The sequence below is a fragment of the Phoenix dactylifera genome, chromosome 10 (genome assembly GCF_009389715.1).
Source record: "Phoenix dactylifera cultivar Barhee BC4 chromosome 10, palm_55x_up_171113_PBpolish2nd_filt_p, whole genome shotgun sequence".
In the NCBI taxonomy this organism is placed as follows: Eukaryota; Viridiplantae; Streptophyta; class Magnoliopsida; order Arecales; family Arecaceae; genus Phoenix; species Phoenix dactylifera.
The window spans coordinates 14,285,082-14,357,170 of record NC_052401.1 but is presented as its reverse complement, the minus strand read 5'-3'; the positions used below and the strand labels follow the sequence as shown (position 1 = coordinate 14,357,170).

Genomic DNA, 72,089 nt, shown 5'->3' with positions numbered 1-72,089 from the left:
CCAACGCAAGGAAGAAAAAGAAGGCTGCAGGGCTTCGTTCCTCTTCTTCTCTTCATCCTTCTTCTTCCTCCTTCCAAGCACAATCAAGGATTGATTGAAAGGGAGGATATCAGCCATCAAAGTTATCTCTGCAAGGGAGCTAGCACCCCGGGGAGATAGAAAGCTTGGATCGGTTTTCTGCTTCGTGTGGATACCCGTAGAGGCCGGGCACTTGAACGGCTTCAAGCGAACCTTCATCCTAAACCACGATCATCAGTTTGCGGTGATCATCTACCCGCACAAAGGTGAAGATCTGATCTTCTAATGTTATTTAAAAGTTTTTAATCCTTATCTATCTACGAACGGTTTTTAAACAACGTTCATGCGATGAACGGTTGATCCCGCACATGCCTCTTCCGCTGCATCTGAATTTTTTGAATTTTCTGCGGCATGGGCGGGTTCCCAACATATATATATTTAGAAGTCTTATAATTGAGAATCAAAAAATATTAACTTTATCACCTGACTTTGGAAATTCTTATATTTGAATTTGAACTATTAACTTTATATGAACTAATGTACAATGATTGATTTATGTAGGGGTGCAACAGTGCTTCATAATTTGGTTGTGCATTATATGGATCGAGAATATTGAATTGAAGTTATAGACCTAGATTGTTATTCATACTTGAAAATGGTGGCTGATTTGTATGAATCATGGGTAAGAGGGGTGTGAATCTTATTATCTTATTTGGTAGTGGATTGAGAATGATAATGATGTGATGCATATGTTTAGGACACAAAAAGGAGTTGATGAGATACACTTATTTGTTGAAGATAATGTTGATCATTTAGTTGGTTCTACAGTTATTCCTTCTGGATGGGTTCTAGATAGAGCAAATTAGCCACCAAATGGAGATGGTGAAGTTGGAGGTGAGAGTGGAGGTAGATGTGAGGAAGATTTTAGCAAGGATATGTACTAGTAGATATGGGTAGGGATATGGTTAGCAAAAGGGGTGATGGAGGTGATAATGGTGAAGATGATGTGCTTGAATTGTCAGATGAAGTCTATCCATTTTCTAACTCAGATGACAATAATTGGATGATGGAGGAAAATAATAATCAATCAAACTCTTGTGAGCAGTCAACCGATAGGCTTAATGATGAGAGATATGAGGATGATGATAGTGATGATCAACTGAGTAATGTGAACTCTATTGAGTCAATTGATCCACTGAATAGTGATGAGGGGTTTAGTAGTTGGGGAAGAAGTAAGAAATTTGCCTCACTATATATAGAGGGAAAACCATTTAAGATTGTCGAAGAGGGGGGGGGGGTGCGTAGGCGGCAAATTGTGTTTGAGGAAGGGTGGCTATTTATAGATATAAATAGAATATATTAAGAGATTATGCTCTGCAAGGTGGCTATGAAATTAAGAGGGATAAGAATAACCCTGAGAGAGTGAATGGCCACTACTTAGGTCAGATACGTACTTAGAGAATTCATGCCTCCATTTCACCTGACAAAAGGACACTCATGTTAAAAACCTTAGTGGTACAACATACATGTGTAAGGCCTTTAAAGAACAAGAGTGCAAACTCAAAATGAAGACCTAATATATAGTATTGAGCCTCACATAATGAAACCATACAAAGCAAAATGAAAAGCTCTAGAAGGGGTTAAGGTGAAACATAATGAGTCTTATTCTAAGCTGTCTAGGTATGTTGAACTACATAGGGCAAAGAATCCTGATACATTGGTCAAAATTGAGTTATATGAGAGGCATGTACAATCCAAAAAGCCCCTAATATTTAAAAGGAGCTTTGTATGCTTTTAGGAAATGAAGAAGGATTATTTAGAAGGGTGCAAACCTTTTATAGGGTTGGATAGGTGTGGGTCTTTTGGTGGTGTACTACTTAGTTTAATTTTTATTGATAAGAACAAAGGACTATTTTTTGTAGCTTATTCTGTGGTGGAGATTGAGTGTAAGGATAGCTAGAGGTTCTTTTTAGAGTATCTATATATTTTCATTGGTAGTAGCACACTAGAGTGTCCATTAATTATAATGTCTGATAAGCAAAGGGTACATATTTTTTAATCATGTGTAGTATTGTTTGCATATTTAATATTCTGTGCTTTTATTTGCTTCTAAGTTATTAGAATTTTATTATGTGAATGGTTTACTCATGCTTCCTAATATGTGATTTATTCATTTCCACTTAATATGCCTAATATATGTGTACGATTTAGTAGAAGTTGTTGCTGAGATATTCCTAGATGCTAGTCATAGATTTTGTTTTAGGTATTTGTATAGTAATTTAAAATCAAAGTTTCCTGGTTTAATGCCGAGGTATGACTTTTAGAATACTATCAAAGCATATGATAAACTATTGTGGCAAGATGCAATAAAAAAATGAAGGAGCATAATGCTGAGGCTTGGGCACATATGATGAAAATACCTATGTCAATGTAGGCAAAGCAAGCATTTTATCCAAAAGTCAGAAGTGACCACATCACTAATAATATACCTAAATCTTTTAACCAATGAGTGGGGAACTTTAGGAGGAAGTCCATCCTTGGCTTGCTCCAGAATATTAGGGTGAAGCTGATGAATAGACTACAAAAAAGGTATGCAATGAGATGTACTTGGGAGGAAAAACTCATTCCTTTCGCTAGTTCTAGGTTGGATAAATTCTACAAGTCTTAAAGATGTTTAAGTTGATACTAGCTAGTAAGCAAGAATTCCAAGTGCTAGAAGGAGCTAGAAAATTTAAATTTGTTGTTGGTTTGACTGAAAGGACTTGTAGTTGTGGTGAGGGGGAGATCATTGGATTATCTTATATGATGGTTATATAAGAGATAATTTGGAGGAATTATATGATGAGTATTATATTGTAGAAGATTACTTAAAAACATGTAGTTGTATGATCCATCCCTTATCTGATACTAACCTTAACCCATGAAATAATGAAAAGAATCTCTCAAAAGATTGCCAGGAAGGCCAAGGAAAAATAGGAGAAAGGAGAAAGGGAACTTATTGGGAGGAAAAGATCCACCACTATGAGGTGTGATGTGCTAGATATTTGTTATTTAAAGATCATTTAGATTAACTGAATATAATATATAGTTTCAGAGGCATGTTTTTTTTGACCAATTTCATTATAATATTGATGCGTGTACTTTTAAAGAAAAACTTTTTACAATGATAGATTCCATGTGTAGATTATTTAGTAGCCCATATTGACAGAATTTAAAATAGCTGCATGTGAAATTGCACTGTCCACTAGCAGTATGCAGTAGGCATTGAAAGGCCTGCTGTGGGAAAAGTTATGGTGCATCATGACTTGTTGCAAAATCTGGTTAGCGTTGAATAAGATTAGGCTTTAGGGGAAGAGGAGGATGCTATGTATTTTCTTATGTCCCACAATGGTTGTTATATCACTTAAAGTGTCATTTTTTATATTTTTACTGAGCTAGTATTTGGGTCCTATTTAAGATTAACGGTTTGACTAACATTTTGTTAAAGTTATGAGTTAAAATATTAGATAAAAATAAACCTTAAGGTCTATTCAAATAATTCTATTGGATCCTCGTAATTGGAAACAAAATTTTTAGGACTACAGAATATAAGGTCTGGCTAGTCCATGACAACTAGAATTTTTCCAGCCTATTCCTGCACAAAGGAAAATAGATTCGCTAACAGTTTTTTTTTCAATAAAATTCTAGTCAATCTACTCCATAATTATTTCTAGATATTTTATAAACATAGACCTTGTTTCGCTGATTCTGTAGGTCATGTTGGCTTAATTTACGAATTCTATAGCTCAATTTTGTAAAAAAATCCAGACAGCCTCTCAAGAAATAAGTACAAATTTTCTAAATTATTAAATATAAATATAATTTATCTTTAACAGAAAATTTTTTGTAACGCATAGCAAAATCATTAACGGAAAAGACCCAAACCGTTATTAGGCCGACACTTACCTTGCCCAAGACATCCAACGGAGACTAATTTTTATATAATAAAAAATCAATTTCGTTTTCTGATCCGTCTCGCTTCTCCTCGGCCTTCTCGTAGCCGGGCCGCCGGTGGGAGGCAGCGAACACCAGATGACTTCGGAGGGCTCGATCCCGCGAAGTCGACCATCGGACGGCTGGAAGCAGCGCATCATCATCCCCACTGTACTCGCAGGTTCTCTCTCCCCCTTCCCCCGAATCCTTCGTTACTGTAAATTCGATTCAGTTTTCACTTCTAATATCATCTATAGATCCGATTCGAGGATAACTTCTTGGATGGCTCCTTTTTCCTTTATCTTTTTTTTTTTTTCTTTCCCATCTGTGTTCGTTACTTGGATTCAAGAATTTGTGCTTTTGGTTAATTTAAACTTCGAAAATTTGTCAAAGTATCCGATTTCTCTTCGATTTATAGGTGATATCTGAGATAATTGATTGCAGGGGTCGTTGGTGGAGGAGCTGGATTGGTTTCAAAGCACCGGAAGGCTCTTGGCATAGCTAATGTAGTCGCCTCATATGCTGCCAATTTGGCCATTGTCACTGGATGCTATTGTGGTAATGTATAATATGAGGAATTAGCTATCCCTCTATCTCTTTATAGGGAATTTTTTTGCTGCCATCAGCTTGCTAATGTGAGGAAATTTTTTTTGTGGTTCATTGTGAATTTTTTAGGATTGGAGTTTTAATGTGTAGGAGTTGATTATTATTCTTGGTAAGATAATGCGAGGAGATTGCCTCCTGGTGTATAAATATCATGTCATTTCATTAAGAAAGTAAGTTTGGGATGAAATATGACGTAACAATTATGGATTGACGTGTCCTCACTAAGTTCTAGAAGTTCTACACCTAGTATTTACTTTCTTTTGTGGTTGATAGTGGCTTGCTTATACTACTCGTAGTGTTTAGGGTCGTCATACTTCAATAAAGGTGATAGCTGCTTTGCAGGTAATCCTAGATTGATCCTATGATTCTTTTTTTTTTTTTTTTGCTTTCTTTTTTACGAAGATGTTTGTTTATTATGGAAACCTGATGGTGAAACCAATTCACCTAAGCTCTGCTTGATAAATAGGAACATTGAGAAACATGTTGGGAAACATTAAGATAAGCATGAGGAAGCCTGGCATCTTATGGCAAAAGCTTTTGAAATACCATGGTTGTCAAGTTACTTATCCATTTTTTACCACATTTTATTGAATAATTTTGTTCCCTTGCTTTGCTTGATCGTTCATTTGGAATTTCTCCTTTACTTTTTTCCATGCACTTATGTTCCCGCTTTGCTCTATATATGCTTGTTATGATTGGGTTTCATTTTTTGTAAAAATTAATTTGAGTGTTAAATGGTGACACAATTATCATGTACTGAAAAACAGTATAGACCAGGATATTTTTGAGATTGAGGTAGAGAACAAACGAGTCATTGAGGAGTGTTATGCATGTCACAACAGTGTTGTTTGAAGGCATTTCTTACCCACATATCCGCCCACACATATACACAAGAACCAAGGATGCTATTAACTTTTTCCTACTCTAAGAGTGATTGGAAAAAATTCCCTACCATAGGATAAATAGGATTTTATTACAAATGAAAGCAAGTGCCGAATTGATGGTATTCGAAGAGATGATAGATGTCCTTAAATTTGTTAGTGTGCGAACTTTAAACCCATCTCAATGCTATAGAGCTACAAGATGTTGAAGGGATTCTATAGATATTATACGAAAGAGAAGAACAACCTCATCATTATCTCAGATATACTTTTCGCTGTATCAATCTCGCAACTCCTATGAAGACTGGGTTTTAGTATGCATTTGGTAGAAGGCTTCTAGTTTAGAGGAGGTTTTAGATCTAAAGCTTGGGATGGTTGTTCATCACTCCCCAATGAAAAAGAATATGTGGAGCATTATAACATGATCTCTCTCTATGTATATTATTTATCTATTTGTCTTCTGTGAATCTCAATTTATCTGTATATATGTTTATCTGTCTATTTATTTTGTTTGTATATTTATCCATCCGTCTATCTATCTATCTATCTATCTATCTGTCTGTCTGTCTATCTATCTATATGCTTGTCTATATATGTGTCAGTCAGTCTGTCTATTTGTTTGTCTGTCTATTGTCTATCTCTATTTGTCTTTCTATCCATATATCTGTCTATCTAGCTATTTGTTTCTTGAGATAGAGCGCTGCAAATTCTTAAGACCTTGGTTAATCTTCATTGCACATGCTTTGACCATCTTTTTCTCCTACTTACCACATGCCCACCTCACCAGTTTTATCTTTCAAATGCTCATTTATTTGTGCAAACCTCATTTCCCTACGATTTTGACATGTACGAGAACAAATCTTATTATTTTCTTATAAAATTAACCCTTCAATCTCAAATGAGAAACAATTGCAAAACATTCTAAAATTCTTATTTACACCACTCTTCTGGGGCCAGGAATTCTCTATAGAGGGGGCAAAATGTTGTTATGAACTAATATCTAGAATTCAAATGTACCAATTAGGAGTTTAGGAAGTAGATAAGATGTTTATTTATAGATAGAGCTGAAAACAGACTGAATTCATTTTGTTATACTTTTCATTATTTGAGCAAGAAAATTGACTTGATAGGAACTTAAAAAGAAATTCAAACTACTTAAGAAGAAAAAATAATGCAATGAGAAGGCAATTATTAGACTTAACTCTCTCAGGCTAGGACTCTTAAGGGTGTAGTTTTTTTTTTTCAGATGATTTGTTGATTTGTAGATTTTGGGCTAAAATGTCTTTGCTGTACTATACCAAATATGAATGTTCTTTCAATTGCTTATGTAATTCAGGAGATTTGATATCTGCCATATATTATGAAGCCACAAAATGATTTGTTGTAATCAGTCGATCTAAGAGAATGGTTGTTACAAGTTGAGTAAGCTTGTAAGGTGTACTTCAATATCTACCAAACACTGAGCAGATACAATTCAACAAATGAGGACTGATTAAGATACTTAAATCTGTAATGAATTGAAGTGATGGAAACTTCAAAGTGAAACAGATTTCAAGACACAAAATTATATCTTCAAGGTATCGTCAACCTTTAGTTTTCCATCGTGACTCACCATATCTTGAAGCATCTTGTTGAATATTAAATGCTGGAGTTTACTAAATATGCCTCCATTGGATTAAAAAAATGCATTGTTATGAAAACTAACATAACATCATTTTGCACTCAATATACAGAAAGAAAAGAAATAGAATTTTAACATCAGCAAGTGAAAAAGAGGTTAGCCTTTGATCCTTCGAGAGCATAATGCACTGTGAACCACTTTTGGGAATCCTAAGTTTTGAAATTTTAAATGTTTTTTTTTTTTTTTTGGGGGGGGGGGGGGTGCGCAGGGTGTTTCACCTTTGCGATTTTGCTGTCTGATTGGGGCTACTTCTCTTGCTTTTTCTGTGGTTGTTTATGGAAGGAAATGGCTATAGTTGGGGCTCCCTGAGCATAATCATTCACAATGAAAGGTATGTGCCCGAACAATATTACTTAACTACAGAGAAATAAAAGACTTTAGTAGCCACTAGACTCACTACAGTAGTCCATCTGGCTGCTCTTGCTTAATTTTCAAAGAATGAACCACTGTTTCTTATTCTGCACGAAAGGACCCTTCTTGATTGAGAGAGGAGGTAATGTTGCTCAATTATTTTCCATCATGCTAGTTAATTGGCTGATATTTAAATGAATCAAGGATTTAGGAGTTAGGACAATGAGAGAGGACTCATTCTGAGAACCAAGAGTCTTGAGGTATAGAAGTTAGAGAGCTGGGGGAACTGCAAATTGTGGGAGAATAATAGTGCTAGGAAAAGTTCAGAAAATTGAAGATTCATGGAATCACAATTTCTCATATAACTAATATTACAGCCCAACTCCATTCCCCACCCCAAAACAAAATTTTGGATTTTGGTCAGTTTCAGCAGTTTCAACCAAAGTAATTGGTTTTGATCCAGTTTCGGTGTTTTTAGTTTTATACCAATATGTAATATTTTGTTGGGGCTATTTCTTTCTTTGTTTAAGTGCATAGGCTTCATAATGTTAATTTTAATAGTTTCTTCTTTATTTTCCTCGAGTTAGAAACAAGAATAGATAATAAACATAACCGTTGATGGGCCAAGGCATCCAAAAAGGCTCTTATCATGGTGGTTTATAAAAGACTAATTTGAAAACTAAATACAAGAAATTTCTCAGTAATAGCATCTTTTTTACATAAAATAAAGATAATATTTTATAACTGCATGTGTTTGATTAAATAGCCACTTAAACTCAAAAATATGATAAAAAGGTGCTCAAAGTATAGTTGTGGGTTTTACTAAAACACAAAATATTCTATGATCAGGGCCAAAATCCTCCACAGTTGCTAAGTTTATCAAATTTTTGTACAACTAAAGTTCAAGAAGTAAATAATAAATATTTACATTCATATATACATGCATGCATACATGCTTGGATACTTACATATAGATAGACATACATACATACGTACGTACATATGTATGTACCTATATATGTACATTGTACATACATACTTTTGAATATACATAGATACATGTATACATATCTATAACCCATATGTAAAGTTGCTTCTAGTTCCTTTCATCCTACCATCCATTTTCGTCCTATCTGGTCTGTGGTAGGAACTGGTCTGGCTTGCACTTGGTTGTTGGCCTAGCTAATTCATGTGGGCTAACCCATTCTCTTCTTCATATTCTTTTACCAAGCTTTCACCACCCCACCGCATATTTGACCCATCATTCATTGTTATTTCCAAAGAGCTTTCTAGAACCCCATTGCTGAGTCTCTCTGGTATCCTGATGTGATGGTCTGCTTGGAATATTTTTCAGTTTCATTCCAAAGGAGAGGGAGAGCTTGGCTTCTCCTTTCTATAGTATTGCTCAACCTTTTATTTTTCTCCTCATTTTTTCTTGGCAATGGTTTGCTCTTTGGAGTGGAAAGATTTTGCTTCTGTTTCTTTCTCATCTCTTTTGATAATTGTGATAGAGCTACTTCATAAGATCGAATACTATGTCTATTTCTATTTTCTAAAATAGTAGGAGAGACTTCTCGCTTCTAGCTTGTACATGTTTGTATAAATGCTCCAAATGGCTTTCAATTTATTATTTTTTTAGGAAACAAAGTACCACCAAGATTTGCCGTATTGATATCGGGCCCTGTGCTGATATCATCCTGATACTGTGTTGGTACGCTCGGTATGGAGCCCGATTTGGCATATCGAGTGTTGGTGCACCCCTCGTATTGTGTATCGGTACCGAACAGGTACAGTATAGTATGTCTCGTACCGTCCGGTTCGGTATGATATGACGTACCTTGGTCACCACTTCTTGTGATCGGAAATGCTTGGCCATGAATACCTCTTTAAATTTTCACCTCAAAATAGTTGGATAATTGGAGTCTAACGTTCTTGCAATTTTCATTGCATAATGTTGAAATGCTGTTTCAGACAACTATAGATCTGCCTTATCCAAGTCAAATATTGTTGTCGGATTAGGCTTAATATGATCAATTCAATGTCAGTATTTTAATAAATTGAAAATCATAATGGTAGAAATTTCTATACATGATGAAACTTGTTTTCTGCAAATGCGGTAGGGACCATGAAATTGTAGTCTATTTATTATTTTAATAAATTTTTATTGTAAATTTTTCCTATGTACCAGATCATCATGCACTATCGAGGCTTTATCTTTGTTGACTTGGAGTGCAAATTTCATCCATATTTTTCATGTCTTGCTGCATGCATTACGTTGCATTTGGACTAACTTGTTATGAGTGAATGCAATTATCTGGTGAACAATTTTAATGTAATTGTCAACCTTAAATGGTTTTTTATTGGGATAATTCTATCTAAGTGTACTTTCTTCCATATGAGTGCATAAACTCGTTGAAATCCTTGTGAACCACATTTACAGGTTTCCCTACAATTCTTTGTGGAGTTAGAACTCGTGAAGTTGGCTAAGATTTTGTTATGTAAAACACCTACTAATATTCTAAGGATGCTTTTCTTCTTATCAAGAGATTTTTATCAGCCACTAAGAACCCGTGAAGTGGGCTGAGATTTCCCTATATATCAATTTGGAATAGATAAAATTAATCTCCAGAACACCAAGATCTGACAATGTTGAACATATTGATATAATACTCATGTAAGTAAAAGCTATTTGTAAGTTCATGTTGAGTACTAACTATTCTGGGCTTCTTTTAATTTTTCTAAATTTTTCTTTTATTTCTTTCAATTTTTTGAATTGTTTATTGATTATCAGAACTTCAATACTAGGAGTGAAACTTCAGAAAACACTGAAAGTATTGAAACTGATGCTCCACACATCTATTTGAAATTAATACCTGGTTTTCAAACCTTGGCAGAAACAATGTAGTTGTATGTATACAAAGGATGTATGCATACATGTATGTATATAGTCTTTTGAAAGCATAAATAAGACTAGTAATGATATTTCACATTGCTTTGGAATACGTATGCATACAAATAATGCATCCTATGTATAGATATGTATTTGCTTCATCTTAAAAACCGCTGACAAGGTCCCAAACAATAAATTATATTTTCAAGATGCTTCATATTACTTTTGGGGATTTTGCAGAAATAATCAATTATTTAAGTGTTGGTGCCAGGCTGACATGGAGCACTTGCTGTGCCATTCCAAAGTAAATTTAAGAAAGAACTGAATACCTGTTTTATTAGAAAATACTTTAGAAAATGAATTAATAGGTGCAATGCCGTTCCATGGAGGTGTCGATATTGGCCCAGCAAGGACCTGCATGGATCAGCACTTGGAACCTTGGGGGAAAAATCCATGTTAATTTCATTTTCTTTTGTGCTCTTTTTTTTGGAGAAAACTGTCTGCTTTGAACATTACTAGGCCATAATGGCCCCTATCCTCAGGAGTAGACATACATTTAGCTCCCTAATGCATGCATACTAGAGGTCTATGCACATATAATGGTACTGCTCATGGATGCGGTGGTATAATGGTCCGGCAACGTCAAATGGATCATTTGAAATAAATAAATAAAATGATCCATTTCTTCGAAATGAAAATGAAGCGGATATTAGTTCAGTTTTTTCAATTTTTTATATCATCTTTTTTCTCATTTTGACTTCTCTATTTAATTTTTGCCGAAAATACTGAAGCTTGAGCCAGAACTACCAAAATCACTGAAGCTGCTAAACATGAAACCCGTTGGGTTCCATCTGAAACTGGAGCTATGTTTTTGATACTTGAGCTCAACAGATTGAGCTATATGTGCTTTCTTCTCTGAGATGCTATTCAGAACATTGTAGTGTCAGGTATCATGGTTCACCTTTGCATTGTTGTGAGTATTGTTAATCCAACAAAAGATTAGATGTTTTTGGGTCTTGGGGAGAGGTTGGCTCCTGATTTTGTAGTGAAAAATTACATTGATGCACTCAAGCATAACATTAGGCGAAGTAAGGCTGTTTGTTGACTATACCAGGAGGGCTGAAGCTGTTGCCCATGGAAGGGAGACAGCAATATTCTAGAGGAATTAATGGTTCAGATGAAATATTAATATCAGAAAAATTGTTCTGTGAAAGGTTAAGGTGTTATCCATGAAAGATATGCTTTCATACGAAAATTTAGAGAAAATTGTCCAACTCAATCTAAATTTATTGAATACTTTTTGAACAACTGCCTCATCATCTTTCCTGTAAGATCAAGGTGCCAAAGTAGAGAAAGAGGGGAGGGGGGAGATGTAATTTGGTGATGCTGAAAAAATTTTCTTTTTTGCCCTGAAAAATCATGTTATTCTTTTTTGTGGTATCCTTTCCTTTATTAATGAGCTTATTCAAGCAGAACACTAACAAGCTGATAGGGATGAGTTTGTATTATTCTTGTGCACGCATTTTTCTGAGAAAGGTATGGTGTAATCAGGGGCACGGGAATTTGCAAGAGATGCTCGAGCTTCAGAACCTGATGACCTCATAAATTCTGTGGTAGGAGGGATCGCAAGTGGAGCTCTTCTTGGGCGACTTCATGGTAGACCATCAGTAACCTTAAAATACTTCTCTGGGCAATAATTTATCTCATCACCAGCATGTATTCGTTTAGCAATTGCAATCAAGGAATGGGCTAAACTCCTAGGCTGATAGTCATAGTTGGATTTCGCCTTCAAAAATAAATCATTCCTCATTGCTTAATGTCTCACGTCGCAACATGATACGGGTTTCAAGTTGCGGAATGACACCTCCAGATAATTTTTTTCCCTTTCCTAACTGCATAGCATCACAGGTGGACAGTTTGGAGCAGTTCGATATGCAATCATTTTTGCAGCAGCAGGAACAGCATTAGACTTCGCCACTTTGCAGATAAGACCTTATTTCCAAAGTTTTAAGGATGCAGCCTTTGGAGAGAATTCAAAGTCAAGCTGGTGGAATTTGCCGGAGTGGTCACCTATCCAAGTGCTTGATGAGGAAGCTCTTGCTGCTAAACGTGCTCGAGAACAACAGTCGTACACTCAGAGAACATTTGGTAAACTGAACAAAGAGGAATCATGAGAAACTTCAACAATTTTTAGAACCTTTTTACTTGAAACTCAAACTGCCAAATTTGGGGTAAGTGCAGAGTGCAGGGCTGTAATTCCAATTTCCTTTTTTTTTTTTTTTTCAGTTACAGAATTCCAACTTTACATAAATCGTGAAAGTTGAAAGATGTATTAATTGTATACTCCTGGATCGCAAAAAGTAAACATCAAACATAATGTCCTCACATTGTATAACTGCTAGGCTTCTTCCAAATTGAATTAGGTTATAGACTGTGCCCTGAGAACATAGTGGTTTTTCTTTGCCTCGGCGGTCCGTTCGACATTGGGATATGCTTCTACACCAGATTATACAGCCCCATTGTATCTCTTGCTGCATAATAAGCTGTTTTGCTAGTATCTCTTCCTTGTCTGTGGTTGCAAGATTCTATACCAGTCCTAACTGTGCCATACCAGACTGGAGAGAGACTGGCTTTTGGGATCTAAGCAGCACCTTGGGTCTCTCCAGACCAGATCATCCTAGTCTAAATAAAGTGGAATCCTACGGCTTGGTATCTTTGGATCAGGTCTTTGATTTTTTTTTTTTTCGTTTTTGTTATTAGTAATTGTTAGGGATCATCCACTTTCATACTGACCCAGCCCATGCCGAGAAGGGTACACGCCAAGGTTTAAACTCACAATATGGCTACTTATGTTGTCTTTTTGTTTGTTTATTTAATTGTTCACTCCAGCCTTTATGCCTCAATATGCTTCAAGTCATTTGTAAGTTCTTCCTGTGACAGAAAAAAAGAAATCAAAAATATCCAAGTGATCTAATCTTTTGCTGGAGAAAAAAAAAAATTAAGGGGAAAATCTTTTCCTCAGACAAAAATCATAGAGTGTGCATATGTTGTAAAAGCGCTTTTGGAGTGTGATTTCTCTGCATCCTTGGCTGCATGAAATTCTCCCAATTAAGTTCCTTGCAAAAAGCACCAAAGGCATCGGCTTGAACAAGAGAGTGATATTCTTTCTTTTTTTTTTTGGTACAAAGTGATAGCCTTTAAATAGATAAAAATTTTCACTTATACCTGCATGGCTTAATCAAAATTTGTCATGCATTGAAATCAACATTTGTCATGCATCGAAATTCCAGCGAGCTAGGTTGTAAGAGAATCACTATGATCTTCCACTTTCCACTTTCATTCATAATTATGATATTTCTGGGATCCCTTGAGGTTTGATTATAAAAAAAACTAGCTTAGTTCTTTTCTGGGAGACATCAAGAGCGACGGCCAAAGACATAGCAGCACTAGAAGAAAAGTTCACCCACGTCATCCCCTTCTCAAAGGAGGACATCAGTCAAGCATGCTCATGGCTGAAGATGGTGCTTCCATTGAAATTTGTCCAAAAAGAGTTCAAAATCAGGTGGAATGTGGAAGAGGAGTTCTGTTTTTCACCACTCTCGGAGGGGATCCTGGTGTTCAAGTTGCGGTTTGAGGAGGATAAGAACTAGATTGTGGCTAAAGGACCTTGGTCCTTGGTTGGCCAGCTGTTGGCCTGGAGAGCTGGCAACCTAAGTTCAAACACGATCGCAACTCCACTTGCCAGGCTAGGGTTTGGGTCAGGTTGCCTGACTTACCTCCAAGACTTTGAGAGAAGGATGTGATTCTAAGGATAGTTTCAGCAGCAGGCAAACCCTTATTCTTAGATGAGTGGATAGAGACTTCTACAAGGATGGGGTTTGCTAAAGGGTGTGATCTATTAGATGTCCCTCAAAATGTTTATCCGGGTGCCAAGGTGAAAGTGAATGATACTATCATCTGGCAAGAATTCATTTATGAAGACTTGCCAGAAATTTGTTACACTTGTGGATGGATTATCAAAGAACCTGAGGTGTGTGGCTGCTTAGAGATGCCGAAGGATCCAAGGTCTAAGCCACTGTATGGAATAAGGGTTCCCTTATGATATCGAAACACCCATTCAATAGCTGACCAATGAGATTGATTTAGATTTTGGATATATCTACTTAGTCTTTCTATAGTATAGGCAATATTAGGTCTTATCCTATTTACCATATATAGAAGAGAACCTATGATTTGGAAGAATATGATTTGATCAATTAGTTCACCTAAATTGTTTTTAAGATAAATACTTGGATCATAAGTAGTAGGTGCATGTTTTTATTCAAAGTATCCAAACCTTTCAATCATTTTTTTGGTGGAATGAGTAAGGGCGAGAGCTATTCTTTTAGGAGATTTGATCAACTTCATCCCTAGGATAACATAAGCTTCACCTAAGTCTTTCACATCAAAGTTATTTGAAAAGAAAAGTTTAATTTTAGATATGATTTTAAGAAATGTTCCAAAGATTAGAATATCATCGGCATACAGACAAAGGATCATACAATAATTATCTATGATTTTGGAATAGACATACTTGTCATGATCATTAATGGAGAAACCAAAGAATATGATGGATTTATCAAACTTTTCATACAATTGTTTAGGTGCCTTCTTTAGATGGTATAGGAACTTAGTAAGTTTGCAAATTTTATTCTCTTGTCCCTTCACAATAAATTCTTTATGTTGTTCTATGTAGATCTCTTATTCTAGATCTCCATTTAGGAATACAGTCTTCACATCCATTTGATGATTGATCAACGTATAGATTAAAGCAATGGCAAGAGAGGTTCTAAGGGTAGTGATTCTAGCTACAGAAGAGTAGGTATCAAAATAATCTAAAATCTTTTTCTGGTTATACCTTTTAATTACTAATCTAACCTTATCTTTTTCTATAGATTCATCAGGTCAAAGCTTCCTACAAAATACCCACTTACAAAGAAATTATTTACTATTTGGAGGAAGATCGGTTAGGATCCAGATCTCATTTTGAATTATTGAGTTGAATGTAGAGTTAATGGCTTCTTTCTAGCAAGAGGCAATAGGTGAAGATATTGCATTTGCAAATGTAAAAGGTTCACCATCAATTAGGAAAGTAAATAATCCTTCATCAAGGTCCTTTTCTTTCTTTGTCCTTGTGCTTCTTCTAGGTTTAGAAGGTTCATAATCAAGTTTAGACATCTTCCTCTTTCTCGAATCATAAGGAACCTTTGCTTCAACAAGGTTAGGGTTCGAGGATAAATTACATTGAATTGGATTTGGGATTTGGTTTCTTAAAGGAAAAAGAGTTTTAAAATAAGTAGTATCTTTTACCTTGATGGGAGTATTATTAATGTTACTTATCTCCAAATTTATTTTTAGAAATTTATTGGTGCTACTATCTAAAGAATATCCTGCAAAGATTGCATCTACAATTTTAGGACCAATTTTTCTTTTCTTAGGTTCAAGTATACCTACCTTAGCTAAGCACCTTCACACTTTTAGGTATTATAACCTAGGGGTTTTACCCTTCCAAAATTCAAAAGATGTCTTATTAGTATTTTTAATGGTATTCTATTTAGAATATAACAGGTTGCTAAAAGGGCTTTCCTCCACAAGTTCTTGAATGCACCTAAACTGATTAACTTTGACTTAACCATATCGATTAGAATACAGTTTTTTCATTTTCACTACACTATTAGACTGCGGGGAGTAAGGAGGAGTTACCTCATGAATGATCTTATTTTCTTAACAGAATAGAGCCATTTCATTTGAGGTATATTCTCCACCTCGATCAGACCTAAGATTTTTAAGGGTTTTTTCAGTCTAAGTTTCAACTTCAACCTTAAAGAGTTTATACCTGTCTAAGATTTTATTTTTGGATCCAATTAGATATGTGTAACAATAGCAGAAGAAAACACCAATGAATATTACAAAGTAGTGATTTCCTTCCCTAATTGGAATTTTGGTAGAGTCACACACATCACTATGAACTAGATTAAGAAGGTTAGAACTTTTATGAATATATTTGAAAAAAATTCTAGTACTTTTGGTATGAACATAGATTTCACATTTGATATTTTTATCTAGTTATATCTATGGGATTAGGTCTAACTTAGTCATATGATGGATGCGATCAAAATTCACATGACCAAGCCTACCATGCTAAATATTAGAAGATTCAAGATTTAGAACATAGGAATGATTTTTATTAGAATCTTTAGAAATTACACTTAATTTGAATAGGCCTTCAGATACAAAGCCTTTTCCAGCAAACCCATTATTACAAGTGATTACAATCTTATTAGATTCTAATACAATTTTATTGCCTTTAAATACAAGAAGTGATCCACTGATTAGATTCCTCCTAGCATTGGGAACATACATCACTTTGTAAAGGCTTAGGACTTTCCTAGATGCCATCTTTAGGTCCACTAGATCCTTTTCTAATACTTGTGTTGCAGTCGTTCCCAAGCGTTACACCTCCTCAATTTGATTCCTGAAACTTGGAGACCTAAGAGCGATCGAAACAAACATGCATATTAGCTCCAGAATCAAGCTACCAATCATAAGAAGAATGGACAAGAAATACCAAAGAATTTTGATTTTCTAACTTGAAGGAAGATCTAGCATCATCTTCAACCATATTCATTTTAGATGCTCTTTTCTTCCATAGTTCAATCTTCCTATGGTAGTAGTCCTTCGCCATATGATTGGTCAGTCCACATATGAAACAAAAGGTCTTCTTCTTTTTTGACTTCTGATTTAGATGATTTTGGCTTCCAGGAGGTTTGGAAGAAGAGACTTATTTTGATGGATTTTAGGATTTTATTTTTGAAGGCTTTTCCTCGAGGTTTTAAATGAGCTTGATTTGATTCAATCAAAATAATCTTTGTTTCAAAATCAAATTTGGACTTATGCTTAAGTCGATGCTCTTCTTTAATTCTAATAGAGTTTATGACCTCTAATAAGGTTGAGTCACCTTGCTTATGACTTAACTCCTGAGACAAGAGCGACCAAGATGGAGGGAGAGAATCAACTAAGGCTCGGACATTATAACTTTTATAGGATTTGCAATCAAAATCTTTCTAAGAAGATCTTGGAATTCATGAATTAAGATTCTAATAGATTTCAAATTCACCATGGCATATTTATGGAACTTAGATATCGAAAATTGATCAAGAGTGGCATCATCCATCTATATTTTGCTTTAAGAGCATCTCAAAGCTGCTTAGCTGATTTAATGGGAAGGTATTCAACATACAAAGAATTAGAAAAGGCATTATGAATCCTATAGTAAAAAATGGAAATCAATTTCTTCAGGAATTTTTGTAAGGAAGCTAGATAATACAAAATCTTGAGGACTACAAGCAAATGAAGGTTGACAAGAAGATCCAAAAGATGGTCTAGGATCAAGGGACTCTATAGTAGAGATCAAATCTAAAATGGTGAGCCAATATTTTACTTGGCTTTACCACCTTCTAAAGAAGGATCCACCTAATTTCTCAAGTTTAATTATATCATGATCATCAAAAGAAGCCATTTACCTGGTCAGGGCCCAGTTCAATTGACTAGGCCGACCTAGATATTGCACTCGTACATGCATCGCACGCGATGAGCAGTAGTAGACTCACAAAAGGAGTATGTTTTCTCATCCAAAGCAGGCAACTCCTAGTGAAAATAGGAGATCTAGAATTGCTAGAACTTTCTTAGGGCAATAAGTAGCTGTTGACTCCAATAAGTCTACTTTTCCATTTGAAATAGGTGACTCCTAGTAGAAATAGGATACCTTGGGTTGCTAGACCTTTTCTAGAGCCGCTAGAACTCTTCTAGGGCCACTAGAATCCTAGGTCACCTCTACAAATAGGAAGCTCCTTTCCACCATGACCTTCCACCATGATCATCATGTCTCCTTTCTTCTTTCTCCCTATTTCTCCCTCTTTCTTCCTCTTTCTTCCTTCGAAAAAATTGAGGCCGAAAAATGTTACTGCAACCAAGGTTTAGGAGGGTCTAGTGAAGTTTGAAGGTCTAAAGTAGAAGAAGTAAACCTTATACTCCTTAATAGTTTTCAAACTTGTAAGTAGATTTTATGCTCCTTATTAATTTTAAAATTGTCATATTGTCCACGCATATGGTTTGCCGATGATGATATCATGTTTTATTGAAATATAGGATCGGCATATGTATTATGAAATTATTCTTTGCTGTGAAAAGTATTTCTGTGAATAAGCTTGTTTTTTCCTCTTTTCACTCTTTTCCGCTTTAGCTGGAGTTTGACTAACCTGGATTTTAGGAATGAAAATAGCATGTATATGAAGCACGAATTTTATCATGCTATTTAGTATTTTTTATCTACTTCTGTGTAAGTTTTAAGAAAAACATATGAATATTTCAAAGACTCTTAGACAGCTATGTATGATTCCTAAAATTAGGAAAGATCGACACTTGGAGCTAACATCTATATAAATAAAAGCTCTGCGAATGATCTAACATCTATATAAAGTGATCTTAGATAAATAGTTGTGCGCAATGTTTCGAACTATAATATGACTAAATAACAAAGAATAATTTATGATTTTACTAATACAATATACTTGGAGCCATGTTTACTAAATATTGATGATTTATGCATGCATGATTGACTTTACAACTTGTTTTACCATATTGTACTATGAATGCTTTATTTTTATAATATCTATTATTTTTTTTAAATGATGCATTGTCATGAAAAAAACTTATACTTGATCCAATAAGGTAGTATAAGTTTTACTTATTGAGCTGTGTAGCTCATATCTCTTTTTATTTACTTCTTTCATACAAATAGGGTCATTAAAAGCAAGATGGTCTAAGCTTGGAGTTCGTGAAAGTGTATCCTAGGTTCTTAGGTGTTTAGCATGCTGATTTTTTTTTTTTTGAAAACTATGGCTGAACCTGATCGGGTTGCCTACGTACCCCTTTACAAGGGGGATCAAGCCAAACGTAGTTCTTTTAAGTTTTAAAAATGCAGCGGAAAAATAAATCAAATAATTTAATTCATGCATGCTTACAAGATCAAATCTAGAAAATAGCACCTTAAGAATACATAGGATTATGTGATAAATGCTAAATAACACATAAATTAACCTTTTTCTCATAGCACTTATCACTATTTTAATTCACATATTTTGTAAATTTAACCATAAAAAATGTATTTCCCTTCATCATTGCATTCTAATTATTAAAGGTAATTCGAGTTCGATTTGATTATTTATTGATTAAAGCCTTATGCATGCAGGTCGAGTCAAACCCAATTGAATGATGCTTAAACCCACACTGCATTTCATCAATTTCTTTCATTCTCTTCACACGTTCACCCATCAGAACAAGTTCCCCATATGTCCAAACTTCCCCTGTTTGAGCCTCAAAAATAGAATTTTCCTCCCAGCCTCCAAGATCTTTCTCCGCTTCCCTCCACGTCATTTCTTTCTTCCCTTGTTTAGGAACAGAGCCACATGTACAGGATAAACTCAAATCCAAGCAATCCCCTCACCCCAACAGATCAATGCTATCCTCCCTTCGGATCATATCTCCCCATTCCGTGGATCACGTCCCAGCCATCTTCTGAACCAACCCATCCTCTTCTCCGAATCACATCCAACGTCTTCCCAGATTTTTTCCCAGCAGCATCTCAACCGGATCAGCTTCATCCACAAGTGTTGCCCAGATAGACAACCCAAGAGGAGGGAGTGAATTGGGTCTTAAAATAATTATAGCAATTAAAATATTTGTGAATAACTAATTAATGCTTTTTGCAAGTGGATTAATTAGATGTTATGTGCAGTGTATGAAATGAAAGTAAGAGACAACAAGACAATCACAAATACAAGGTAATTTATAGTGGTTCAGAGCTAACCCTTGCTCCTACGTCCACTCCCCAAGCCTCACTTGGGAATTCACTATAACCCCTCGGATTACAGCCGGTTGTTTTACAAGCTCACAACCTAACTTGTTGTTTTATGAGATCACAACGAACTCGGTCGGTTTTCCCAGGCTCACCGACTAGAACCACCCGATTGTTTTTCCGGGATCACAATCAAACCCTTACACGTTGGTTTCAACCTAGGCTCACCAACAAACCTTTACACCCTTGATTCAATCCCCTGATTGAATCAAGTAAGAAACAAACAGATTGAAAAACAAATAGAAAAATACAGCTTCTAAACAAGCAGATATTCAGCGATATAAATAAGAGAGAAGTTAAGAGCCCTCAAACGAATTTATGAAGATGTAGAGGAGGGCTTCTCGAACTCGCGGTCTCCTCTTGAATGTCTTGAAGACTTGAAGACTGAAGGAGACTTCTTTAATCTGGGAAGAGTTGGTTGGATGGAGTTAATGGCCCCTCTTCCTTCTTTTCCTTTGAAATCCTTTGGTAGATGAAGATTTCTTGTTCTCTTTGAATGGAATGTCGCTTCTCTACCTTGCTACAGTTCTCTGTGGCTATTTAAGCCATTCCCCACGGAAACTAGCCGTTAGACACAATCTTCTAGCCGTTCTGCACATTCTGCACATCCTGACAATGTTTCTGTTGGGATCGGAGTCGACTCGCGCGATCTGGAGTCGACTCGGCTGCAGCAGGAGTCGACTCATGCTTTGCTGGAGCCAGCTCGGCAACTGTTCCGGATTTGAATTAAAGTGCTCTTCTCGACTGGGAGTCGACTCGACTTAACCCGGAGTCGACTCCCCAAAGTCTGGAGCTGACCTGGCACTTTTGGAGTCGACTCATTCCAAGGAATCTATAGATGTATTCTTCAACTTTGCTCACTCGAGTCGACTCGAAAATTCTGGGAGTCGACTCGGCGCTCAGAGTCTGAACTTTCGATCTTCTGTCTTTTGACTCGTGCCGTCCTGGAGTCGACTCGAACTGTTTCGGAGTCGACTCGGCTCTCAGTATCCAAAAAACAGTCTTCTGTCTTTTTGGGGTAGCGCTATCTTGGAGTCGACTCGAACTGTCTTGGAGTCGACTCGCCTTTTAGAGACGAAAATACTGTCTTCTGTCTTTTTGGGGTCGCGCTGTCTTGGAGTCGACTCGGACTTTGCAAGAGTCGACTCGGCTCTCAGTGTCCGAAAGTTGCTCTCTGACTTTTGCCTTGTATCACACTGGGAGTCGACTCTCGCTTCCTTCGGAGTCGACCTGCCAACCATCGGAGTCGACTCGAGTTCCTCAGGAGTCGACTCGGCTCTCAGGGTCCAAAATAACTTCTCTGTCTTTCTGTCTGTAACTCCCTGGAGTCGACTCGGCAGTATCGGAGTCGACTCGCGTTCTTCAGGAGTCGACTCGTTGACAGGTTTTGAGTTGGATCTTTCTGTTCGTCTGTCTGTTCTCAGTCGGAGTCGACTCGTAATGTACAGGAGTCGACTCGAGCCTGTGCCAGTGCTTCTGATACGCTTAGAGTCGACTCGTAATCTCCCGAAGTCGACTCGAGTCTCAGACTTTGGTTCAAATTGACTTCTTAACTTATCCAAAATGTCTTGAACCAAATCTAGAGACACTTAACCATAAATTTACAAGAATTTCACTGAAACACTAGATTGAATTCATTAGTAAACATAAGATATACTCAAATATTTTGAGCTCATCAAAATCAAATAGGGTTATAATCAATCACTCCACAATCTCCCCCTTTTTGATGATGACAAAACATTGAGTATATGTAAAGTGAATTGCTCAACAAACAAGGAGATTTATAGTAAAATTTTAAAATGAATTCAAGTGTCTAGTTATTTTAATTTATCCAAAACTGAAAGGTGTGAAACAGTAAATTTTGAAGTTAAAGCTCCCCCTTTCATTTGGAATTATATAAGCCTTCATGTCATGCAATCAATTGTTTGGCTTATATATATTTAATGAGTTTGCTTTCTTAAAAATTCAGATTCTCCCCCTCAACACATGCATTCAACTTGGTTTTGATTCTCTGAAATTTCTTTTAGTGTATTGAAGCTTTTGAACTTAAATTTTCGATTTTTAGAGGAAAAATCTGCCAATTTGTTCTTAAGTATGATTCAACTAATCTCCGAATATCCCTTGAATAGATTCTGGATATTACTCCGTTAGGAGCCCCAACAGAGAGATAATGAGCCTCGAGGTATCGAATCCTCTAAAGAGCAAATTATTGTGTGTTTTAAAAGTTTGCTTTTTATTGATTTTCATTGATTTCCTTTGCATGTCTATTCAATATATTTTCTCCCCCTTTTTGTCATCATAGCAAAAAGGAAGAAAGCACATCACACAAGCAATTAGAGATTAAATTTGCATAGTATTAAAGAAAATTGTCTACTCATTGTATTGATTGTATATGTAGGTACACTTGTAGATACAAAAAGTAAAGCAGTAAGTACATGTCAAAATGAAAAAGCAAGCTAGGGCTTCTTTTAGGAGGATGTGGCTCCCTTACCCAGTCTTGATTGTTCCATAAGTAGACTGACCCCATCTGTAACGTTCCCTAGCTGCGTGATGATCGCCGAGGTGGCCCTACTGTGGATCGAGGAGAGCTCAGTCAGACTCTCCTGAAGGGTATCCAACTTGGAGATCAACACATTCGCCAGACGCTCGGCCCCCTGACTCTGGCTGCCCAAGTCGTGTCGGATGTCATCTCGCATCTTTCTTGTGTTGCTTGTGACATCACTCATATTTGAGAACTGGGCTTGTATAAGGCTTCTGACGTTGTAAATCTCTTCCCTCAGATGAGCCGTCATCTCGGTCACGGCTGACAATGAGGGAACCAATGCAGAAGAGGGGGCAGTGGCTGGACCTCGGAGCTCCCTCAGTAGGTCGTCCCGAAGATCCCGCACGATCTCCTGCCGCAGCTCCCGGAGCTGCTCAGGAGAGATCCGGACCTCTAGTGGCTGAGTAGGAGGTGCTGAAGAGGAGGGTCCGGCTGAAGTGGATGGTGCTGAGGTGGAGGGATAGGTGGAAAAGTCAGAATCATGATCAGGGCTGGGGGAGTGTCGAGTAGTAGGTGTGGAAGAGGATGATTTTCTGACCCAGACTCCCTCAACCTTATCAAATCCCATCCTGTGAAGGGTTCCCTCACCCATGCGATCTGTGTATCGCAGTGCGCGAGAGGGTTCCCCCTTAGGAATGGGGACCTCGTACTCCCTAAAAATCAGGGTATACAACATCCCATATGGAAGGGTGAGCCTAGGTTTGTCTAGTGGCTCACATAGGTATTTGTAGATCAGCTTAGGAAAGTTAATTAGGGTATCTTGGAGAATATAGTACATTAGGGCTAGGTCCCTCTCGGATACAAAGTCAAAGCGGCCGGTCTTGGAAAAAAGGGTCCTAGATATAATACTCAGGAGGAGCCGCATTTCAACTGAAAGCTGACTAGCGGACACCTCATCTAGTGGGGACTGGGGTGGACTCCCTAATATGGCCGTAAGGGCCTCAATCCTATCGGCCGGGTGAGTGGGAAACACCCCTACTTGGGGAAGATGTAGGATTTGTGCTATAAAATCCTCTGAAATGAATAAAGGGACACCGGCTACGGTTCCCTGTATCCCACCATTACCCCTAGAAACAGTCCCGTAAAACTCCCTCACTAGCCCCGAATAAGTAGGGAGATCTAGAGAGCAAAACAATTCTAATCCTTGGGCCCTCAACCTATGCCCTATAGTGAAGTCTTCCCGGGAGAGATAGTCGAAGTTGACATATCTCCCGGTGGAGACCGCCTTTCCGGCGCACGGACGCAAGGAAACCGGCCTCGGCGGGGAAGGAACCGGAGGTTGTGGCCTCACGGGTTCATTCCGAGCCTTGGACCATCGCTCGGCGCCGCTCGCGGATTGAGGCCTCTTCCGGCTCGGGACAACTACCTTACGAGGCATAGGAGACCTAGAGAGGGGGAAAAGTCCTAATGGTCGGAAGAAGCTCGACGGAAAAGCCCTAATGGAGGTCGGAGACGAGGTCGGAGACGGCTCTAGGGTTTGTGAACAGTGGAGGCGGTGAATAGAAGTGTTGATTAAACGCTTCGATTAGGGTTAAAACATCGGATTCCCGACCGCGAGTCGACTCCAATAAGTCGCGAGTCGACTCGACCTCGAGTCGACTCCAAAATATGCGCGAGTCGACTCCCCATATGTTGCCATCGACCTCGAGTCGACTCCCATATGTGTGCGAGTCGACTCCCCCTCATGAGCCGACTCTGAAACGTATCCGAGTCGACTCGAACTCTGGCACGCACCTAAAAATCATGCTATTTTCGTGCCAAACAAGGGATAATCACTAAGTTTATGATCTGAATTGATAATCATCGATGAGAGACTCTATATTTAACACAACCTAATCATCAAAATCAATGAACTAAAAGAGAACATCACTAGGATGGATCAATCACTCCTAATCCTCTCCTAAGCACACTAAATCTCTCTTCACTCAAGGGTTTTGTAAAGATGTCAGCTAGTTGATCATCAGTGCAAATAAATTGAAGTGTAACATCACCATTCAGTACATGATCTCTTATGAAGTGATGTCTTATTTTAATGTGTTTGGTTCTTGAGTGCTGAATTGGATTCTTAGTTAAGTTAATAGCACTTGTATTGTCACAATTAATGAAAATTTTATCTTGTTTAATTCCATAATCTTCCAGTTGTTGTTTGATCCACATGATTTGAGCATAACAACTCCCGGCAGCAACATATTCAGCTTCAGCAGTAGATAATGCAACCGAGTTTTGTTTCTTGCTAAACCATGAGATTAAATTTTTTCCTAAGAATTGACATGACCTGCTGGTGCTTTTTCTATCAAGTTTACAACCAGCAAAGTCTGAATCTGTGTATCCTATTAAGTTCAGGCTAGATTCTTTAGAATACCATAAACCTATATTTTTTGTTCCTATTAGGTATTTAAAGATTCTCTTGACTGCAATTAGATGAGATTCCTTAGGATTAGACTGATATCTAGCACACATGCATACACTAAACATGATATCAGGTCTACTTGCAGTGAGATACAATAAAGATCCTATCATACCTCTATACATCTTTTGATCTACAGATTTACCTGATTCATCTTGGTCTAGTTTGCATGATGAGCTCATGGGTGTGCTGATTGACTTGTTTCCCTCCATATCAAACTTCTTAAGCATCTCCTTGATGTATTTAGCTTGATTGATGAAGATCCCTTCTTCAGATTGTTTGATTTGAAGCCCGAGAAAATAGTTCAGCTCTCCCATCATGCTCATTTCAAACTCACTCTGCATCAAGTCAGCAAATTCTTCGCAGAGGCGATTGTTAGTAGCACCGAAAATAATATCATCAACATAAGGCACTACTAACATTTTTTTGTTTTTCTTCTTTAAAAACAGTGTTGTATCTACATTTTCCCTAGAGAACTCATGATCTAGTAGAAATTTGCTAAGTCTTTCATACCATGCTCTAGGTGCTTGTTTCAAACCATAAAGTGCTTTGTTCAATTTATACACATGATTAGGGTATTGATGATTTTCAAAACCAGAAGGTTGTTCTACATATACCTCCTCATTAATATACCCATTCAAAAATGCACTTTTTACATCCATTTGAAATAATTTGAAATCTTTAGAGCATGCGAATGCTAGTAATAATCTAATTGCCTCAAGTCTAGCTACAGGAGCAAAGGTTTCATCAAAATCTATACCTTCTTCTTGATTATAGCCCTTTGCTACTAGTCTAGCCTTATTCCTAATTACAATTCCATTTTTATCAAGTTTATTTTTATATATCCATTTAGTACCTATAATTGAATATTCAGAGGGTCGTTCAACTAGGTTCCATACCTTGTTTCTAGTAAATTGGTTTAGTTCTTCTTGCATTGCATTTATCCAATTTACATCTTTTTCAGCTTCTCCTATGTGTTTGGGTTCAAAATGTATGACAAAAGCTAGGTGATTATTTAAGTTCCTAAGAGATGCTCTAGTCCTAACAGGTTGAGATGGATCATCTAAAATTAATTCCTTAGGATGCCCATGAGCATACCTCCAAGCCTTAGTCAGCCCATGATCCACAATAGCCTCTTGGCTTGATGATGCATTTCCAATTAATTTTTGTTCATCTTCTTGTATTGTCATCTCATCAATCTTTTCTTCAAGAATTTCAGCATCATCATCAACATCAACTCTCTTGCTAGAAGAGATATCACTAGAATCATCAAAAACAACATGTATAGATTCTTCAATAACAAGGATTCTTTTATTAAAAACTCTATAGGTTTTACTAGTTGTAGAATACCCCAAAAATATACCCTCATCAGATTTAGAGTCAAATTTACCTAGATTATCTTTTCCATTATTATGAACAAAACACCTACATCCAAAGACATGAAAATAGTTTACTTTTGGTTTTCTATTTTTCCAAAGTTAATAAGGTGTTTTCTTTATAATGGGTCTCAATAAAACTCTATTTAATATATAACATGAGGTATTAATGGCTTCTCCCCAAAAGTACTTAGGGAGGTTACTTTCACATAACATGGTTCTAGCCATTTCCTCTAGGGTTCTATTTTTCCTTTCTACAACTCCATTTTGTTGTGGTGTTCTAGGTGCAGAAAAATTATGAGTTATTCCCTTTTTATTGCAAAATTCATCAAATAGATGATTTTCAAATTCCGTTCCATGATCACTTCTAATAGCTATGACTGAAGTATCTCTAGCATTTGTTACTTCCTTATGAAATTTCTTAAATACTGAAAATGCTTGATCTTTATGAGCTAAGAACATGACCCAAGTATATCTAGAAAAATCATCTACAATAACTAGACCATATTTATTTCCACCTAGACTTGTGGTTCTAATTGGTCCGAATAGATCCATGTGTAGTAGTTCTAGAGGTCTAGAGGTAGAGACACAATTTATGGATTTAAATGAGTTCCTTGATTGTTTGCCATATTGACAAGCTTCACATATTTTATTCTTCTCAAACTTTAGTTTTGGCAAACCTATCACGGAATCTCTTTTAACTAGTTTTGATATTGTGTCCATACTTGCATGACCCAACTTACGGTGCCATAACCAACTAGCATCATTATCCTTAGTTTCATTAACAACTAAACATGGGTTATGTTTGGCAAGATCCTCAAGGTCTACTACATACACATTCCCACGTCTTATTCCTTTAAAAACTAAACTGTTGTCATTTGAGTTGGTTATGATGCATAAAGATGGTTTGAACAAAACATCAAAACCTCTATCACACAATTGACTAATGCTAAGTAGATTTTGCTTAAGACCATCAACATATCTAACATTATCAATAAAGGTTGAAGGGGTGATTTGTACTTTACCTATACCAATGATGTGACCTTGGTTATTGTCTCCAAATGTCACAGCACCTCCCTTCTTAGGCTCAAGGGTGAAGAATTGGTCTTTGTCACCCGTCATGTGTCTTGAACAGCCACTATCCAAGTACCAACAATTTTTGTCGACCTTGGCTGCAATACACTCCTACACAAGCAAATCATACAATTTTAGGTACCCAAGTTTTCTTGGGTCCTTCATGGTTAGTAATATTGGTTCCTTTTGGAACCCAAACCCTTTTAATTTTTCTCTTAGTTTTTTCTTTTCTATAATCACACACATTTGCTTTATGTCCTAACGTTCCATAGCAAAAATATGTTATTTTCTTAGTTTTGCTTTCCCCTACTTTTACAAAGAAATTACTAAGGAGCTTTTGCTTATTTTTAGGTTTATACCCTAAACCAGCTCTATTGAACACAGCTCGTTGACTATTAAGTATCATTTCTAATTTTTCTGAGCTATATGTAAATTTTTCTACAAAAGGCTTGTACTTTTCAAGTTTTAGTGCCAATTTTTGTTTTTCTGTTTTTAGTCCATTTAGGTCTTTTGTGAGACTCTCCTTTATGATTTGTTTATTATTTTTAAGTTCTAATATTTCTTTGGTTAGTCTTTCGTTATCTTTAATTAAGGCATTGGTCTTTTGAATTAACATTTGGTTGCTTGTCTTAAGTTCTGAATTTTCTTTAATGATAACATCTTTATCCTTAATTAATGTATCGTACTTACGGAGGTGAGTTTAGTTAGTTAGTTTCAACTCTTTGTTCTTAAGGTTTATTGTCTTATACTCGTCCATTAATTCATTGAAAGCATCATATAATTCATCAAAGGTAAAGTCTAAATGTGTTTCGGATGTTACCTCATTGTCGTTAGCCATAAAACATAGGTTGGCCTTTTCTTCTTGTTCCTCATCCGATGATGATGATGATGTATCGGAGTCCGATAGGGTGGAGACGAGGACTTTCTTTTTCTTGTACTTGCTCCCCTTCTTCAGCAAAGGACACTCAGCTCTGAAATGCCCCGGCTTCTTACACTCATAACATCCGATCCTCTCATTTTCCCTTTTCTTACCTTTATCCTTGTGATAGGAGCTTGAGGGGCCTCTCCTTTGATGAGAGGACTTCTTCCGGTTGATGAATCTACGAAATTTTCTTACAAGGAGAGCCTCATCATCATCTCCCTCATTGTCTTCCTCTTCACTGCTACTGCTGCAAGACAAATCTTTGTTAGTGGAAACAGATTTTAGTGCTATTACCTTTTTCTTGTGAGAGGACTCTTCTTCATTGTGTTGTTTCATTGTTAGCTCATGCGTCATGAGGGATCCAAGTAGCTCCTCGAGTGGCAGCTTGTTTAAGTCCTTGGCTTCTTAGATTGCCGTCACCTTGGCTTCCCATGACCTTGGTAGACAACGAAGATTCTTCCTGACAAGCTCACTGTTAGTATAATTTTTGCCAAGGCTTTTTAGGCCATTGACAATGTCAGTAAATCTAGTGAACATGCAAGTGATTGTTTCATTAGAATCCATTTTAAATAATTCATACTTATGAACTAATATATTTATTTTGGATTCTTTTACTTGATTTGTGCCCTCGTGGGTCACTTCAAGTCTATCTCAAATCTCTTTTGCAGAAATGCAAGTAGAGACTCTATTGAATTTATTTCTATCTAAAGCACAATAAAGCACATTCATGGCTTTGGCATTTAGTTGTGCCTTCCTTATGTCATTGTCATCCCAATCCTTTTCAAGCTTGGGTACAGTGACACCCTCTACATAAATGGATGGGATGTATGGTCCATTTAGTATGGTGGTCCACATCTCATAGTCTTGGGCTTGGATAAATATTCTCATCCTAGCCTTCCAATATGAGTAGTCGGATCCATTAAAAAATGGAGGTCCATGGGTGGACTGGCCCTCAATGTGAGAAGATCCAAATGGGGTTGTCATTTTGATCTTTTACTCTTTGGGTAATAGAGTTCCGGCTCTGATACCACTTGTTGCCCAGATAGACAACCCAAGAAGGGGGGTGAATTAGGTCTTAAAATAATTATAGCAATTAAAAGGTTTGTGAATAACTAATTAATGCTTTTTGCAAGTGGATTAATTAGATGCTATGTGCAGTGTATGAAATGAAAGTAAGAGACAACAAGACAATCACAAACACAAGGTAATTTATAGTGGTTCGGAGCTAACCCTTGCTCCTACGTCCACTCCCCAAGCCTCACTTGGGAATTCACTATAATTCCTCGGATTACAGCCGGTTGTTTTACAAGCTCACAACCTAACTTGTTGTTTTACGAGATCACAACGAACTCGGTCGGTTTTTCCAGGCTCACCCAGGCTCACCGACTAGAACCACCCGATTGTTTTTCCGGGATCACAATCAAACCCTTACACGTTGGTTTCAACCTAGGCTCACCAACAAACCTTTACACCCTTGATTCAATCCCCTGATTGAATCAAGTAAGGAACAAACAGATTGAAAAACAAACAGAAAAATACAGCTTCTAAACAAGCAGATATTCAGCGATATAAATAAGAGAAGTTAAGAGCCCTCAAACGAATTTATGAAGATGTAGAGGAGGGCTTCTCGAACTCGGGGTCTCCTCTTGAATGTCTTGAAGACTTGAAGACTGAAGGAGACTTCTTTAATGCTGGGAAGAGTTGGTTGGATAGAGTTAATGGCCCCTCTTCCTTCTTTTCCTTTGAAATCCTTTGGTAGATGAAGATTTCTTGTTCTCTTTAAATGGAATGTCGCTTCTCTACCTTGCTACAGTTCTCTGTGACTATTTAAGCCATTCCCCACGGAAACTAGCCGTTAGACACAATCTTCTAGCCGTTCTGCACATTCTGCACATCCTGACAATGTTTTCGTTGGGATCGGAGTCGACTCGCGCGATCTGGAGTCGACTCGGCTGCAGCAGGAGTCGACTCATGCTTTTCTGGAGTCGGCTCGACAACTGTTCCGGATTTGAATTAAAGTGCTCTTCTCGACTGGAAGTCGACTCGACTTAACCTGGAGTCGACTCCCCAAAGTCTGGAGCTGACCTGGCACTTTTGGAGTCGACTCAATCCAAGGAATCCAAAGATGTATTCTTCAACTTTGCTCACTCGAGTCAACTCGGAAATTCTGGGAGTCGACTCGGCGCTCAGAGTCCGAACTCCCGATCTTCTGTCTTTTGACTCGTGCCGTCCTGGAGTCGACTCGAACTGTTTCGGAGTCGACTCGGCTCTCAGTATCCGAAAAACAGTCTTCTGTCTTTTTGGGGTAGCGCTGTCTTGGAGTCGACTCGAACTGTCTTGGAGTCGACTCACCTCTCAGAGACGAAAATACTGTCTTCTGTCTTTTTGGGGTCGCGCTATCTTGGAGTCGACTCGGATTTTGCGGGAGTCGACTCGGCTCTCAGTGTCCGAAAGTTGCTCTCTGACTTTTGCCTTGTATCACACTGGGAGTCGACTCTCGCTTCCTTCGGAGTCGACCTGCCAACCATCGGAGTCGACTCGAGTTCCTCAGGAGTCGACTCGGCTCTCAGGGTCCAAAATAACTTCTCTGTCTTTCTGTCTGTAACTCCCTGGAGTCGACTCGTGCTCCCCTGGAGTCGACTCGGCAGTATCGGAGTCGACTCGCGTTCTTCAGAAGTTGACTCGTTGACAGGTTTTGAGTTGGATCTTTCTGTTCGTCTGTCTGTTTTCAGTCGGAGTCGACTCGTAATGTACAGGAGTCGACTCGAGCCTGTGTCAGTGCTTCTGATATGCTTGGAGTCGACTCGTAATCTTCCGGAGTCGACTCGAGTCTCAGACTTTGGTTCAAATTGACTTCTTAACTTATCCAAAATGTCTTGAACCAAATCTAGAGACACTTAACCATAAATTTACAAGAATTTCACTGAAACACTAGATTGAATTTATTAGTAAACATAAGATATACTCAAATGCTTTGAGCTCATCAAAATCAAATAGGGTTATAATCAATCACTCCACAACAAGCGATCTCCCGCATCCTTATCCCATCATCTACGGATTCTCAAACTTCCCAGCTTCAACTGGAATTCCAGCTTCTTTCGTATCACCTATTCCACGCGTACGACTCCTCCTTCTTCATCCAAACCGATTTCCCTATTTTTAGCCGTGAAGAACAAAACTCCCAGCAAATTGCAACTAATCAGCCGATTTCTTCACATCCCCTACTCCTAAATCATCTCCTCTTCATCATGAATCAAAACAACCACTTCCCCTTCCACGGATAAGCTCCCAACCATCAAATCTTCTTCCAGATTCTCCTGCTTCAGAACAGAGTCCCAGCATCCCATGCTCGCCATCCATGATGAATCTGATGCTCCAAGCTCAAAACCCAGCAAATATCAGCATCCGTGGATGATCCTCCAAGGCCATATCCCACGATCTTCGCATCCAGCATCTTTATCCGCAGAACGAATTAGCGTTCGTGGATTCAACTCCTCCGAGGTCCTCCCAACGACTTCCCTCATCTCAGCTGTGAGCAACATCCCTTGTATCTGAGCATCAAGCCGACTCCTTCAACATGATCAGTCCCCAGCTTATCATCTTCCCAATGTCTGGATCAGCTCAAATCCTCCGCACCGCATCCAAGGATTAAGGATTAGAGTCATCTGCCTTATCCCGCTTCCTTTCATCCTTATCCTTCACTTGGAACAGGGGAAGTGAGAGGAAGTTGGCAGCCTATATAAAGGGGAGTCAACGTGAACAGGGGAGGCAGCGGGGGCTAGTATCCAATATCCCATCTAGTACTTTATTTGGAGAGGAGAAAAGCCTGTGGAGGAAAGGAAGAAAAGCTAGACGTGATGGAAGCCTCCTGCGCTGCTGCCGTCCACCACTGCATGGAAGCCTAAGCCCTTCTCTAGGGCTGGATGCAACCCTAACAAAGGAAGACGAGTTTTGTTTATTTAATTTCATGTTCTTGAAATTGTATAGACATTCTTGTTCTTAATGAATATCCTTTTACCTCATGCTTAAATTCTGTGATTTCAAGTATGAAGTCTATACAAGAGTTTTTTTATGATCATTGAAATAAAAATAAGATAGTTCATGCTTAAGGAAGATGCGATGTGCTGTCACCTTAGATTAGGGTAGACATTTCATGCTAACTGAAGATGGATTATGCCTAAATTACTTTTGTGAAATTTTATTCGAATGCTTATTAGGCTTGTAGCCAATTTGCATAATAATCCAAGAATGAAATAAATTACAAATAACCCTTATTCCTATGTTAGTGGTGAATTCCTTGCCCTAGGTTCCTTCTACTCATATCATTATCAATTGCATTTTTATTAAATTTCTTAGTTTATTTTTTTCACAAACTCTCCTTTTTAAATATTTTTAAGAAAACAACTATACCCCAATTTCTGTGGATCGATATCCGTAATCACTATCCTACTAGATACGTGCTATTGCGTGGTCTTTAAAGTTGACTATCAATTTTTGGCCGGAATCGTTTAAACGTTTATGCTAAAACTTTTATGCATGATTAACTATCAGATTTGAAATTTAAGAACTCTATTCTAATTAATCTCCGAATATCCATCGAATGGATTCTGGAGATATCTCCGTGAGGAGCCCCAAAAGAGGGTAAAACCTCGGAAAATCGGACCTAGACTTTGACACCATAATAAATGATTAATGCTAGATTAATACCTTCTATGATGAATGAAAGTTGTGGATCTAATCCTTGACTTTGCAAGCACGCACATGAATGGCCTCTACGAGAAGTACACGCGAAGCTCTGAAGAGATCCAATCTTGCGGAAGTGCTAACTTGCGCAGAATTTCTTGAGGCTAAAATTTGATCTTCCCATCGCTATCAACTTTTGATCCGCCTTCTTGGAAGAACTTGGAGGAAAGGTTTAGAGGGATTGAAGAGGACTTAGATCCGATATAAAAGCTCTTATCAGGGACCCTAACACTAATGGTGTGAAGGACTTAGTGGAAGATCAAATGGCAAGTTCAAAGATGAACTAGTTTCTTCTTTCTTTCTTTTTTTTTCTCCCTTTTCTCTTTTTTTTTCTCTCTTGAATTCGGCCACCATCTGATGGGGTCCTTTTAATGTCACCATCCCCTCCAACTCCTCTCCATTTCACACGCCAACCCCCAGGATTTTGTGGAGTTAAGTTATGTTTTGAATTCAAAATTCAAACATAACTTCATGCGCCAACACATGATGAAGGATTGATCTAATCTAAACCATTCATCACTTCCCCCTTTCAATTTAGAAATTCTCATGCCCCAAATCAGATTAGAGGGTCACGTGGTGATTTTATGGTGATTAAATTCGAAATTCAAGTTTAATTAGAAGTGAGATAAAGATAAGGATGACATATGCCATGAAGAGAGAGAATTTGATCTTATCCAATTCTTGTCATGAATTTATCTCTCCATGGCACCCCATCTGATGATGAAAGAGGTCCTTGATATTGCCACATGTCCCATGGCATCATTAAATAAATTAAATTAATTTTTAATCATATTAAAAAATCAATTTATGGCGCCATGCATGGATACTTGACATGTGGATTTCAAGATCCGAACAGTTTCAGATCAAACCCATTTAATTAAATTAAATTCTAACAATTAGGATGGTCCAATTATCATGGGTTGAACCTAATCCAATTAGGTAAATCCCTAATTAAGCACAAATTTAATTAAATGGACCATCCTAATTAATTAATCCTCCAATAATTACTTTAATTATTTTATAGGATAATTTTCCAGTCTAATTTACCAAATTATTCCTGAATGATTCTCAATCATCCATCAGCCAACTTGATCAATCAGAAAACTTCTATGCGTATAGGAACTTCAAACCTAAGACGGTAGTAATAGGAACGACTTCCTACACTAATCGATGTGACCATCTAGCAATGGTACCCGACGTCCAAATAGGCCGAATATATGCGAAGCAAATATTCTGGAACCCTGGACTATAGTTACTGTATAATTCAATCCCTTTGACTCCTAATGCCAGGATAACTTAGAGTTCACTGTCAACCCTATAATTAGTACATCCATTATGTGATTAACTTTAGATATCCCGTGACTCCTCACTGGGATTACCCTGGCCAAGCTTTTGCTAAATTAATCACAAGACATTATCTCTTATTTTCAGGAGGGGTCAATTCCATCTTGACTCACAACTGACTACGCAAGTACATGACTGCACCCAGTGACCTTCCGTCACTGAATTAGAAATTCAGGTAGTCCGGTACCAAAGTACAGTGAGTTGCTTGCTAGTCACAGATTGTGGTCTCGGGTCAGAGGACTGAACTTATACCCATATCCACTCGAAACATCTCTCGACAGTAGAGTGTTCCGAAATTGATCATGTTCAGTAAAATGTACTCCTATACTTCACCTGTGTGGCATATCAGTGTCTCCATACTCCTTGGTTAAGAGGACAACTAACGTATATGTCACACAACGACCTAATCTCGATAATGCTATCGTCCCAGTAACCACATATCACTTGGTCGCGAACAAGTTTAAGAACTCAAAAATAAATCCTCCTTTATCATAACATAAGTCCTAAGGACTTCATCATATAAAAGTTCATTTGAAGATGAAATGATGAATAATGTCAAATAACACTTTATTAATTTGTCAATTCATTTACAAAATTCAATCATCAATATGCTGACGATTGACATTTAGGATACAAATCCCAACAGTTCGTGCTTGTAAGTTTGACAATTTATAAAAAAAAAATAGTTATCTAATTGCCTATGAATTTGTAGTTAGTGACTTTTCGAATTTTGAAAAATATAGATTTTGGTATTTATATTTGAATTCAGATGCTCTGAACTAGTAATTATTTAATTATTTAATAGATGATAGATTTAGACATTTTTATTTTACTTGAGATTATGATTGTTGGATTCGTGTTATTATGGGCAGTACCCCATGGTAGCATGGCATGTTATATCCCGGATTTAGGGCGTGACACTGTAAACTTAAGTTTCAAAGAAATTAGCATTATATATTTAAATAGTTAATTAATGACTTTCAATATTACAATGCAAGGTTTTGAAATAAATGTAATAAAGAGCAATAATAACAACTAAGAAATGAAACAAGTAAAATAACATTATGATTTTTCATTGTTTTCAAAGCAGTAGCAATAGATATTTTTAAAAAAATAATAAAAGAAGCAATAATTTCTGCTTAGATTTTAAAGATGCACAAAATTTTGTATAGGTTTTAAAAATGCAGAAATTTTTGCACAGAATTTAAAGCTTGCAGAAAATTAGTTTAAAAAATTTTGTATGGATTTTAAAGCTGGAAATTCTGTCAGCACTATTTTTAAAAGCAATATAGATTTTTTTAAAAGACTGATTTACTAGATCTAGAGTTTGATGCTACAGTTCAGGGCTGCATGCCATGTCGCGCATGAGATGGCCTTGCCGAGCTGAGCATGTGCACATGTGGTCAACCCATTTCTCTTAAAGACCAACTTGGACTTCTTAGGAAAATTTTTTTATTTAAACTAAGAAGTCTTGTTTCCACATATCCAATGTGGGACTAAAAAAGAAAAAAAGATTTAAAGCTTTTGAAACAACTAACAATTAGGAAATAAGATCAGTTTTTTATTTTAAAATCTTCAACGAATCATGCAGAAGCTAGAAGCAATAAGCTCCTTAATAATCTAGAGGTGCTGTGACAAAGAAGTTTCATCGACAGGACGAGGCACACCTCGAGCCTTGGTGACTCTATAGCAAGCTAATTCAATCCAATCAGCTCAAGATTATGATGAAGTCTTTACAAAGGGCTAGAATAGATGTGGCAGACTTTAATGACCAATTGGACCAAGAAACGTTCTCTAATCCATGGAAGACTCTCACCTAGTACAAGATAACTAGCCCTACAAGCATGGAATCTGCCAAAAACAAACTCAAGGGTCATATTAGGATTTGGTGGAAGACAATTGAAGCCATGAAGAACTTGAAGCAAAGTACCTTCCATACAGCTATGAAAGTTAAATCTATGAGAAGATTCTCCAATTAAAGCAAGAGATTATATTACCTTGACACAGTATGCCAAGTGATTCAATGAGGTTACAGCCATTCTTGAGCTTCCTGATCAATACACCAACTTCCCCATTATCATCATGGTCTGGGACCCAACATCAAAGGCAAGTTGTTTTGCTGATACATAAGAACGTGCCACCCAACGAGCATTGCTCCTTGTCCTACTACTATCCACGGCCAACCCTCACTAGAGAAGCTGACCTATACCAACATGGAACAGGTTCAGTGCTTTCGATGCTAGAAGAAAGGTCATTTCATTAATGGTACTCACTACCATGACCAGAAGCTCATCCTTGAAGTCCTTGATGCTACCGAGACTCTTGAAGAATCCATAGAAGATGAAACTGAGCATGGAGACATCATAGATGAGTGGAAGTTTTCGATCAAGCCTCCTGTGTGCTACACAAACTGCTCACAACACCATAAGAAAGAGAAACAAGAGGAATGGCATGGAGACAACATCTTCTATAGAAAAGTTGGATGGGGAGGAAAGTTTTTCTTAGTAAGGATTGACGGTAGCAATAGCATCAATGTTGCTTCCAAGGTGCTTGTGGAGATCTTGCAAATCAAAATAGAGAAGTGCCCCCAAGAAAAGTTAGCACCTACACTTTAAATTGTAAGGGAAGAAGATGACCATCATCATCATGCCAAAGAAGGAAGAACTACCCATTTCAGAAAAGCCTGAGAATTTGTCAAGCCCCCGCAAATCTTGATAGTGTGGCAATTTGAAAAGGAAGGAAAGAAGGTCGAAACCATATATGCTCTAGCAGCAAAAGAAAAGGAAGAGATTGATGGAAGTTTGGTGTTCTCTGAAGTAGTGAAAGAAGCTTCGAAGGATTTCAGTGACCTTATGCCAGAAGAGTTGCCAGATGGAATGCCACCCACTGGGGGCATCCAACATGCCATCAATGTTATTACATAATCTAGAACCATACAGGATGAAGAACTAAACAAGCATGTGGACAGATGGTTGAAATAGGGATTAATAAGGGAAAGTCTAAGCCCTTGTGGTGTTTCCCCCACTTCTAGTACCCTAGAAAAATGGCTCATGGTGTGTATTTATCCACATTAAAGCAATCGACAAAATTACTGTCAAGTACTGATATGGAATTCCAAGGCTTGATGATATGCTAGATTTGCTATCAAGATTTATAATCTTTTCCAAAATTGATCCTAGAAGTGGTTGCAACCAAATTTGCGTTCTTGTTGAAGATAAGTAGATGATTGCTTTCAAAATCAAGGATTACATTATTACATTCGGATAATGCTCCTAGTATCCAAAGATTGCCCTTTATTGGAAGATATGTTGTAGTTTACTTTGATAGCATCCTCATCTATAGTCTAAATAAGACCATCTAGAATACCTGAAGAAAGCGATGACGAACTAATTAAACAAAAGAAGTTGTATATCAACCTCAAAAAAAATGCAACTTCATGCAACGTAAGATCATCTTCATACGGTTTATGGTTTCTTTAGCCGAAGTTGAAGTTAAACTTAGATCAAGACAACAGTTAATGGCCAACACCAACAAATATACATGAAGTATGAGGTTTCCATGGAGTTGCTAATTTCTATCAATCTGAACCATTTATTCAGACCAAGACATTAGAAAAGGCTTTTGAACTGATCAAAAAGAAGAAGGCCGAAGCTCCCATTCTTTGTTTGCCTAATGTCAAAAAAGTATTTGAAGTCACCTGCAATGCTTCGTATGTGGGTATAGGAGTGAGTCAAGAAGGGCATCCATGTGACTATTGTAATGAAAAGCTATCAGATTCCCAAAAGAGTTACTCTACCTATGATGAGGAGTTTTATACGATAGTCCAAGCCCTGAAGCACTGGTGACACTATCTGATCCATTAGAAGTTCATCCTCTACTCTGATCATAAGGCTCTCAAATATTTGAATTCTCCAAAGAAGTTAGAGTGTGCAAACTGAGTTCTTTACATGCTAAGTGGAGTAATTACCTGCAAGAGTTCACCCACCACCTGAAGCTTAAAACAAGGACAAACAATAAAGCTCGATGCACTCACTAGAAGGGCAGGCCCATTAGTTTCCATGTTAGCTGAAGTTACCAAATTTCAACATAGAAAATTCAATAAAGCTTTCTTTAAGATTCTTCTCAATTGTGTGTGGTATAAGGCTGCTCAAGAGCCAAAATGATGCCAGGTCACAGTTTAGGAAAGGATACTAGTTAGAAGCTGGAATTTTTCTATTAAGGTCCTATCAAGTCCCGAGATGCGAGATTGAAGGTCTAATTGACAAAATTTCCTCTTTAAATTGATTAATCTTTTAACCAATTTTTCCCCTGGGTCTTGCTTCAGGTCTAGTCTCAACTTGCAATCATGCCAAAAAGAATTTGTTGGAGCCATGGCATAGCACAGGATTGTTGCTTTGGTACCAAGTTGATAGGAAGTTAATTCCCTATCTATGATATTTTGAACATAGAGAGAAGAAGAAAGAGAAGAGAATAGTGAAAAAGAAAGGATATTCAAGCGTTTCAAGAGGATTGAGATCTTTAGAAGCCATTAGGCCAATTTCATTAGACTGATTTCTTGTATAGATTGCCGTTAGGGAACGATATATTTATAATTCTACAATTATTTGTCACAAGAATAAGAAAAAAGCAAGCATAAAAAACACAAGGTAATCCATCCCTAATGGACTTGGACTTCGCTTGAAGTATATTCCTCCCCCAACTCAAAGCTAATCAAGACACCAAAACAAGAAACCTGTCAAATCTAAAGGACTCTTGTCATTACTTCTTTGCTTTCTTTCATTATTAGGACATCCAAAAGCCCCTTCTGCTTCATTACCATTATCCGTGGGGATGTCCCTCAATTAGTCAGTGTCGCGTTAGAAACTAGATGATTCGATCCAAAACCTCAATTAGTGTGCTAATAGCTCGGTGATCCAGCTCCGTCGAGATTCCCAAACCATCCCTAAGGAAATATTTTTTTATATTTATATCAGGAGTATTACTTCATAGAATTATTTTTAAGTAAAATTTATATAATAATTATTACTTATCCTTTTTAGCTTGAAGTAATTCCATACTCGATTTATAAACTTCTGCCTTATTTATGAGTACTAAATTTATAGAATTATTTTAAAAGTCAGGTTCATGTTACACCTGATGTTGATTCCATCAGTGCCTGGCGGTGACAAGGCATCAAAACCAATATCGCAAAACATAGTCACAAAAATAAACCAGATGACTTTAAAAATTCAAAAGAAAATATTAAAGTATTTGTCAGAAGTTCAGAAAGTTTTGAACAACTCTAAACTCTAAAAATTAAAAAAAAAATAAAAAATAAAAAACTAAATACGAAGAGGCATGTAAAGCAACCAAATACAGTCTACCAAATGATAAGCAAAACAATGGTCAACGTTAAGGACCCATCAATGACAACATATATAGTACTTTATCAGTCAGTCATCAATAATTCATGAACTATTCATAAACTGATATTTTTTATTAAAATTCCCAAACAAGACAACTGTTCATCCACCAATGAAAAGTTCATGAACAAATCAGGGATTTCAAAAAACTCAGGAGACTGTTGTTACTATCTTGCAAAGTTGAATGCAAATGTAGGTAGCTTGCAGATTTCAAACATGTAAGTAGACTAAGGGAAATTCCTGCGACAGATTCTTTCTTCTTTTTTTTTTTTTTTTTTACTTTGAGAAAAACAGTGGTAGTCTGCTTTCTAGTGGTAGCTCCCTCTGGCCTTTAATGGTCCTGAGCCTTTAACAATCACAATATAAAGATGGATTCAAGACTGCCATCATAATCTCCACCAATCATGCAAGGCCACAAGCACCCAAATGCTTAGAGACAGCCCCACACACACAGCATAACAAAACCGTTCAGGCATTCATTATTTTGAGATAAACCAGGAACCAAGTAACTCATGAGGCTTAAAACCATGTTTTACATTATTACATCAAAAAAAAAAAAATCCATGTTGTAAATTAAGGTTGTTCTCAGGTATAGAAACAAAAAGGAAACTAGAAACATCAAAAGATCAGATAATACAATTTTGAGTTGCTGTTTTGACAACTGAACAATGAAAATGACAATTCCAGAAGACGATTATGAAATCAAAGAAACTAATGACACGAACTCTGATGTCACCCGCCCCTTTGTCCTGATATTGATCACAAAGTGCTCGGGGTATTTCCTTAGCAGGGTCAGCAGGCCAAACCACGGTCTACCTTTGGTTTCACTCTCAGGCCAGTCATCAGATGTCAGATATCTTCTCACCCTACCATGATGCCATATGTTGCCATACTGCTCAAATAGCTGGATCGAAACCAGCAAGCACTCTATTATGTATTGTTTAATTAACTAATCTTCTGGAAATGCATAAGAAGCAACAAATATCCGATAAACTACAAATTCTATAAATATTAGATTACATAAAGTGCTAGATCTGGGAAAAATAAAAACCTGGAGCAAGAGAAAAATTGAAGGTATGAATACAATGTACAGAATATCTAAAACATTGCAAACCATCTAGGCAACAGTAATCAACGAATGCTGCTGGAGCCTTGAGCCACCACCCTTAAGATTTGTAATGAGCGCACATTATTGGAAATAAGCCAAAAAAATTATTGAGTATGAAGAAACTGTAATTCGTTACCAGTAAGCAGTAATGATTTGAAGCACTGCAATGATAGAGTGTTATACAGCTGTATAAATCATGCCTAAATATCAAACTTCTTTTATCAGTTCCTGATCTCCAAAACAGACTTCTACAGTTCTCCTAGTAAAAATCTAGTATCCCAATATGAACTTCTGAATATACTGCTTTATTTTTTCATGGTTTATTTGTAGCAATTTAGGACCTCGCCCCAAAAGGCTAACTAGAAAGTTGTTAAATGGAATCTTTTACCCTGCTTAAGAAACCAAAACCTCCCCAATGCACACCCAAAATGGCACTTAACATACATCCGCATGGGTTATCGCACACTCCTCCAGTTTAAGCCATGATGCTCTTGCCAAAGAGTCCAATCACAAATACCACAACCAGCGTATGGTCAACCTCAAAAGCGCACATGCTGCAGCGTCCCTAGCCACGTGGGTCGTGGACTGTTCAGCTAAGCGAAGATAAAATTAGTAGCAAAACTAACAGGAATGTATTCCTCTCAAAAAGGAGGAAATCAAATTTCAAGTGATGAAGCACATTCCAACAAACAACTAATTGTATAGCTCTCATGTGAGAACCCGTGCAAGCGTGTGTTTAGTCCCACATCAATTATTTGCTGAGGAGATCTTGGGTACTTATATAGGACTAAGTAACCCAAAAAATACTTTCCGGCTAGCCATTTTGGGTGAAGTCTTGTATTGTTACAAATGATATCAGAGCGAACTCAACCCATAGCCTATATAGACTAGAGGACACTACAGCACGAATTCATGGAGACTGATTACGGGTTTATCGTGGTGCTTGTAATTAGATTTGAATGGATTTGAACCCTTAGCCTGACAAGGACGTTAGGGCTTGAATGGGGGGAGTATGTGAGAATCCGTGTAGGCGTGTGTTTAGTCCCACATCGGTTATTCGCCGAGAAGATCGTGGGTACTTATACAAGACTAAAGAATCTAAAAAATACCTTCCGACTGACCATTTTGGGTGAGATCTTAGGTTGTTACATCTCATCAATAACAAAAAGATTTAAAATGGAAATCACCAGAGTCATTAAAACACATGTAGGATTAGAAAAGAAAAATTAATAAAACGTCCAATTCAAGAAAGTTTTGGTGTTTGACCCACTTGAAAATTATGGTGACTAGTTCAACATGTTGGTAGTTGGTTTTCAATAGAATCTTGTAACAATAGGAGAAAATATAAAATACTGTACAAATTGTAATTTTTGAAGTACAGTGTTGTAATCTACATAACTATTACCACTATGACCAGCGTGTCTGAAACATCAGAACCATCTGAAGTTTAAATTTGAGAATTCTTCTTCGTCATTTGTTCAAACTAAGGAATCAATGACAACATTCTAGTTTGGTGTTGAGGTGCTCAGTTGCATTTAAGTAGGACTGGAAGTTGCATAAATCATGTAAGTTGTCCACTACTAGGCATTTGGTATATAAGTCGGGCAAATGATAGAACTAATATAATTGCCTCTCACTTAGTCTCAAGTTGACAATGACAATGCTTAGATTTTAATCATTATGTCTGACCATGATCAACGTTCATAAGATATGGTTAACCATAGTGCTGATGCTTCAGCATGTTTGATCAGACCATTTCACTTTCACAACTTACAATGCTCGGTTCTATCATGCCAAATATCTGAAACTTGACAATCCAAGAAATCACTTCCAAGTATTCTCACATGCAACCAAACTGACCAAATCGTGAAACTTGATTCTTGGTACTGGAAGCTGGTCAAAGTGCCTGAATTTTGCATTACCGGACAAATGTCTTTAAAGTCCGTTGAGCAAATAGGAAAGCCTATGGCAGTAATTTCTGATAATTAGAGCAAGAGGGAGTTGTGGAACTTTGAATTGGAACTGAACCTTGGATCTCCACACATCCAAGCCTGTGCTTCTGCAGTGGCAATCTATATCAGGAAGCTACCAAGGTGAACATCAAAACAATCAGTCTTCTTCATGCCTATGAGTGATGGGAATGTTCAATGAACATGAGAGGAAGTATAGATTCCTGTGATGCCTACTATTTAATGTAACAGAAAAAAAATATATTCATATAGCTAGAGGAAAAAACTCTCATTTTGTGTACTTCTCTTGGTTCTATTTCTTAAAGAGAGAAATGAACCAAGAGGGAGTTTACATGTTAAAGATAAGAGTATCTAAATTTGCAGAGTGGAGATGTATGGAGTCTGTTATATATCCAGGCCAAGGAGTCTGCATTATAATAGTAGAGATGATTGAAGAACTTTTTTTTCAGACAAAACCATCACAGCATATCTCATCCTAACCAATCAAAATGAAGCATAAAGTATTGTTAGAGAAATGCTTGAGCTAACCTCTGCATGAAGTTTATCCATGGGCATCCATTCTCCAGGACCACAAAGATCAGACAGCACAGTAGCTACAGTCGAGATGACATCATTCTCTTCCAACAGCAAAAGTTGTTGATCATCTGCTTCTCTATCAGCTTTTGACCTTATTTCTGACTTTTTTACTGCAAAATAAATTTTATAAAATGTTAGCATAGCGCTGCTTTCATTGACCAAATGTGCAATTAAATGAGCAATACTTTATATGACCAGATGAAATGTTATCAAATTATTTGAACAATATGGCAATTTCACATGATTTCCAGTTTGTTAACAAGAAACAATGTAAATTTTTATATATTATCATTTAAAGTATAGCAAAATTAAGGGCATATATGCCATCTTAGAAATAGTATCACATTACATAAAGATGAAAAACAAGTGGACTTGAATGGAAATGAATGTAGATATTTGAAGAAGCAAACATGATATCTGCAACTTACAGTAATCTCTACTCATATATCCCCTCAAACATTATATCTGTAACTTACTAACAGTAATCTCTGTCACGCCTCCGCCTCTGCGGAGCACGTGAGGCACCCAATGCCCACGTGGGGGCCACATAAGGGGGGAAATACGGGGCTCCCCTGCCAGATATTGTCCGATTCCGGGGCTTCACACAAGCGTCCTTCACCCCTTCCCGGTTTTGTTTTTCTCCCAAAACGCGTCTACAGGATTTGGAGACACCTGCCTCATATGCCCAGGCTCTGGAACGAGTCTTTCCGATATGGGACTATTGGGCCTCACACCCTTCCCATCATTGGACAAGAGTCGTCCTAGGCTCTGATACCAAATGTCACGCCCCCGCCTCTGCAGGGTACGTGAAGCACCCAGTGCCCACGTGGGGGCCACATGAGGGGGAAAACACGGAGCTCCCCTGCCAGATATTGTCCGGTTCCAGAGCTTCACGCAAGCGTCCTTCACCCCTTCCTGGTTTTGTTTTCCTCCCAAAATGCGTCTACAGGATTTGGAGACACCCGCCTCATATGCCCAGGCTCTAGAATGAGCCTTTCTGATGTGGGACTATTGAGCCTCATACCATTCCCACCATCGGACAAGAGTCGTCCTCGGCTCTGATACCAAATGTCACACCCCCTCTCTGCGGGGCACGTGAGGCACTCAGTGCCCACGTGGAGGCCATATGAGGGGGAAAACACTGGACTCCCCTGCCAGATATTGTCCGATTCCGGAGCTTCACACAAGCATCCTTCACCCCTTTCCGGTTTTGTTTTTCTCCCAAAACGCGTCTACAGAATTTGGAGACACCCGCCTCATATGCCCAAGCTCTGGAACGAGTCTTTCCGATGTGGGACTATTAGGCCTCACACCCTTTCCACCATCGGACAAGAGCCATCCTCGGCTCTGATACCAAATGTCACGCCCCGGATCGGATCCGCGACACGGCCGTGCTACTGCAAGCTACTGCCCGCAATAATACGAAGCCTCATTACGAATAATTCATAAACAAAAGGGCCATTTCATTCATAAAGTATTTCTCCAAAATGGAGTAGTACAGAGCTCTAATTTTGTACATCCAAAATGAATTTTTCCACCCAAAAGTCTTCCGGCTCTCTGCTCCTAGCACCCTATATATCTAAAAGAAAAACAACAGAGGATATATATGAGCTATGTGGCTCAGTAAGTGACCATGTACTATCTTACCGGATCAAGCATAAGAATTCATACAATTAGCATCATTTAAAGGAGACAACAGTTATAGCAAAATACATTTCATAAAGAATATATTCAAAAATCCGTCATAAAACAATGTATGCTCTGACCAAGCAAGTTCATAAATATCACGGCCCGCCTGCGCGGGACACGTGACCATCGGGCCCACATGAGGAGGAACACGGGGCTCCCCTGTCAGATGTTGTCCGGTTCCGGGGTCCGTACGCGCGCCCATGCACCGCACTTAACCCCTCACTGATTTTGCTTCTCCCCAAAACACATCTGCAAGATTTGGAAACATCCATCTCATATGCCCAGGCTCTGGAACAAGCCTAATAATTATGTTTCAAATATCATTTTCATGCAATATACCATAATCATAATTCATACCCAATCATATATTTATGAAGAAATGCTATTTAATTATATTCATAAATCACATGCAATCATATGCTTGATCCTAATTTTGGAAAAATACACCATATCAAATACTATCATTTCATACTTACAACTTAAACAATAATTTGCAATCAATAAGATTTGTGCAGGGTCACTTACCTCGGTTCGCTTTCGAAACTTTAATCTTGTCCTGACAAATTCTCTATACCTATTAAACAGTTCAAAATATATTTTTCATTATTCATCAATTTAAAACTCCGAATTAAACTTGAATAGATCTTACATTCCAACCGGGTAATTGAACTAAAATCCACTTATTCCCAATTTATTTTATTTTTATTTTTATTTTTTCTTTTTTTCTTTCTTTTTCTTTTTCTTTTCCTTCTCTTTTCTTTCTCTTTTCTTTTTCTTCTTTTCTTCTCCTTTCTTTCTCTTTTCTTTTTCTTCTTTTCTTCTCCTTCCCGAAGCTTCTCCCGACTCCTCTCTTCCTTCCACCGCGAAGAGAGGAGGGTGAGCTCGGGAGGGACCGAGCCAGGGCCGGCCGGCTCCCGCGACCGGCTCCCGCGGCCATCACCCGTAGCCGAAGCCCACGACGCCCTCAGCCGCGCTCGCGGCCGACGCTCGACGCCCGCGTCCTTGGCCGGCCTGCGGCCGATGCTCGTGCCGGCGGCACTCGCGGCCGAAGCCGGTGGCCGCCGCACGCGACGACGAACCGGTGAGTCCTCGTTCCTTTTCTTCTCCATTCTTTCTTCCTTTCTTTCTTCCTTCCTTTTTTCCCTTCTTTTCTTTCCTCCCTTCTTCTCTTCACTAAGACCTCCTATCCCACTGAACAGGAAGGAGGGAACGGGGCTCCGGCCCGACTGCAACCCCCTGCCGAGAGCTGAGAGCGGCTGCGGTCGAGAGCCGTGTACGGAGTCCCTTCTCTATTTTTTTTTTAATTTCGGTTCGGAAATGGGGAACAGGAAAGAGGGCCTCCGTGCCATGACCGAAGACCGCGGCACGGCAGATCGACCCAGGTGAGTCGTCTCTCCCCCTCTTTCTTCTTCTTCCTGTTCCTCTTCTTTTCTTTCTTTTCGTTATCAAAAGATAAAGGAGCAGGGGTTAGGGTCTACCTTGCTCCGAGGTGGCTGCGATGTCCCAAGCTCCGGCACCTCCATCACCGATTCAAGAGTCTCTGAGGGAGGAGGAAACGATGAGAGGGTCCTTCAAATAGGACTCCTAAGCGGTGTGCCGACAGGGATCTAGGTCGGCCGGCATCTATCCTCCCCTCTGCCCGGCAGCTGAACCACCCATCCTCCTCTTCGAAGCAGGAGGTGGGGGCACCATTCCCGGGGCTAGGCAGCTGTGGCCTCCTTCCGCCCGGCAGCTAGCTTTCCCCGAAGAAGGAGGTGGCGACCTCCAGATGGGCTGCCGACAGGGATCTAGGTCGGCCCATCTGGCGGCGCAGGCCCAGTTGTCACAATCTCTACTCTGCATCCCTTAGCAATTTTAGTGTATAATCATGTGCATGTCTATGTACATGTACATATAGTTAAGGCACATTTAGTATAACAGAGTCCAAGTTGGGGGCTACGAGTATTATTCATCTAAAAATTTAGCATGAAGCATATTAGACAGAGCTCTTTGCTTTTAAGAGTGCAACAACAGGAAACAGTTCAGATCAGAAACCTACTTAAATGCACCAATTAACTGTTTACATGTTGATGTAAATTCCTGTTGTATGATTTTTTGCTACAAGTATACGATAATGATGTTTAGTTCAGGTACAAGACTGGCTAGGTGAGATTTCATAAGACCCATGGGGCTATGGGCTGGGGGTATTTTAAGATCATACATTACTCAATAGTCATCAAGTTTGTATCATTTGGGTCAGGTATCTATCATGTCCAGGTCAATAGTTACCATAAACTATTTCATGTATATTCACTCATTTGATAATGTACAATTTTGTGTATCATCTCAAACCCACCAAGGGTCCTGGTGTTAGGGGACATTAGCACTGGAAACACAAAGGATGAAAATTAGGGCTTGGTATCCTTTTTTGAAAGAAGAAAGGAACCTGGTGGATTAGGAATTTGCTAGGTATATATTGGGTAACCTATTTAGCCAGGTAGAGTTCACCAAACTTGTACACAAACCCTATTATATGATTGGACCAGGTCGGGTCCAGGTTATGCATATAATGACTAAAGCCAAACCTGAGCCTGAATCATTCGTGTGTCTATCTTTGGACCCATCCCTGACCCATAAGATTATGGCTCCAGGTGGCCCATGGGTCTCAACGACAGCCCTACTGATTCATAAATGATAAGGGAACATTTGCAAACATCATTTTTTTGGCCTTTTCAATGTGAAAATTTATTTGAAATATGCTTTGCAAAATAAGGGAATGTATTTGCAAACACTGAGGAATGGGTTTCAACTCTAATATTTCAAATTACTATAATTCTGAATAGCAGGATTGAATACTTCACTTTGTTTTACTTTCTGACACAATACATGACAATTCTTGGCACTCCATTAGAGGAGCATTGCAATGTCAGCTCTTAGCACACGTTTTTGGAAATTGTGGCCATAAGATGCTTTATGCAAGTTAAGGTACTCCCAAGTCTTAACTATTTCATGTATTGAAAACTATTGGCCTAAAGTTTCAAACACCAGTGAAATGTCAAACATTGTACTTTGACTCAGTCTTGTGTTATCGAGGAAGGATTAAGTACAAAATGCCTAATCAAAATTCATTAAGAAAATGAACAACCTCAAGGAGTATATTATTGACTCAATCTTCAAACCTCGAGATGCAACTTAGAATCTGGGAACCAAAATATTTTCTGAACTGATAGGATCCACTGCCCCAGGATTAGAACAATGTACCCTAACAGTCTAAGAATGCTTTTCCAAGCCAATTTCACAAACAATTTATTAATCATAAACAATTTTACTACTTGAAGTCTGTATTTGGTTCACGAATAATTTTAACCAGAAATGTTCGAACAACTTTTTTTTGAGAGATACTTATCCCTTGTAAATCCGCTAAATTATTCGGTCCCTAATCCCTAACCCTACAGATTTTCAACAAACTTGACCATAGCAAATCAACTGATCCTCCAGCACTTTCTCCTCAACAGATGTAACTCCTACTTAGACCCTCTTCATTGCCCTAACAAACTGAACCACGCCCTATGGGTGGTTATATTTGTTTTACAAGATTTTCCTGTAAGTTATGAAGGTATGTGTCACATACTAACCGAGAAGCTCCTCTCATTCATCTATCTACCTTTAACTATATTACATATGTTTCCACCCATCTCTCTACAACTCCGCTCTTTAGGTTCAAAAATGGAACTAATCTCTCTTCGTTTCTCTTATCAATCAAACTTGAATAAAGTCCCTTTTTCGTTTCCAATTTCCTTGAAATTACTTCAAACAAACTCTAATTTAGCATCAACCTTGTCCTCTTCTTGTCAATCAACACTATATCATTTGCAAGTAGCATACACCATCGCACATCCTCTTAAATATTAGCAGTTAGTTCAAGTATGACTAGTAATAAGGAGGATGTCCTTGGAATTGAACCTTAGTGGAAGCACACCATGATTAGAAATACACTAGTGAAGCTACAACTACTAAGGCTTGTCTTTGCACCAACATACATAGACCCACCAAATTATCATTCATGACTTCATGTTCTATCATAAGCGTTTTTTCCATATCAGCAAGATTATGTGTAGAGTCTTTTTTTGGTCTAGGCTAGACTACTTCCTTTTTTCTCTATATTGTACTATAAATTGCCAAAGTAAAAAAGTAGCTTCCATTATTGACCATCCTAGTGTAAAGTCAAATAGGTCAAATAATATTGGTGTTTTCATTTAAACTTTGTTCAATCACCCTTTTCTCACAACTTCAGATAGTGGTTCACAGGTTAGTCAATGCTATGTAGTAATTTGGCAGCCTTCTAAGCACCCCAACAAATTTTCCAGTTTCATATCATTTGGTTGCTTGTAAATTGTCAATTTAGTTACATTGTTAATATGTAAGTGGGTAAAGCCATCTTGGAGTACACAAAAGGGCCTATGAGCGCATGATTTTTCACTAATCTATCTTCTGACTTTCAATTGATTTTTCACTAGTGTGCTTATGCATTTCTAATGACTTACATGCTTGTGAATCAATGTGCTTACATATTGTGACTAACACCATTCCCATCAAATAAGGACCCAAGGTAAGAGATCAACTAAAGAGATAATTCACTACATCCACTTAGCATATCATTCGACGAGGGTGCTATGCCAACACTTTCGAATATTTTACATCTCATAGAAATCCATTGAGCTAAGGAAGTCTCCATAGAAGGTGAACATGAAAGATAGCAAGGAGAGATGAGCAAGAGAATCCAAATACGATTGACTAGCAGCTAGGGGAATTACAGAGGCTCATAGGTGGGCTCATTATCTAGAAGTTTGCAGGGAATTGAAAAGGTTGTGCAGGATCTTGAAGGTATTCACAAGGAGTAATGGTTAATGTGAATGTGGAGGTGGAGAAATGGAGAAGACATTTCCACAGGACTAGCAAGTGGTTGCTTGAATTAATAAGAGTTCATGAAGTGGATTAGACACACAAGAGCATGACTAATATTCTGACTTGTTGTGCATGACTGGTAGCGGGCACATTATATGGTTAAATGGAAAGTTAAGATGACTTGAGTTAATTTCAATAACTAGCAGTGACAATAATATATTAGCATATTTGCATATGGTAAGATGTATATGAGTATGGAGACCAATGACTAAATCACCCTATGCAATGCCAGTGTTGGTAAGATATAGGCACAGCATATAATGTATCATATCATGTCATCCCATGCCATGTCCTGTGTCGGGGCACATGGCAAAGTAAATGGGTTCATACTGGTGCATGCTGGATCAGAATGCACCAAAGAGACCAGCACAGAGTAGGTACATTTGTACATTCCAGTACCTGTCCAGCAGGACATGTACTGTCCGGTATGGACCTGTAAAGCACAGTACCTTAATCAATGTGAGATCTTGATTTTGATATGTATAAAGCTATAGCAACAAGAAACATGATGATGTCTCAAGTGGTCTGAACACATGCACCCAAGCCTCACAGGCTTGAAGAATCTAAGCATGTCCCCAACACTCTCAAACTTATCTAGGCTAATGAACTAATGACAAGCAGTAGGTTAATTGTCTTTTTAAACTCCACGGGCTGGGTGTTTACAGGTTTGCTTAGTATTGTGTGCTTGTCGTAAGATGTTTCATATCTTGTCTTCTCTTGAGATATGCCTTAGTATTTTAAAGCACTTTTTTGATCATTTACAATTTCCAATATAAATTTTGTGTTCTTTGTCTTTGTTTAGGATCACTTCATGTATTACAGGGTTATTTTACGTTAGTTCATGGGTTAGTTTTTTTTTAAAAGAGTGTATTATGTATATTTCCATTGTGTTAAATGATAATATGTTTAGCTTGACTTAAGATGCTAGATTTATTTGAAAGATCTTAAGATAATTGTTTAACAGAAGCATTTACAAGTCCTTCCCCACAATTTATGCCAATATTTACTAAACAAAGCATTAAGATTTCGTGAGATTTTAAAGAACCTGGCATATAGAGAGCATAAATAGAGCTAGTGCCACAGAGCAAGTCAAAACATTAACAACCCTTCTAGATCTATATTCATCTGATTTATTAGTATGTCTTCCCAATTTTCTAAAATGTTAGTCCAATCCCACTCATCTTGTCACAAGTATTGCTTCTTAATGTCTCTTCTTTTTACAACCTAGCATTTTCACACCCTACGTTCCAAAGCCACTTACATTTTAACTCCATATCGATGACCCCCAAGTGTCTCAATCAAGGTGTGCCATACCGATCAATACTAGTGCATGCCGACCGTATCATTACCAGCATACCGACATTCAATACGCGAAACCAGGTATCATACCAAGATTACAGACCCAATAATAGAATAGCACTAGTAGGGGGCTGGTTTTGAGACGGCAAACCTTGGTCTCAGCTTGGGACCATTTTGAATAATAGAATGCAAACTTGATTCCATGTTAACTAGGAAATATACTATAAATGTTCTTGAGCTTTTCTACAAAAAAAGAAGGGGCTTTGAAGATGGACCGGTGATACATAATCAAGGGTTAGATGAGTTATTACTTTTAGAATATAATTTTTATTATTTTTCAATTATTGAATTATTAAAAAAAATCATTTTGGTTGCCTCATTAAGGCACACCTTTTAGATGTGTTAAGTCCATTAAAGAGCTCATTTCAGCTAAGCAATCATGTCCTAAATCTGATTAACATGATTACGGATGAAAATGCTATTACTTTTCTTCCATGAAAAGTTTAGTTGAGGATTAATTTGCTTAATTTGATGGTCTAGGTGACTCGTATTTCTTAGGCTTCAAGTCCTGTGGCATATACATGTAAGGGTAAGGCCATCTCCTATATATCAATGTGAACGCATTATTGCACTTAGTGGACATTTTATATAGACTGACTGAATTTTCAGGTGAAGCCCACTACTGAAAAGCTGAACTCTAAGGTGGCTATTGAAACTGCAGTTAGAGGATACTTTATTTAGATTGACGATATGTGAATTCCTCTTCTATTTAAAATTATTCTCTTGTTTATTGCATAAGGAAAGAGAACAAAGTGACTGTGAACATATCATTAAAGATACTTTACAAGTGCAATAAGAGTGGGAATAAGCCTGGTTCTTCCTTCATCCTCTCCAAATATGCTTTCTGGGGCCTGGTTTTGGGGAGTGGTGAGCAGAAGTGGGAGGTGATAGACAAGGAAAGGTAGAGGTAACAATCAACCCACTCTCTCTCTAGGCATGTACATGTGCCCTGCAAGTGTGATTGCAGCTTTGGGTGGCAATGCTAGGTTGGGCTGCTGCATCGCTCCTCTGTTCTTTCTACTGCCTCCTCTTTATTCTCTATTTCCTTAGCACATCTATCACGAAGCCGCCCATCATTCCACATTTTTGAATGTGTCCCTCTGTTCCTGAAAGACCAAATTGCATCCATCTCCCACACAACTATTCCTAGTAACCAAGTTTTAACAAGCTGGCCATGCCTTGGTAACTATAGTCCCATATCATCCAATAATGTGGTATGTATCATTATGTACTGGATGCCTCAACCACCCTGTATTGGCAAACCATGAGCAGATATGGAGGCATACGGCAGTACATATCATGCCAATGTGTGGCCCATATACTCCCATGTTGCAATACTTCAAACCTTACTAGTAACTATGAGCCAAAGTACATAACAATATATGCAAAAACAGCATGTTGCAATAATTTTATTTTACTAATGTGTCTCCTTTAAAACAATCATTGTGCCAAAATAGATTGATGTGATATGCAAGGAAATTTAAGATAAAACCACAAGTCTCTAATGCTTAAACAGTCAGATGCAAAGATAATTCTTATCCATATACATGTTATAGGTACGAATTAACACAGCATTAATATAAAACTTTTAAGCCATCTCCTATCACAATGGGAAATCTTATAGACCAACATTTTAAATACCATACTATACCGGATGGCATGGGGAGTCGTACAACCCCCACCACAACACATGGTACTGTATGTCATGCTAACTCCAATAGAGTACCATGTATCAATACAGAGCCATACCATAATATCTTGAGACATACTCACTATACCATAATGTATCAATATGTGGTCTAGTATTGAGACTTAAAACATCACTACAGATCATAACTTTAAGTTAAGAAGGACTCAAGTCCTGAAAAGAATACGAAAGGGAAAAACAAACTTGTTGCAACTTGATTTTAATAATTTAGAACATATGTCTAATACATATTTAGAAATTAAATTAAATCTAAACATTTTATCATATTCAAAAATAGTAAAATCTAGACTTTGGGGTAAATATCATTTAAAGTTAAACCTGGTCATGTTCTCTAAGTTTGACAAAAAAATTATTCGTATAGTTACATAATTTTTAAAATTCTTGCATTGGCAATGGAATTTGTACAGGATCCAGAAGTATGAACCACAAAATGTCTTCTCAAATTAAATTATTGGGAAAACGACCTCTGATAGCCATCTCACTGTATCAATTCAAGTAAAAGATCCTTATGTTTAATAGATACAAAAGAACCCATACTACCATTTTCTAGCATACGCCAAACCTCTTTCTCGTCTCGGAAACCATTGTTCAGACTCGCTACATCAAAATTTCTTTTAACATACTAAACCCTGCAGATTATAAACAGGATCGAACTAACAAATCACTACAAAACATATCAATGCAGAACATGTCAATGACCCTAAATTCTTGAAACTAATATCTAAAATTAGCTACGAAATCAATTTTCTCTCTCATGTAAACCTAATTCAGCTTCCACGTATCACCAACAATCCATAAAAGAGCAGCACAACCCAAAAAAATCTCAAGAAAAAAATACAAAACCAATTTTAAGAAACCTAATTTTTAGCACATTCAAGACCTGAACAATCAAGAGAAAAAAACAAAAGCCAAAACAGAAAAACTGAAAAATAACTCAAAATAAGAAATATTGATACTAACCAAGATGCCCTGATGGTCCTCCCTTCGCCATCCGCCCAGCCGGCCCTTCCGTCCGCCCATCAACCGAAGCCCCCCGCGACCTCTTTCCGGTCCCATGAAACACGGCATGCCCCAATTCTTCCTCCATCTCTTCCCCATCCTCCTCCTCTTCCTCCTCTTCCTCCTCCTCCTCATTCTCATCCTCGTCTTCGTCTTTCCCCTCGTCTTCCTCATCATCATCGTCGCCGCTCCCATTGAGGCGGTCGCCGTAGCTGCCGCTCCTATAGTCGGCCGGCCCCGGCCGGCCCCTGGGCGCCGGGAGGGCAGGGAGGGCGGGTTGGCGGGGGATCCGGGCGGTCTCAAAGATTGATCGGGAGGGGAGAAGAAAGTAGAACTGCTTGTCCCCCATCTGGAGGAGGTCCTGGGAATCGAGCTTGACCGGGGGCGTGCCGGGAACGTGGAGGACGCCCTCCACCACGCACCCGTTCTTTCCCATGACCTCGAGGGCGAAGCGGCGGCGCGGGAAGTCGTAGAAGATCCGCGCGTGGTGCCGGGAGATGTTCATCCCGCCGCCGAGGCTCGCGAGGTCGACGTCCACCTCCGATTTCTTGCTGTTCCTCCCCAAGATTATGGAGTAGCTCTGCATGTAGTACTCGAAATCCTCGCCTTGGAGCTTCGCGAACCCGACCTCCGCGTCGTCCAGCTCGGTGGCGCCGCTCCCTCTGCCGCCGCGGCCTGCGGCGCTCCGGGCGGCCCTTCGACCCTTCGGCATGTCCTTCTTTTATGATTTTATCTCCCTCGAGAGGAGAAGAGAACGCGCGCCCAAAGCAAAGAGAAACCGAGAAAAGGGAGAAAGAGAGCGGCGTGTATCGTCCATTTCTTGGGTTAGCTCAGGCTCCCAAGCGTTTTCTAAAGTTTTCTAAAGTTTCTAGAAGGGCGCTTGATAGGCTCGGGTTTGACTTGATTCATTGGTTATGATCCGGTTAGGGTTCAGTCTGGCTTGTAAACCTACCTGACTTTGACCATAGTCTAGGTTAGGGGCCAGCCATATCATTTTGGAGGGTGATTCCAGAAGAGTAATGAACTGGATAGCTAAGCTGGGCTCCTACGATGAAAAGGCGCACCCCTCTTGAGGAATATCTAGGAATATCTCGAGAGTCACTGCCTCCTTAGCATTATTTGAAACTATACACGTTGCAGAGAGATGAATTCTGCTGCTAATTGAATAGCTTCCTATACCACAGATTATTTAGATAACTTTGTATGGAGTTCGGATGCTTCTTCCCCCAAGCAACTCCATAAACTCTTGGACTCTGATGCGATGGACTGTACTTACATAAAGGTTACATGATTTATAGAGGTAAGCATTGGGTCGGGCCGCCCATGGCCCGGCACGAAGCGAGCCATGCCTGCACGGCCCGCTTGCTACAGTAATAGGCCGTGCTAAGCACGGCTCATAAAAAAGGGCCGGGCTGGGTTAAGGATTTCTGGCCCGCGGGCCAAGCCCGGCACGGCCCATAAGGGTCTGCACTGGCACGATTCATGGGCCAAGCATGGCACGGCTCACAGGCCAGCCCGGAACGGCCCCAAAATATCCCTCAAATTAGCCGTTTTATGGCTGTTGGGAGGGGCAAAATATGTAAAACGCCACAAATAGCCGTTATGGGCCAAAAAAAATAGCCGTTATGGGCCACCCATAACGGCTATTTTTTTTTGGACAAACGGGTCGTGCCAGGCACGACCCGTCTCGTGCCTGGCACGGCCCGTGCCGGACCCGGCATGGCCCGCCACCCCACGGGCCTAGGGTTGTGCCGGGCTTTGCCTTTAAGGTAAGCGGGTCGTGCCAGGCACGGCCCATTTAGTAACAGGCCGGGCCAGGCACAGCCCGTTTGGTCTGTGGCCCGGTGGGCCTGGGTCGGGCCGGGCCCGGCACGACCCGATGCCCATCTCTGATGATTTACCTACCACAAAGGGAAAAAAAACTATAGTTTGGGTTAAATGGTTTCAAATATCGGCCATGCAAGTTGATTCAAACTTTTGACCCAACTCAAATATGGACCGGATTTGAGATGTGCCAATTCCTAACTCAGCCCGACCGACGTGCATACATCTAACCATACAATCATAAATATCACCAAGCTCGGGTTGGATCCAGTTGCCAAACCTGACCTAATTCAAGCTGGTTGAAGCTTTGCCAACCTACGCCTACTAGGGTCATGATAAAACCTGCTAAATGCGGCGCAAATATTAGATTGGTCTCAAGTAAGACTGCTCAAGTTGCTACCGGTGTCAATTCTTTAAGGGCTTTAGTTCAAATTGTTGGCATTGTTCGAGAGCAATTTACACATGCATGGAACACCCTCAATGTCACAATATTCCAATTAGCTTGCAACTACAATCTCATATCATGGACTATATCCACATGCATCTATTCGCCTCCATGAATCATGATATCCCACTTGTTGCATGTGGGAGGAGAGACATGCACATGAGGCAGGTGAAAACCCATGAATGGGGAGCATGGTGTGCATTGCAACTACCTACAATCACAGATAATTGCAAACCAAGTCTTGTATCTGCTTTGCATCAGCTTGTTGCATTAAGCTACCATGAAATAATAAACTTGTTTGTTTAAAAAAAAATAATAATAATCAATTCACTTCAAGGTGATGATTACCTCAAAGTCCCCTCTTATACTCAAAATCTGATTCTTCAATTAGGAAAAAATGCACTAAAAGTTTGCATGGGACCTAAGAATAGAACTTTACAACCTCTTTTGAGAGAGAAGACTAGCATGACATTTCACTCATAAAGTCCCTAACTTTTTCATCCCCAACATAGGACCTTACCAACTGCCCACCACCCCACCAACTATTCCCCTCCTTGCAAACATTTAAATACTACAAGACTAGCACTACTTGGTTTCTAAACAACTTGCAGAAAAGGCCACCAATTCTTCAACAAAATTGTGGACGATTTCACAAAAAATGGAGACTGTATCAGCCTGTCTAATCCATCAAAGGAGCAGCAGGAGGAAGCCAATGCAAGTCGATAGCAGGAGGAAAAGCAGACGAGAAGCATAGGAGGTACCGTAGTTAGGCACCGTCGTGCCGAACCCTGGGGGACTCAGCCCACCAATACCACCACCGGTGCCACCAATAGGTGCATTTATCGGTGTGTTCGTCGGAGTATTGAAGTTGGGAGTGTTGGATGTTGAGCCCCCTGCAGTGCTGCAATCAAGACCATTGTTAGTGATATAACACGAGGACCTCCCATTCCTATGAGTAGGTGAGCAAACTTGCTACATTTTTCTTGGTCTCAAACATGGTGCTATTGTCAGGACATTCAGGGTAATTGCTAACATTCTTATTGCAAAACTAATAAAAATTAAACAGCATAGCAGGGAACATGAAAAACACCAGGAAACATACAGAAAGCTAGGTGGTATTCCAATCTAGCTCCAAACCTCCCAAGGGCCCCAGGGAAAGGAAATCCATGTTTATATAATCAGAAATATCACCACGGCTGCTAGGTTTCTATGGTATTAAATATGAAACTAATGTTTTTTTAGTGAGGGGACAAATACATTTCCTATACCATACGACTAACTACGTAGCAAACAAGAAACCTTCACTATTTACCTTTGTCTTGCCTAAACTAATCAATCTGAAATAGGAACAAGTGTCCCACGCGACTTTAATACATGCACTCAATAAACAAGCAGCAAGAAGCTCATTAAATAATACAAGAACCTTGAGCAAAGCTCAACCAGTTCCCCAACCCAAATCATATTGCTTATTTATATTTGGAATTAAAGAGTTTTTGCTGACAACCATTTAAGCAACTAATAACTAAGACATCTCTATTACTTATAATTGAGATTACCAATAGGTTCAATTTCCTTATGGGGTTATGGGAGAAAAGTTATTAAGTTATTAAACTAGAAATTGAAATTAGTATTTGTTTTATGTTTATGTACATGTTTAAAAACCAATCCCCCACATATGAAGTAACTTGTCATGAGGACTAAACTACAGCCCACAAAAATAACATGAAATCTTGACATAATTAAAATATGGAAGGAGATCATCCTACAGTGTAGTTTCTTTACATGAAGGGATGAAGGGAAAGAATCATCGAAAATTGAGAGATCGGTCCTAGTATCCATCCATATGATGGATCAAAGAAGACAACAAGGGACCATAAGGGAAATAGTGAGAGCAAACAGTACAAGGCTAAGGCGTTGACCTTAGGATTTCATGGAATTCATGATAAGGAGATAACTTTATTCATCAAAATTATGAAGTCATTCATAGGTATTGCTGCCCCTATAGTGAAAGCACAATAAGAATGCCCACTGGGCTCCATATGTACATGAAGGATACTTCTATCTCCAACATGTACTCCCCTCTTGGTTCAGTTCTTGCTCTCTTTAAGGGAGTGAAACATGATGACTCCCCTAGCCAAAAGAAAAGTTCACAAAAAAATAAAATACAAAATCTGAAGAATCCTTACTCAAATGGAAGATCATATCCATTGATGCTTCCTTCATGTGTCCAATGCTAGTAATATTCCACAAACACTTTGGAGCCCTCTGTACAAGCAATTCTGGGCTGACACTTCAAAACCCATTAATGGGATAGAAGAACCAGCCATGAGGCTGGTTGGACCTAAGCTGGTTTCTTCCCTTTGGGATAGATTCTGCTACTAAGCATAGAAATTATTTACATATAATTCTCTTATAATGAACTTATATAATTGTTATACCATGCATACAATGGCTATTTTCTAACAGAACCTAAATTTCATTATAGAACAGATTTCTCTCTTACCCAAAAAGCAAAAAGAAATAATGCCATGGAGTTGATGTTTTCATCTAGCTTTGTGTAATTCCATGTTGGAAAATTGGGCCATATTCGCAGAACATCCTAGAAAAAAGAGAGATTTTGAGAGAGAGAGAGAGACCTTTTAGATGAAGGGTACGTACATGATCCATAACCTGCAACACGTGAAATTAAAAAACAAATCAATCCTAAACTCATTAAAAATCCCATATCCCAAGTTAATTACATCAACAACGAGTAATAGATGAAAACAAGAGAACACCAACAATGTGAGCTTCACTGTTTGAGAAAGAACCACAATATGAAGCATTTATAGAACCCAAAGGCCCACAAAAACTATATAATATATGTTATTCTGATAACAAAAATAAAACTAAAATCCAAAGTCCTAAAAGTACCCCTCCTCCATTCCCCTGGTCCTTCCGTTCCCCAAAAATATTTATAATTTTAAAGCACTCTTCATACAAATAAAAGTACTTCTCCACAGTGTGCTGCCCTCACACGGAAAACGCCACTCGAGTACGCTACTTTCCAGCTGGAGACGCGACTCCAAACGCGTCCTGCCTCGAGATTCACGCCCATCTCCCCAACCAACGGTCCGAAAGAACATCGCTCTCTCTTTTTTTTTTTTTCTTAAAGAAACAGAAGAGAGGAGAATAAGAGGGGGAAAAGGAGGACAGACTGGGGTCGGTGACGCTGACGGTGGCCGTGCCGGCGAAGTCGCAGGAGCCCGGGGCGGCGTTGGAGCGCTGGTAGTAGGAGTTGAAGGCGTAGGAGGCGTGGGCGGGCAGGGTGTTGGGCAGGTAGCACAGCCCGCTCGCCTGGATGGGCAGGCAGTCCGCCCCGGCCCCGCACGCGAAGTCCAGCGCCGTCTGCAACGCCGTCGCGCTCGCCGAGCTACGCGCGATGCACCACGTCGCCCCTTCCACCGCTCTTCTTGCCACCAGCACCATCATAAGACCCACCACCACGAGTATCCCCACCGCCGCTCCTCCCATCCCACCCACACCCACCCCCACCCAGAGCAAGAAACTGCTACTAAGCTTTCAAACGAAAGAAGGGAACTAGATATCGGAGATAGTGAAGAGTAAAGACTAAAGACTGAGATGGAAAGACTAGAGAGAACAAGAAGGGAATAATGGAGAACAAAGAGGATTCTGTTCTTTTTGTTGTTTCTTTTTACCAATCTTTTCTTTGCTTTTATTTTGCTAGTTCCGATTATGATAGATTTACGTAAATACCCTTATCTTTTCTAGGTGTGTTATTTCTTTTGATTTTTTTATGACTTTCTGAAAATTAAAATTTATATTTATTTCAGTACCTATAAAAAACTATTTTTACACAAATGTTTTTAATATAACATTCTTCTAATATTTTTGATAAAAATTATATTTATTTTAATTAAAAGTAAAATAAAATTTTGAAATTATTTTTTTACCCTTCATTGTGATTTCTTTATAAATATCTTTTTTTACATATCCATCTACTAAATATATTTTAGTTATTTTAATTTAAAACTATTAATTTTTTTAATGACATGGCGTAGGTATATGTTAAAAATAAAAATAAAAAAATAATACAAGTGTTCTAGGAGATATATATATATATATATAAATTTTAAAAATATTTATACAAAATTTAATATTTAAAAAAATTATATATATATATTTCCAATTTTAACATTGGACGCTTGGAGATGTTTGGATTACTTTGAGAGCTGTGCAGCTTGAGATCCAACGGACTGATCATTCTTTCACGCGGAAGATGCAACTAGAACCCGTCGTGTGGTGGCGAGGTGGTGATTCGGGGTTTGGGTTGAGGGTATTTTGGGCAGACGGTGCTTGTAGATTGGGGAGACAATCTGATGGATGTACGGTTGACATCAGGGAGGTAGCCGTTGAAGGGGAAAAGCGAGTACGTGGCAGAACAAATGCTGTTGTCGGATGCTCTCGTGTGTATGTGCTGTTCTTTGGGTGACAACTGGCTGGGGACAAGTGCAGGCGACGTGGAATAATGGGTGCTTGTGAATGTATACTTTAACAAATATTAATAAGTTAGTAATAGGATAATATTGTATCCTAATAATTAAACTAAATCAAAAAAAAGAGAATTGGATAAATATTTATCCTTTTATTTTTATTTTTTATTAATTTGTCAATGGTTAGCCCAGACAAACATGCATATAAAACTATTGAAAGTGAGCAAAAATTGCAGGTCAACTATAATTATTTGATGCTTCAAAAATTACTACACTTACAAGCTGATGTGATGTGATGTGATGCTTAATAAAAAAGTTACATGCAAACGTCCACAGATGATTAGGTATATTTATTTTAAATCACCAATTAACATATATACTACTACAACATGTTATGTTAATTAAAATAAGCTTGCATACACATTGTTCAATATATTGGCTAATCAATACTTAAGATTCGAAATCATTTTTGTTGGATTATAATCATAAATTATTCTACTACAAAAAAATTTGGGCATAGGAAATACATCATACACAAAATTATATTTGCTACAAATATCACATTCAGTGCAAAAGAATTTAGCTTATTAACTATCATTTTGTTATTCTTAATTTAATTATTGCAAATCTTTGAATGTGTTATGGAGTTCTCAAATCTCAAACATACTCTAAGCGTTAATGATTTATTATTAATTTAATCAAAGAATTTATACGTTAAATACCGGCTTATGTCCTTTCTCTATCACTTCATCCTTGTCCTTTTCGTCTGCATGGTCCTGCTCTTCTAGGGTCTCTCCTTCACACTTTGCTTTCAAGTATGCCTGCTATGATCAGGATTTTGCTGTCTACCCTCCTCTTCATCATCCTCATCATCAACTCTAACAGTGATAGTGACAATGACAACGATCCCAATTAGCAATTGCAATGCAGCTCCCTCCCTTAAAACTCTTCCAATCTCCCTTATCGTCGAAGGAGGTTGTGCACCCCTTCCTCAAGACTCTCCACGTACTATCGATGCTCTTGTTAGGGTAATTGGAAGATATTATTTTGGTTGTTTGGCCTTATATAAGTACTTATAATATTTCTAGAGCATAGCCAATGCAGCACTAAATATATGCCTATATAAGTCTTCACATACTCCTCTCATTTAAGCCTTGATGTTTAAGGATCCAAATCTATTTAAATCCAATCACAAGTATCACAAATCCAATCACAAACACTATAATTAGCCTGTAGTCAATCCAAATAGGTTCCTACTACAATATTTCCTAGTTTATATGGATCATCAGTTAGGTCCGCTCTAATACCATTTATTGCAATTTAAAACCTCGATCAAAAAAACTAGTTGAACTGTGTTATTTGGTTCCCTGGCTCCATATAAGTATCCAAAATCAACCTAGTGCATAGCTAACATGGAATTAAACACATGCCCACACAGATCCTTCTAGCTTCATTTGAGACCTATCCATCATTGGTAATCTCAGATTCGGGCTTTCCAAAATTGCTACTCTTCTCTGACATTGAGGGACATAGGGACCAAGGAGAAATTAATCCTTCGTCATGTTAATTTGTGATATGATTGGTGTCGGCTGCAGGATTTTGCACTATCTTTGCTTCCTCTCTCCCTTTAGATTTCTATAATGTGGAGAAGCCCTAGTTATTTAGAGAAAAATCACGTGAGAAAAATCACGTGATCTCACGTGATCAGCTCTTTTCTTGGTGCGAGAACTTCATCCCAAATAACTGATACCAAGAGCATTTTAGTCCTGTAATAAATTTATGTTTTTATATATTGTCATGTCCCACCATTTTGTTAACAAAAATGAATTACAAGATCAATTGGGTCAGTTTGCTAACTCAAAGGATCTAATTAAAAATTCTTAAAGAAGCGGATGAAAATAGAAATCCTTACATGCGATGAAAATGTAGTTTTTCTAAATTTTATTTCCACTGCCAATATCAATTGCCATTGGATATTTTTTTTTTGTTGAACTCCATTTGATATTTTTTAATGAGAGAAAGAAGATTAAGGGAGAGAAGTTTCGAGGGAGTCTATTCATTTTCTAAAAGAGGGAATTCTTGAAAGTATATATGATAATTGGGCTCATGGCCCAAGCCCAACAAAAACTAGGGCTTGCTTGTTAAGGCAATTCCCAGTTCTTATCTCATTTACAAGAATGGTGTAACGAATCCCTTGTTTTGCAATTCCCAACTCCGTTGCCTCTTTTCCACTCTTTTACGTTCTCGTTGTCTCTCCACTGGCCCTTCTACCTCCATGCCTCCCTTCCACCGCTCCTTTTCTTCCTCTCCTCTCTTCTTTTCTTCTTCCTCCTCCTTTTCTTCTCTGTCTTTGTTTCATCATCATCATCTTCTTTTCTTTCTCTCTTTCTTCCTTTCTTCTGGTCCGTTGGAAAAACTGGTTCGGTCCACCCATGATAGTTCAACCAAACCGGTTAACCAAAATACATGATCTTCATGTCCAAAAGAGATGTCTTTCCATAGACATCTCTCCAACCCTGAAACTGTCTATTGACAGTTATGCATTGAAGTTATATATATGAGTGTAAAGCTTCATTTTAAAATGCGTGGTTAAGAGATTTTCTGCAAGTGTCTTAGGCATTTAGATTGTGGAAAATAGTAGATTTTCATTGGTAAAATCTACTCCTCGACCAGTGATTCAAACCAAAGGAAAAAACTGTAAGTGATCCGCAATTCTTGCTTATGTTAATGTGTTTATCTTTCATTAGTATCAGAGCATGTTTGTTCGATTTCTGAGATGTTTTGGAGTGGATATTACATATTTTAACATCTTAAATCCATTGCTCTTGCACCCACCATCTTGCATGGCCATTAATGGCGTTTTTGTTTACATATAGAGTTAGGCCGTGATTTTTTTGAATGAAGATACTATATGATATGTAGATGATATCCGAAAAGTTTGGTGATGTTTGGTGCACTGGTTTGAGAAAAATAAGTTTATAAATATCAAAAATCCGAAAATTTGAACCTTGATAACTTTCTCCACAATTTGTTTTGGGAAACGAAATTTATATCAATGGAAAGCCCTTGAAACAAGCTTTCTATCCATATATAATGCATTCAATTTCGTTCACTATGGAGGGAGAAACAAGGCCCGAAAAGTTTTTGGCTTGTTTCTGCAATTTTGTGAAGAAGACCTCCCCTTTACACAGTGGCGCGGCCGCTAAGTGGCTCACGGATGGCGTCCCCCATGCAGCCACCTCATAAAAAAGGGAAGCCCAACTGCCCTAAATCCCCCTTTCTCCTCTCCTCATCTTCTTCTTACTGTCTTTCATCCGAACATCTCGAAGAAGAGAAAGGAGAAGAGATGGGTTACGTTGGGAAGAATATAATATTTAAAACAAAGAAGGCTGGCTCTCTGACTTCCCAATCACTTGCATGTGGGGCCTATTGGAGGAGGTTGGTTCTCCCGGTTCCAAGTTAGGCAGTGGGAGCAAAGGGATGGGTTGTCATGGGTCTTGGTATAACCAACGGACATAATGGCAGTGTTCCCACTCATCTCCTCTATTCTCAAAGAGGGCGATATGGGTGAAGAGTTTAGTCCCACATTGCCCACCAAGAGTTACATTCACTTGTTTAAATAATATGAGCTACTTCTAGAGCCATAGAGTCTGTGATATTTTTTTCTGGAGATGAAATTTCTAGACGTGGTTTGGAGAAGTATTTTGAGACGTAGTTTGTACCGTTGGATTCAAAAAATAAATAAATAAATAAGTAAATTATGAAGTTTTTCCTATCATACCGTGATTGTATATGTGACATTTGGAAATTTTGAGATTGAATATTCCCGCATCCTTTAATTGTGTGTTATTATATTTCAGTGTTATGCCTAAGCATTTTTTCTACATTTGTTGTGTTATTACATTTTTTCTACATTTCAGTGTTATGCCTAAACATTTTTTCTATATTTTTTCTACATGAGTACCACTCTTAGCGAGGGTTCCGAGGGCAGCAAGGACCCCGAAACAAAGGACGAGGCTTAGGGATTTGTTGCACACATTGCGAGTTATAAGGATGGATCCTAATGATGACATGATTTTACATGTACAAACTATTCATTATATAATAGAAGAAATCATTCATCTAGGACATGTGTTATGTCAACATCAATGGTACCAAGTGTTGTATGATTCTCTATTTGGATCATGGCAACAAGTTCTAAGAGATCTTTGGAATTGCTTAGCAGTGAGAGATTATGCTCGATTGGTGAGAGCATTTATAAAAAGGTACTTAATGCATGAGATTAGTGGGATTTTAATAGTAGCTGGAGGTCCTACCATTAGTAGAATAATGGTTCCTTGGATCGAAGAAATAGTATCAACTATGATTCAAAAAAGAAATTGAGGATACTATTCCAAGGAGGGTTCGGGTTCTTAGATAGCAAAATCTCTAGTTGAAAACTAGTCGAAGCTAGAATGACTTATATTCTTTACTTGTGTATTAATTATTTAAAAAGTTTTTTTTATGATAATAAATGTCTTCATGTTTATATAACTTTAATGTTTTAGTATACAGGTTTTAAGTGGGAGTTCTAAGACTTACTATATAATTTGTCTTAAGACCTAGAACTTTGTCTGCTAAGAATCAAAATTAATGTTTATAATGAACTTTCAATTCCATGCAATTATGTGAATTAGCATTAATTTTTATTTGTGTTTAGTGGCAAAAAAAAAAAATATGTGTTGTGCTTGGCATTAATTGTGTGCATGTTTGTCTTTATGTAGAAATTTAGTTTTCTGCAGTGGCTTCAGCATCTAAGAATATAGTAGCTGAACTTAATAAGGGTGAGAAATTGAATGGTGAAAATTATGAAATATGGCAAATGAAAATCCAATATGTATTGGAGGAACAAGAGGCGCTGGAAGCTTTAAACCATACCATAAATGAGCCTGAGGATGGAATAACGGTTCAACACATAAAGGATAAGGAAGTTTATATTGCCTGAAAAAAGAAGAACTCAATTGCTCGGATTACATTGCTGAGTAGCATGGAAAATGATATCATGCAAAAGTTTAGGCCTTTTGAGAGGGCAAAAAAATATGGGAAGCATTAAAAAAAAAAAATTGGTGAAACTTCTGTCACCAAACTTAGGCAGCTAACCATCAAGTTCGACACATATAAGAAACGCACTAATAATAATATGAAGCAGCATTTAAAGGAAATGTCGAACATGATAAGTGAATTGCGAGATGCTGGACATGTGCTAACTGATTAACAACAAGTTCAAACTGTAATTCGATCTTTGCCTCATAGTTGGGAGCACATGAAAGTTCACTTAACCCATAATGAAAGCATTAGAACTTTCACTAATGCTAGTCATCATCTGGAATTAGAGGAAGACCGTCTTGAGGCAAATAAAACCGCTAATGAAGTATATACGGCTAATACTAGTTCGCAAGGAGCTTCGAGCTTCAAGCGAAAATATTTTAGTGGTCATTTTAAGAAAGGCAATGGTAATGTCAAGACCTCTAAGAAGCTCAAGCATAGCCAGCTGGGTAAAGAAAAGCATCCTTTTAAGAGGAATAAAATAAAATTGAGATGCTACAACTGTGGCAAGAAGGGTCACTTTCCTCGTGAATGTTCCGAGGCAAAGAAGATAAAAACCCTTAGCACAAATATAAGTATATCTTATGTTTCAAGTTATGTGTTCTTAGCTGAATCTCATCTTTTGTGGACTGTAGACTCAGGGACCACAGACCATGTAGCAAGAGATTGAGACGCTTTCGTGGAATATCGTCGAATTCCACAAGGAGCAAGATGGATGTATATGGAAAATAATTCAAGAGTTGAAGTAAAGGGTATTGACACCTGCAAATTGAATATGCGAGTGGTCAACCCTTAATCCTACATGATGTATTATATGCTACAGATATTCAGTGAAACTTAATTTCAGTTGTTATGTTACTTAAGTTTGGCTATATCTTAAATTTTCATGGTAATGATGTGGACATATTACTAGGAACAACTTATTATGGATCTGGTTATATACTAAATGGTTTTATTGTACTTGATATCGATTATAGTATGTGTAATGTAATAAGCATTGTTTTTTCCTTTGTTACATCTACTAGTAATCCAAACATGGATGAAAATATTTGCCATGCTAGGTTAGGTCACATTGGGCAACAACGAATGAATAGATTAGCCAAAGAGGGATATTAGGCCTTGTTAAAAAGTTTAATCTAGCTATATGTGAATATTGCTTAGCAGAAAAAACAACGAGAAAACCATTTGGTAAAGGAACTAGAGCCAATTTTCCATTGCAATTAATTCATTCTGACATTTGTGGGCCGATGAATATAAGGGCAAGACATAGGGCTTCTTATTTCATCACATTTATTGACGATTATACACATTTCAGTTTTGTCTATTTGATATCTCACAAATCTGATGCATTAGATTGCTTCATAAGATATTTAAACTTTGTTGAGAATCAATTAGACCGAAAAATCAAAGTGTTAAGAACTGACCGTGGACGTAAGTATTTGTCTGATCAGTTCAAACAAATTTGTGATGAAAAGGGAATAGATAGACAGTTAACTATTCCTAGTACTCCACAACAAAATAGGTTGCAGAAAGAAGAAATAGAATCCTATTGAAAATGGTTAGGTCTATGATGGCACAAGTTAATTTGCCGATCACCTATTGGGGTGATGCATTATTAGTAGCTGCATATGTAATTAACCTAGTGCCCTCAAAATCAGTAACTTCCACCCCTTATGAATTATGGACTGGTCGCAAACCTGACCTAAGTAATTTGAGACTTTGGGGATGCGCTGCATATATTCATGATTCTTCTCATAAATATGGAAAATTGGGTCCAAGGGGTAAAAAGAGTATTTTTATTCGATACTCTGAAACCTCCAAAGGATATGTGTTTATTGGTGACACTGATAATGGAAGTATTACTGAGTTTGAATCTCATAATGCCACATTTTTGGAGAATCATTTTCAAAATTAGGGTGAAATAAAGAAAGGTTTATCTTTATTTGAGATACAGGACCATGATAATTTGTTTAATCAAACTCAATTGGTGAAAAATCTTGAAAATCCATCAACAATATCTGGTTCAAGTGGGAGAGATTCAAGAAATGATGAATTTATTTCACAACAATCTCAATTACGAAAAAGTAACCGTGGATTAGTTCCCCATCGACGATTTGAGAATGAAGGAGAAGCATTTCTTGTTACACCTCAAGAGGAAGGTGAACCAAGAAATATTGATGAAGCTCTTAAATGTCCTGCAAAAGAGCAATGGATGAAAGCAATGGAAGAAGAAATGGAGTCAATGAGATCAAACCAAGTTTGGAAATTGGTTGATCTTCCAAAAAGTTGGAAAGCAATTAGAAACAAATGGGTTCTCAAAATAAAGCACAAGGCGGATGGCATAATAGAAAGATATAAGGCACGCCTTGTAGCAAAAGGCTATACACAACAAGAGGGGATTGACTATGAAGAGATATTTTCTCCTGTTGTGAGATTCACCTCAATTCACATCATTTTAGCCATAGTAGCTAGTTTGGATCTTGAATTACATCAAATGGATGTAAAAACAGCTTATCTCAATGAAAAATTAGAAGAAAAAATTTATATGGAACAACCTATCAGTTTCATTAAAGAAGGCAAAGAGCACAAAGTGTGTAGACTTTTGAAGTCGATTTATGGCCTTAAACAATCTTCTAGATAGTGGAATATAAAATTTTATCAGGTTGTCGTATCATGTGATTTTGCCATGATTGATGAAAACCACTGTGTCTATATTAAAAGATCCAAAGACAAATTTATGATTTTATCACTTTATGTGGATAATATATTAATAGCTGCTAATCATAAAGAATTCTTAGCATCAATTAAGAATTGGTTGTTCACGAATTTTGAAATAAAGGATATAGGAGAAGCTAACTATATTCTTGGGGTTAAAATTGAAAGAGATCGTTCAAAAAGGTTATTATCTCTTTCACAAGAGCCTTATAGAAAGAAAATTCTTGAACAGTTTCATATGCAAAATTGTAAACCCATTGATACTCCCATTGCAAAAGGTGAAGCGTTAAGCCAAAGAATGTGTCCGAAGACTCCACAAGAAGAAGAGCAAATGAAAAGAGTTCCCTATTCCAATGCAGTTGGAAGTCTTATATATGTAATGATGTGTACAAGACCAGATATCTGCTTTGCAGTTAGTAAAGCAGATATCAATCACTCCTGGCCATGACCATTGGAAAGCGGTCAAAAGGATATTGAGAGATATCTACAGGTACTGCGGATTATTTGTTATGTTATCAAGAAAATGATTTGCGTCTTGAAGGCTATACTGATGCTGATTGAGAAGGTGATTTGGATGAAAGAAAAACAACCTCTGGTTATGTTTTCTTAATAAGTAATGGGGCAATTTCATGGAGTAGTAAGAAACAAACTTGTATAGCTTTGTCCACGATGCAAGCTAAATTTGTAGCTTCTTCACCGGCAGTACAAGAAGCAGTTTGGTTAAAGAGATTTCTTAATCATTTGGGGGTTATGAAAAATGCTGCACATCCAGTATTGGTACTGAAAGTGAATCCTAGGTTCTTCGGTATTAAGCATGCTGATTTTTTTTTTTAAACTATGGTTGAACTTGATCAGGTTGCCTACGTACCCCTTCATAAGGGGGATCAAGCCATACATAGTTCTTTTTAAGTTTTAAAATGCAGCGGAAAAACCGAATCAAACAATTTAATACATGCATGCTTACAAGATCAAATCTAAAAATCAGCACCTTAAGAACACATAGGATTATGCCGGAATCGTTTAAACAATTATGCTAAAACTTTCATGCATGATTAACTATCAGATTTGAAAAGTAAACACTCTATTCTGATTAATCTCCGAATATCCATCGAATGGATTCTGGATATAACTCCATGAGGAGCCCCAAAGGAGGGTAAAACCTCGGAGAATCAGACCTAGATCCAGACTCCAAAATAAAATATTGATGTGGGATTAATACCTTTTATGATAGAAGAAACTTATGGATCTAATTCTTGACTTTGCAGCCACGCACTCGAATGGCCTCTATGAGAAGTACACGCAAAGCCCTAGGTAGATCGTCTTCCGCGGGAGTGCTAACTCGCGTAGGAATGTTGCAATGGCTGAAGCTATCTCCTTCTAAACACTCAACCTTTGATTGTTCTTCAAGGATATGGAGGATGGACGTGAGGAAGAAGGAGAAGAAAGGATGGAGGCCCTCAGAGAATTTTTTCAGAATTTTTTGAAACTTCTAAATATTGTATATTTTGAACCCAAGGCATGGGGGTCTTTTATAGCCAAAAAGACCACCCCACGCCTCACACCTAATTTAGCCAACTAATTTAACTGATAAAATCCCCAAAAAATTTTGGTGGTTTGGCAGCTAAGAGGAGATAAATAATCCAAATTTTGTGCATTTTGGATTCCTAAAAGATAGAAATTCATGCATCCAAAGTTCAGTCGCAGACCACCCTATTTCATGCACCATGCAATCCCTACAAATTAGGAAATTCATCTAAATCTTTCTAGGAAGATTTAAGGTGCTATTTTTATAGAAAATATAGCCCCACGCCTCCTCTCTTCTCATGCCAATTTTTGGTGAAAAATAAGGAGGATAGGCGTGGAAAATATTGGGGCTAAATCAAGGTGTCATTCTTCTCCAAGAAGATAAGGATGGGTTCCTAAAATTTAGAGATTCTTCTCCTTATCCAATTCTGATTATTTGGACTCATAATCCTCATCAAATAAGGTCTTCTAATTGATTTGGATCAAGCCCAATCCAATTGGATCAAGTTTCATCAATTGGGTCAAGCTCAATCTACTTGAGTGGAACCCAATCCAATTAGGTCAAACCCTGATGCAACCCAAATTGAATCCTATTCAATTTGGCTCAACCTAGGCCTAATTACTCAATCAAATTGAGTTCATTAGCAATCTAATTGCTAATTAATCCTTCAATAATTTAATAATTATTTTAATGCAACTTTTGCTTAGGATAATTTGTCAATCGAATTGACCAAATTACTCCTGAATGATTCTTGATCATCAATCAGCCATTTGATCAACCTATAAACTTTTATGTGTGTGACCTCATAGGTTCGAACCTAAGCCGGTAGTATAGGAACATCTTCCTATACTAATCGATGTGACCATCCAGCAATGGTACCCAACGTCCGGATAGGCCGAATATATGCGAAGCAAATATTCTGGAACCCTGGACTATGGTTACTGTATAATTCAATCCCTTTGACTCCTAATGCCAGGATGACTTAGAGCTCACTGTCAACCCTATAACTAGTACATCCATTATGTGATTAACTTTAGATATCTCGTGACTCCTCACTGGGATTATCCTGGCCTAGGTTTTGCTAAATTAATCACAAGACATTATCTCCTATTTCTAGGAGGGGTCAATTCCATCTTGACTCACAACTGACTACGCAAGTACTTGACTGCACCCAGTGACCTTCTGTTACTGAATTAGAAATTCAGGTAGTCCGGTACCAAAGTACAGTGAGTTGCTTGCTAGTCATAGGTTGCGGTCTCAGGTCAGAGGGCCAAACTTATACCCATATCTACTCGGAACATCTCTCGACAGTAGAGCATTCCGGAATTGGTCACGTTCGGTAAAATGTACTCCTACACTTCACCTGTGTGGCATTCCAGTATCTCCACACTCCTTGGTTAAGAGGACAACCAACGTATATGTCACACAATGACCTAATCTCGATAATGTTGTCGTCCTAGTAACAACATATCATTTGGTCGCGAA

General features: G+C 38.1%; 3 protein-coding genes across 6 annotated transcripts; 1 reads left to right on the top strand and 2 right to left on the bottom strand.

Annotated features, from left to right (window-relative positions):
* The first annotated feature begins 3,977 nt into the window (after positions 1-3,977).
* LOC103722006 lies at positions 3,978-12,862 on the top strand. The gene is made up of 4 exons (XM_008812417.3): positions 3,978-4,171; positions 4,435-4,548; positions 11,951-12,055; positions 12,308-12,862. Exons 1-4 carry the CDS (start codon positions 4,090-4,092, stop codon positions 12,571-12,573), a joined length of 567 nt encoding a protein of 188 aa, XP_008810639.2. The 5' UTR covers positions 3,978-4,089; the 3' UTR covers positions 12,574-12,862.
* Positions 12,863-40,620: 27,758 nt separating this feature from the next.
* On the bottom strand, positions 40,621-55,332 carry LOC103722005 (FHA domain-containing protein FHA2-like). 3 transcript variants are annotated; one of them, XM_008812413.3, is made up of 3 exons: positions 54,479-55,324; positions 43,771-43,928; positions 40,621-41,068 (listed from the first exon to the last, which is right to left on the bottom strand). In XM_008812413.3, the coding sequence occupies exons 1-3, from the start codon at positions 55,227-55,229 to the stop codon at positions 40,859-40,861; spliced, it is 1,119 nt and encodes a 372-aa protein (XP_008810635.1). In that variant the 5' UTR covers positions 55,230-55,324; the 3' UTR covers positions 40,621-40,858. The 3 variants fall into 3 exon arrangements, with proteins under 3 accessions (XP_008810635.1, XP_038986970.1, XP_038986971.1); XM_039131042.1 differs by lacking the exon at positions 40,621-41,068 and adding an exon at positions 42,914-43,357 and having other exon boundaries at positions 54,479-55,332; XM_039131043.1 differs by lacking the exon at positions 40,621-41,068 and adding an exon at positions 42,914-43,331 and having other exon boundaries at positions 54,479-55,331.
* Positions 55,333-57,148: 1,816 nt separating this feature from the next.
* LOC103722004 (PLASMODESMATA CALLOSE-BINDING PROTEIN 3-like) lies at positions 57,149-60,454 on the bottom strand. Of its 2 annotated transcripts, none has more exons than XM_008812411.3 (3): positions 59,984-60,454; positions 59,423-59,456; positions 57,149-57,687 (listed from the first exon to the last, which is right to left on the bottom strand). In XM_008812411.3, exons 1-3 carry the CDS (start codon positions 60,297-60,299, stop codon positions 57,474-57,476), a joined length of 564 nt encoding a protein of 187 aa, XP_008810633.2. In that variant the 5' UTR covers positions 60,300-60,454; the 3' UTR covers positions 57,149-57,473. The 2 variants fall into 2 exon arrangements, with proteins under 2 accessions (XP_008810633.2, XP_008810634.2); XM_008812412.3 differs by having other exon boundaries at positions 57,149-57,679.
* Positions 60,455-72,089: the final 11,635 nt, after the last annotated feature.

Bases quoted from the DNA above. Each gene is read 5' to 3' on its own strand.
- LOC103722004 (XM_008812411.3), bottom strand. From the start codon at position 60,299: ATGGGAGGAGCGGCGGTGGGGATACTCGTGGTGGTGGGTCTTATGATG. The intron at 59,457-59,983 runs GTCTGTCCTCCT...CACGTGTTGCAG, and splicing joins CGTCAGCGTCACCGACCCCA to GTTATGGATCATGTACGTAC. The intron at 57,688-59,422 runs GTCTCTCTCTCT...TCTTGATTGCAG, and splicing joins ACGTACCCTTCATCTAAAAG to CACTGCAGGGGGCTCAACAT.
- LOC103722005 (XM_008812413.3), bottom strand. From the start codon at position 55,229: ATGCCGAAGGGTCGAAGGGCCGCCCGGAGCGCCGCAGGCCGCGGCGGC. The intron at 43,929-54,478 runs GTTAGTATCAAT...TTTATTTTGCAG, and splicing joins AGGACCATCAGGGCATCTTG to TAAAAAAGTCAGAAATAAGG. The intron at 41,069-43,770 runs GTTAGCTCAAGC...GTTTCGATCCAG, and splicing joins TGGATAAACTTCATGCAGAG to CTATTTGAGCAGTATGGCAA.
- LOC103722006 (XM_008812417.3), top strand. From the start codon at position 4,090: ATGACTTCGGAGGGCTCGATCCCGCGAAGTCGACCATCGGACGGCTGG. The intron at 4,549-11,950 runs GTAATGTATAAT...TGGTGTAATCAG, and splicing joins TGTCACTGGATGCTATTGTG to GGGCACGGGAATTTGCAAGA. The intron at 12,056-12,307 runs GTAGACCATCAG...ATAGCATCACAG, and splicing joins TCTTCTTGGGCGACTTCATG to GTGGACAGTTTGGAGCAGTT.